The sequence below is a fragment of the Quercus lobata genome, chromosome 7 (genome assembly GCF_001633185.2).
Source record: "Quercus lobata isolate SW786 chromosome 7, ValleyOak3.0 Primary Assembly, whole genome shotgun sequence".
Lineage (NCBI taxonomy): Eukaryota > Viridiplantae > Streptophyta > Magnoliopsida > Fagales > Fagaceae > Quercus > Quercus lobata.
In genome coordinates, this window is record NC_044910.1 from 17,304,673 (window position 1) to 17,376,761 (window position 72,089).

The 72,089-nt window shown below is 35.0% G+C and overlaps 2 protein-coding genes across 3 annotated transcripts; one reads left to right on the forward strand and one right to left on the reverse strand.

Annotated features, from left to right (window-relative positions):
* Window positions 1–22,848: 22,848 nt before the first annotated feature.
* LOC115951686 (glutamate--cysteine ligase, chloroplastic-like) lies at window positions 22,849–47,589 on the forward strand. Its single transcript, XM_031068845.1, has 17 exons — window positions 22,849–22,993; window positions 23,083–23,207; window positions 34,654–35,036; window positions 38,977–39,127; window positions 39,324–39,431; window positions 42,837–42,929; window positions 43,597–43,680; window positions 43,843–43,911; window positions 43,987–44,057; window positions 44,154–44,222; window positions 44,538–44,631; window positions 45,185–45,274; window positions 45,649–45,729; window positions 46,161–46,253; window positions 47,135–47,215; window positions 47,299–47,368; window positions 47,451–47,589. Exons 1-17 carry the CDS (start codon window positions 22,849–22,851, stop codon window positions 47,537–47,539), a joined length of 1,896 nt encoding a protein of 631 aa, XP_030924705.1. The 3' UTR covers window positions 47,540–47,589.
* A 15,091-nt stretch (window positions 47,590–62,680) lies between these two features.
* Window positions 62,681–67,085, reverse strand: LOC115953058 (beta-glucuronosyltransferase GlcAT14A). Of its 2 annotated transcripts, none has more exons than XR_004083642.1 (4): window positions 66,331–67,085; window positions 66,153–66,228; window positions 65,915–66,030; window positions 62,681–63,516 (listed from the first exon to the last, which is right to left on the reverse strand). XR_004083642.1 is itself a non-coding variant. In XM_031070535.1 (4 exons), the coding sequence occupies exons 1-4, from the start codon at window positions 66,829–66,831 to the stop codon at window positions 62,999–63,001; spliced, it is 1,206 nt and encodes a 401-aa protein (XP_030926395.1). In that variant the 5' UTR covers window positions 66,832–67,084; the 3' UTR covers window positions 62,681–62,998. The 2 variants fall into 2 exon arrangements, 1 of the variants encoding a protein (XP_030926395.1); XM_031070535.1 differs by having other exon boundaries at window positions 66,336–67,084.
* Between the last annotated feature and the right edge of the window lie 5,004 nt (window positions 67,086–72,089).

Here is a 72,089-nt window from a genome sequence, read left to right on the forward strand (position 1 = left end):
AATAAGAAGTCTGCATATTATGTAATTGTGTAAATATTTTTTTATAGATAAAGTTTAGTTACAAAATTAGTTGTAACTTAAGGCTACAACCTTACTCAATATCTTAGGCTACAACTAATTTTGCAACTAAATTTTGTCCTTCTTTTATTTCCTCTTATTTTGTATTTTGCATGGGTAATTAGCATGAAAATATTACAATACTTATATAATATAAAAAGTGATTGGCTTGTTTGAGATAATTTTTTTATTTAAATCGCATAATAATGAGAGAGAGATTATAGGTAAGACAATGGAATTTGGAAAATGATGTCTATCTAGGTGGAATTTGTTGTTGACATAAGATTTTGAATTTCCCCTTCTAATTTTGCCAAACTCAGGAAATTACTAACAGTTGAATTTATTACACCGACTTTATCCCAAATTTTGTCAAAAATATCACTCCCAAACACAAAATATATTTTTGGTAGACATCTATAGTTTTGGTAAGTCGGAAAGTTTAGATTGTATTTCAATTGTTGGAGTTGAAGTATTGACTAGAAGAGAGAGCCAAGCATGGCGGTTATTATAAGAAAGGAAAATATCAATCTTTTCGGTAAAATTACACAAAAAGCTCCTCAACTGTTATTTTCCAACATACCTTCTTTTTTTTTTTTTTTTTTTTTTTTTTTTTTTTTTTTTTTTTTTTTTTTTTTTTTTTTCGCTGAATAAATACTTTATTGACCAAGCAAAATAAGAGAACAGTTAGAAGAGCTAGTTCTGGATCCATCTCAATTCAAAGCTTGGACAATTGGTGGCGATAGGGAGGAGATGGGCACCGGCCCAGTCCATAACAAAATGGCAGCCCATTGTGCTAACAGATGGACAGACATGTTGGCAAAAATGGCCCATTAGCATTAATTTTTGAAATATTTAGCAACAGAGCACTGTTTCGGAAATAATTAGGAAAATACCACTTTTTCCGAAAACGCCGCTATAGGGCCCGAAAACGTCACTATAGAGCTTAAAAAACGCCACTATAGGGCCCCCTGAACCTGTTATGGGGACTTATAAAAAAAATTTTGCAGGAAAACGCCGTTATAGGGCCCAAAAACGTCACTATAGGGCTTAAAAACGCCACTATAGGGCCCCTTGAAACTGTTATGGGACTTACAAAAAAATTTTGCAGGAAAACGCCGCTATAGGGCCCAAAAACGTCACTATAGGGCTTAAAAACGCCACTATAGGGCCCCTTGAACCTGTTATGGAACTTATAAATTTTTTTTTCAGGAAAACGCCGCTATAGGCCCGAAAAAGTGGTAGATTGCTATATAGTTCGGAAACAGTGTTTCTGAGCAAATTATTTCCAAAATTGATGGTAATGGGCCATTTTTGCCCAGACATGTTGCCTTCTCTGTACATGAGAAATTTACATTTACAAAAGATTTGGCTAAATTAAAAATATTTTCAACTATAGCTTTAATGCTCCAATGAGGAGATTAGCCTCATTTTTGCAGAGGCTCTATCACATTCCATGCATCTCCTTCTATAATTATTCTATTAAATCCCTTAGCTGCTGCTCTACGGATAGCACACCAAGCTACCTCATCTTCACCACGAATAGAACTTCCTGGACTAATTTTCTCAGTCCATGCCTCAATAAGATTCCCTTCATGGTCTCGGCTTACCACAGCCATAAGGCTATATCCTTCTCTAATATCTACATCAAAATTCAATTCATTTGGTTCTTATCAAATAAGCATAACTTTTAATAGGATTAAGTCTTTATTTGTTAAGTTTGTTTCTTCGAACAATGACATCATAGTACTATCATCTATAACTTGGATCACATGACGACTTTTGTCCTACTTTGATTGCATCTTGTAGAGAGGGAAAATTCCCGACCTATCACAAGCTGACACGTCACATTACCAAGTCCACAAAATACAGCCAGTTACAGAACACCATGTATTGCTGCTAGGTTTTGCTATCACTATTCAGAAGCCAACAGAAATTTGCCAAGTGTCATGCAAGAGCCAATCACGCATCAGTGCACATGTAAGCGATGACTCAAGCAGCCTCGCACGTGTAAGCGATGACTTAAGCAGCCTCGCACGTGTAAGCGATGACTCAAGCAACCTCGCACGTGTAAGCGATGACTTAAGCGGACCAATCAAGCTGTGACATGTGTCACCAATCAAGCTCCGCCACGTGTCGCTCACCCACCCCAAAACTCCTATAAATAGAAGCCTTCCTGAGACATTCAGGGGGACCAGAATTCAGAAGTGAAAAAGCTCTGTGAAGATCAAGCCTCGAAGCCTTCAAGAACTTCAAGAACTTCAACCCCAAAATCGAAGAACATTCGAAGCAGAATCATCCAGATCATCTGCCTAGATCCTAAAGTTCACGGGAATCAAGCCAAAAGTGTCCGAAAACATCAACAACTCACAAATCATTGAAGCTCAACGGATTCAAGCCTCTAAAGCTCCGAAGAACTTCCACCACAAACCTTCGAAGACGAAGAACGCACGAAGAACACGAAGAACGCGAAGAACAAAGGATTTCTAAACAAGCTCATAGCCAGAGATTCATTGTAATTCCGTTTCAGTAATCTTCGATCCATCCATCAACCAAATTGAAGGATATTTTGTGTTCAAGTCAAATCCACATTACCATAAATCTAATCAATAAGTTTTGCAAGGAGATCGAATCAGAGGATCACTCTTTTGTAATCCCAGAGAATTGTACCACACAATCATCAATATAAATTCGCATTTGTGAAACTATTTTACTTGTTTGATTTATTTCAAACTAGAAATTTAGTCGCTTACAAATTCTGGCACGCCCAGTGGGACATCTCTGCCTCTCATCTCATTCTCCTTCAAAGAAAGAAATCAACATCACCATCTTGCTACCTACTTCAATGGCCTCTAGCAAGAATGTCCGAAAATCAGTGGTTGATGATTCCAGTGCTGATGAGTATGTCGGCCCAATCACTCGCAGTCGATCTAAAGCTCTTGATCGACTCCAACCTCAACCAACCCAAGAAAATCAATCTCCTGCTGACATTTCTCTGGACTTTCTTGTAAATAGGAAAGCTACCACCAAAGATTCATCTACCTCGGAAGATTTGGAAATCAGTAATGAATCGTCCCCAACAAAGACCTTTTCTATCAACTCTTGGCCCGTGATGAGAAACTTAAGGAGTGAAGTACCACTAACTCATCCTGTTTCATCATTTTCTCCATCATCTATAGAGGTCATGCCAGTAATGATGACTAACACCTCTACCATGGAAGAAAAGATGGCTGAAATGGAACAAAGAGTCATCCTTCTCACAAAGGCACTTGAAGAAAAGGACGTCAAAATTGCAACCCTAATGAACAAGCTGGAGGTACAAGATTCGGGTGAATCAAGCCTTGGCCCTGAGCAGCCACCTGGCTTTACCTTCAAAGGAGAAAACGTCAAGGGTGATAAAGGAAAAGGAGGTGAAGGCACTTCTCAACACGGACATTCCACCTCAATGGCCTCAATATCTGTCCAACAACTACAGGATATGATTACAAACACCATTCGAGCATAATATGGAGGTTCTTCCACAAGTTCTCTCATATATTCCAAACCCTATACAAAGCGCATTGATAACATGAGAATGCCAAATGGGTATCAACCTCCCAAGTTCTTGCAATTTGATGGCAAAGGAAACCCTAAGCAACACATTGCTCACTTTGTAGAAACTTGCGAGAACGCAGGGACTCAAGGAGGCCTCTTTGTAAAGCAGTTTGTCCGTTCCCTAAAGGGGAATGCCTTTGATTGGTATACAGACTTAGAGCCCGAGTCAATCGATAGCTGGGAACAACTTGAAAGGGAGTTTCTCAACCGATTCTACAGCACACGACGTACGGTAAGCATGATGGAGCTTACCAATACTAAACAGTGGAAGGATGAACCCGTCGTTGATTATATCAATCGGTGGCGTTCTTTGAGTCTAGACTGCAAGGATAGACTTACTGAAATATCTGCCATAGAGATGTGCATCCAAGGCATGCATTGGGGACTTCTTTACATCCTTCAAGGAGTAAAGCCCCGAACATTTGAAGAGTTGGCAACTCGGGCGCACGACATGGAATTAAGTATTTCCAGCCATGGAAATACGAAACCTCCCGTACCTGAGGAAAGGAAAGAAAGACGGGAAATAAGGAAAAATGACAGGAATGCGAAAAGTAATATCAAAGATTCAATGAATGTCAATCCTGCCCCAGTCAAAATTTCAACAAAAAATGTGAAGGTCAATGAAAAGAGGCCCGAAGGAGGTTAACAGCATGAAACGCGTCGCTCATCACTTAAGGAATGGGAACAAAAGGTCTATCCTTTCCTAGACGCCGATATGCCTGAAATGCTAGAACAACTGCTTAAGTTGAAATTAATTGAATTGCCAGAATGCAAACGACCAGAAGAGATGAGAAAAGTTGATGACCCGAACTATTGTAAGTATCATCGCATCATAAGTCATCCAATCCAAAAATGCTTTGTTCTTAAAGAACTCATCATGAAGCTAGCCAAGGAAAGGAAAATCGACTTGGATTTTAATGATGTCGCTCAGTCAAACCCGGTCACATTTTCTTGTGGGTTACCTAGTTCCCTGTCTCCAAATACTAAGCAAGGGGCAAATACCACGCTCATCCATTTTGGTTCTCTAGAACCGGTTCAAATTCAGCTCTCACAAAAAGCACCTGATTATAATTCAGATGATGATAAAAGGTCAACGATGGATGAGGAAGAAGGCTGGACGATAGTTACTCGCAAGAGATGGAAGAAGAAATGAGCATTCCCTCTTCATTTGATCACCCGAGAGTCCAGAAGAGCACAAAACCAGATTCAGCCTTGGTCAAAAAGAATGAGTGATAAGAGGCAAGGGAGACTAGGAACAAAAGTGTATGAAGATTCAGCACAAATCCAAAAATCTCGAAAGCTCATCACATTGGAAGAATTCTTCCCTAGGAAATTCTTTCAAAATGACTCAGCCGAGGCCATCCACACAATTTCTCGTTGCGAAATCCAGGACGAAAAGGAGGACGTTGACCATGATGATCCAAAAGAGACCTTGTCATCTTTGGAGAAATTCCAATCTCAGGTCGATGAAGTTGAACCCTTGCAATCCCCCACATCACCAAAAGAAGTGCTCACCCGAGCTCTTGAGGAGCCAGAGATATACGCCCCTCATACCAATATGCTTCAACAAACACAGGGATGTTACGCATGCTCTCCAGACTTGACTTTCACTGATGAGGATCTATTGTTAGGCTCTAAACCCCACAATCGCCCACTCTATGTCTCTGGTTATGCTCGTGAACAAAGGATCGAGCGTATCCTTGTTGATGGAGGTTCAGCCGTTAACATACTTCCAAAAATGACCATGAAACGACTAGGTTTTACTATGGAAGAATTATCACACAGTCGTTTGGTCATCCAAGGTTTTAATCAAGGAGGACAACGTGCAATCGGCCTAATCCACCTAGAATTATCCATTGGAGAATTGAAAAGTAACGTCTTGTTCCACGTCATTGACGCTAAGACGACCTACAACATGTTGTTAGGACGTCCTTGGATCCATGAAAATGGAATAGTGCCATCAACCTTGCATCAATGCTTCAAGTTCTTTCAAAATGGAATAAAAAAGGTCGATGCCGATTTAAAGCCTTTTGCAGAAACCGAAGCTCATTTTGTTGATGCAAAATTTTATGCAAAAGAAGACATTTCTAGCGAGGTTCTTCCAGTTGAGATCCCGTCTATGAAAAGTAAACAGGATGAAAAAGAGCATGTTAAATTCATCGCCAAAAAGGACATTTCTTCCCCAAAGAAAGGCCCAGAACCCTTCCTCCGGTATATACCATTATGACACCGCAAGAATGGACAATCACCATTCGCGGAATGCCTTCAACCTACAAAAGACATGGGAAGACCTGCAAAGCTCACGATGGAGGATGTAGCCATATTGAAAGAAGATCATGTCATGCCTTTAACTTCATCCACAAATCCTTTGCCCTCGAAGCCGTTAAATGGATTCGTGAGGTCTTTGCAAACTCCGATAGAGCATGGTATTCTACCAAGTGGGCGGACAAAAGAATGGTTCGACCCAAAGGCATATAGGCTGTTAGCCAAAGCAGGCTACGATTTCTCAAAACGAGAAGACTTAGGGAAGCTAATTCCAGAAGCCACCGGAGAAAAGATGCATGGCCTTAGCAAAACACAAAGGAAAATGCGGCTTGAAGGGCATGAAATTCATATCCCAAAGACCGGATTAGGTTATACTCCCGAACAACCAGCTCAGATATGGATCAAGAAAAGAAGCGATCCTTCAAGTTCCCAATACATAACGGTGGAGGTCGGCGAAAGTTCAAATCAAAGAAAAGACCATTCTTCACCCCATGTCTCAGTGTTTGATCGCATCGAGGCCTCATCATCACGAATCACAGTGTTCGATAGGTTAAATACAACTTGTTTAACACCAAATCGGGACACCCTTGCTTGTAAATCAGTCTTTGATCGACTGGGGGCAACGAAAAGGCCTATTGGTAGTCATTCTCAAAGTTCAATAAACTTTGACGTTCAAGGGGAGAAGAAAGCCAATGATGAGATTCGCAGTAGCATTCCTTCACGCATGAAACGTAACTTTACCTTGGAGATCAACACTGAAGGATCGCTCAAAGTCAAAAGACGAACGATTGTACATACAAGTCAGTCACCCGTCCATGATGAGGAAATTGAAGAGGTGTCATCCTCGTTTCATATTACAATAGAAGAGAGTACACTGTCAGATGCTGAAGCAACCAATGAAGAGGTCGATGAAGCTCCTCCAGCCTTGGAAGATGGAGGACAAGCTACAGTTGATGAACTTAAAGAGATCAATTTAGGAACTGTTGAAGAACCCCGGCCAACTTTCATCAGTGCGCTTCTTACCCCTGAAGAAGAGGAAGGATACCTCAAGCTCCTAGTAGAGTACAAAGATGTGTTCGCTTGGACTTACAAGGAAATGCCTGGGCTCAATCTGAGTATTGCTCTACACCATTTGGCAGTAAAGAAGGGCGTGCGCCCAGTCAAACAAGCTCAAAGACGCTTTCGGCCAGAGCTTATCCCTCAAATAGAAACCGAGGTCAATAAGCTCATTGAAGCAGGCTTCATTCGTGAAGTACAGTACCCGGAATGGATCGCTAACATCGTCCCTGTCAAAAAGAAGAATGGACAAATCCGAGTGTGCGTTGACTTTCGAGATTTAAACAATGCATGTCCCAAGGATGATTTTCCATTACCCATCACTGAGGTCATGGTTGATGCCACTACTGGTCATGAAGCTTTATCTTTCATGGATGGATCTTTGGGTTACAACCAAATTCGAATGAATCCTAAGGATGAGCAGCTTACAGCTTTCCGTACCCCTAAAGGAATTTACTGTTACAAAGTGATGCCCTTTGGGCTAAAGAATGCTGGTGCTACTTATCAACGGGCCATGCAGAAGATCTTTGATAATGTACTTCATAAATACGTGGAGTGTTATGTCGATGATTTGGTGGTTAAAACAAAAAGGAGGGAAGACCATCTGGCAGATCTACGATCCGTGTTCACCCGACTGAGAAAGTATCAGCTTAAAATGAACCCCCGCAAATGCGCTTTTGGCGTAACATCTGGAAAATTTCTTGGTTTCATTGTGAGGCACCGCGGTATTGAAATTGACCAGTCCAAAATTGAAGCTATCCAGAAAATGCCAGAGCCCAAGAATCTACGAGAACTTAGAGGCTTGCAGGGAAAACTGGCCTACATACGACGATTTATCTCGAATTTGGCCGGTAGATGTCAACCTTTCAATAGATTGATGAAAAAGGATGTGCACTTTGAATGGGATGAGGCTTGTAGCAATGCTTTTGCGCTCATCAAAAGGTACTTGCTTAATCCTCCAGTTTTAGGTGCTCCTATCCCAGGAAAGCCTTTGGTGCTGTATATTGCGGCCCAAGAAAGGTCTCTAGGTGCTCTTATGGCGCAGGAAAATAAAGAGGGGAAAGAAAGAGCCCTTTATTATCTAAGTCGAACTCTCAATGGGGCTGAATTAAATTACTCTCCTATCGAAAAGATGTGCCTCGCTCTTTTCTTTGCCATAGACAAACTGGAGCACTACATGCAAGCATATACAGTCCGTTTGATAGCAAAGGCGGATCCGATCAAATATGTCCTCTCCAGGCCAGTGGTTTCGGGTCGTATAGCTCGATGGGCAGTCTTGCTACAACAATATGACCTTGCATACATTCCACAAAAAGCTGTCAAAGGACAAGCATTGGCAGATTTCTTAGCTGATCACCCAGTTCCATCTGATTGGGAGTTCTCTGATGATTTCCCGGATGAAGATGTGTTTTACATTGAAGAAATGCCACCATGGATTATGTTTTTCGATGGGGCTGCACGTCGAGAAGGAGCGGGGGCAGGTGTTGTGTTTGTTTCTCCACAAAGGCAAATACTTCTGTACTCGTTCTCATTAAGCGAACTTTGCTCTAACAATGTAGCTGAATATCAAGCATTGATTATTGGTCTACAAATGGCCATTGAGATGGGCATAGCGCAGCTTGAGATCTTTGGGGATTCCAAATTAATTATCAACCAAATCTTGGAGCAATATGACGTTAAGAAAGAAGACCTCATCCCCTTTTGCAAATATGCGAAGAAATTGCTAGCAAATTTTGAGGCCACCACATTGGAGCATATACCAAGGAAGGAGAATAGACAGGCCGATGCTTTAGCTAATTTGGCTACTGCCTTAGCATTATCCCAAGAAGAGACAACCAAAGTTGCTATTTCCCAAAGGTGGGTGGTACCTCTCGTAGTTGAAGAAGAAGAGGAAGAGCAAGCCAACATCATTTCTGTATGCCTTGTCGAAAAAGAAGATTGGCGACAAGTGATCATTGAATACCTTCAACATGGAAGACTCCCGGATGATAAACGCCACAGGACTGAAATTCGGCGGAGGGCTGCTCGATTCATTTACTATAAAGACACTCTCTTCCGCCGTTCATTTGATGGATTGTTTCTCCGTTGCTTAGGAGAGGAGGAGGCTAAACAAGCCTTAGAGGAGGCTCATTCTGGCATATGCGGCGCACATCAGTCAGGTCCTAAGTTACACTATAGGATCAAACGAATGGGTTACTATTGGCCTACGATGGTACAAGATTCTATGGAGTGCGCTAAGAAGTGTGAAGCTTGTCAATATCACGCGAACTTCATCCATCAGCCGCCAGAACCTCTACACCCAACTGTAGCTTCTTGGCCTTTTGATGCATGGGGTCTTGATGCAATAGGGCCATTACCAAAGTCATCCGGTGGCCACTTGTACATCTTGGCCGCAACTGACTACTTCTCAAAATGGGCGGAGGCTGTACCCCTTAGGGAGGTGAAGAAAGAAACGGTGGTCAATTTCATTCGAACTCATTTGATTTATCGGTATGGTGTCCCTCGATATATCATAACTGATAATGGCAAACCATTCTACAATAGGCTGATGACAGAGCTATGCGAGAAGTTTGAATTTAAACAATACAACTCCTCCATGTACAATGCCCCGGCAAATGGACTAGCTGAAGCGTTTAACAAAACACTTGGCAGTTTGTTGAAAAAAGTGGTATCCAAGACAAAGCGAGACTGGCATGAAAGAATCGGAGAAGCATTATGGGCATATCGAACAACATTTCGAACGCCTACTCAAGCAACGCCATATTCTCTTGTCTACGGAGTTGAAGCCGTCCTTCCTTTAGAACGCCAAATCCCATCATTACGGATTGCCATTCAAGAAGGATTGACTGGAGAAGAAAATGCCAAGCTCAGGTTGCAAGAATTAGAGGCACTTGATGAAAAAAGACTCGAGGCCCAACAACGCCTTGAATGCTATCAAGCTCGTCTTTCAAGCGCATTCAATAAAAGAGTCAAACCACGATCATTCCAAGTTGGTGACTTAGTCCTCGCCGTTCGAAGACCTATCATCACAACTCATCGTACAGGCAATAAGTTCACTTCAAAATGGGATGGACCTTATGTTGTGCAAGAAGTCTACACCAATGGAGCTTACAAGTTGATTGATAATGATGGTGTTAGGATCGGCCCCATCAATGGGAAGTTCCTCAAACGCTTCTATGCTTGAAAATCAAGGATTGCTCCTCGGTAAGAGCTTAAACTACCCACTGTAGCGCTGCAAGAGTACATGATGTCTTCCCATTACCCTTCAAAGCGTACCAATAAAGAGAAATTAATCTCACTTCATGACAACAATTGCGAGTGTGGCGTAGCGGTTGGACGCCCGTGTCACCCTTGAGGCCATCTCGGGTTCGATCAGTGGTGATACCCACTATTACACACTGCGCCCCCCTTTTTGCAAAAAAAACACATAAGAAAAAAAAAATTATAATTTTAAAAAAAAAAAACAAAAATCATTTGAACTACGTGATGACTTGATCCCTCTCAAGGGTACGTAGGCAACTTAGTATCTTTTGCTAAGTTCAGTCTCGAAAAAAAAATCATTTGAACTACGTGATGACTTGATCCCTCTCAAGGGTACGTAGGCAACTTAGTATCCTTTGCTGAGTTCAGTCACGCACTAAAAAAAAATGAATGAAGGAACAGAAAATAAAGTCTTCTTTATTGATTGATGAAAGGAAAATAGTACAAGAAGAAAGCATGTTGACATATATGAAGGGAATTAAAACGAAAGAAATTATGACATCCATTTCAAATCTTTCAAGCTAGAACGATTATCTTCCAGAAGGACTCGTATCTTCTCTAAAGCCTCTATATCCTGGTCTTCAAGAACGGGGGCAAATTTGACTTCTTCAAGTTGTTCTTCTAAGTCTTGCACAATATTGTCTTGTTCAACTTGATGAGTCTCAATTTGAGAAAGCGATTGCTCTAGTTGGACGAGCTCGGTTTTCAGGTCAACCATCCTCAATTTAACAGCATCAAGTTCGGTCTTCAAAGATGCTTTCTTCTGCGATGCTTCAGAAAGGAGGAATTCAACTTCAGTCTGGCGTTGAGATAAGATAACAGGACTTGGTCGTTTGTTCAGAGATTCCTTCATCTTCAAATAGTCTGCGATACCCTCACAATATTTGTCAACATTCTCACGCAAGTGTTGAGGGTCCACTCCAAAACTTTCAACCCCACTATAAATTTCATGTACTTCAGCTTGTGGGAGGATGGTGTCTACAGAAAGATTCGAAAGCCTATTTAGAAGAACATCTCCTAGCATAGAAGCCCCTTTCCTACGCACGGAAGAAATATGCGCCTTGGCTTGAAACACAGAGACTTCCGGAGGTTTAGTCGGTTGCAGGGATGGGAGAGGTGCCCTTTCTGTCTCAATCGGAAATTTGGACGACGTACCAACATCAGCAAACTTACACCTCCTGAGATCTGAACTCTTCGCAGATGGTTTTGAAATAGAAGACTCACTGTTTGCAAAAAGATGCGCATGATTAATAGAATTCTCTGGATCAACACCCTCCATTGGACTCTTCGAATGTCTCCAATTGGAGCCTAGGTCATTACACACCTCCTCTTCAGAAATTTTAATGGCATCTCTAACTGGTACAACAAATGGACTTTTGGTGCCTTGACTGCAAGTGACTTCGTTATGTTGAGATGAGTCCTTTGAATGATTACCATCTTCAAGACGACGTCGTGCAAACTTTGACAAAGGCTGTGGAATGTATAGGTCTTGTAGTTCCCTCTTTCCCCTCTGAGGTTTGTTAGATGTTACTAACTTAACAGGGAAAGAGGCAATGTCAGCAAGAAGATCTGTTCCTTTGGTAAAATCATTTCCGCAAACCCTTTCCCACCATTGTTTGTAGCTATGTCTGACTCGACTTACGAAGTCGGTGGCAAAAGCTGAAATGAGTATCTTAGAATCTGTGTTGCATCGAGTGAAGGATTGGTAGAATTGGCATAGGTCTTTTAAAGAACCTGTATGAATTTCTTCCTTCAAATCACCTGGAATGTCTTGATGAAATCCAAAACGCCGACTGAATCTGTGAGGACTATATGGCTCTACAATGTGTTGATCTTCACATCGAAGTGACAAGTACCCCGAGCGAAGGCTCATAAAGTAGTCAAAATTCTGAATGGATAAACGATCATTATCAATAAAAGTCTGGTCGTAGTTTTTCTTGAAAGCAGTTCGGTGCCAAAGAAAGTTGGTGGCGTTTCGTATGTGCTTACGTGCAGAGAATTCATTGAACGGAGAGGCATAGCCCACACCAGAATATTTAGTCATCAAAGCATCAGATGGTTTATCATGGGTAAGGCGATTGCTTCGGAAGAAATGACCTACCCAGGCATAAACGTAGTGGATGGCAAAACTAGCTCCAGACTTGCTCGGGGTAGGAGAGGAAGAAATAGTGTTAAGTCCACGATAAATGCTAGCCAATACTGGGGAAGCAAGGCCGAATGAACGACCATTAGCTATGGAACTAGCAATCTTGAAAGTGCCTGGACGAATACTGTTCTGATCCTTGATAGGAAAGACAAATATGCACAGCCAACAGGAAAGAAGCGCCGATAAGTAGGTCTCCTCCTTTAAATCACCTTCAACTTGAAGATCCGCAAAGACCCCGTGTTCTTTATCAAGCCATGGTCCATGCTCCTTTATCTCACCTAAAGGATTCTGACTACACTTGGGAATGGTTGTCCGTCTCGCTGGTTTTCTAGGAGCTGGGTACTTGTTATTTCCTCTGTACCAAAAAGTAATCCAGTCGCGAACACTTACTTTCCCTTGTCTCTTCAATCGGTTTTGAAGATGATGATACGCTAGGAATAGGTAGCGACAGCTGTACGGCAGATAAGGTCGTCCTTGGTCATTGATTCCATCCAGCTCTTGCGCATTGGGTACTACTTCATCATAAAATGCACCGGTGCAAGGAAGTCCACCGAGAACGAAGAGATCCCATGGGGTGATGGAAATTTCCCCAACTGAGGTATGGAGGGTATTGGTTGACGAACTCCAACACTCACAAAATGCTTTCATAAGATTCTCATCATAATCATATGTGAACAAAGAAGCAAAGATAGCACTGTAGAGGTGGGTTACATCAAGGAGGTGTTTACACCGACTGAGCACATCTTCTAGCCAATCCCAATAAAGGGAGAAGTAGGAAAACCCTCCATTCACGCTAAAGGAAAAATCCCAATCCGCACGTTTTGCAATTATCTCTCGCCCTAAAGTGTTATACGGCTTTGATCTAGCAACATTTTTATGGTGTGAAGCAAGAAGGATAGTTGTTTCCAAGTTAGAGCCGCCATCAGAAGGGACGATCTGTGACCATTTCGACAAATGGAGAGGATAAGAGTTACGACCCCATTTTTCTGAAAATCTTCCAATTATGGGTGGACGAACAATCAAAGTCGTAGCCTTCGCATCCTTGCCATCTTTCTTCCTATAAATAAACAAAGCTGATTCTTCGCCAATCTTCGAATCTTTAAAAAAGAGCGTCATGATAGCTGTGTAAAAAAAAAAAAAAAAAAAATTATTATTATTATTATCAAATAATAGAAAATGAATAAATAAATAAATAAATAAATAAAAAAAGAAAAAGAAAGAGGGCGTGCATGGTTTCTCCATAGTATTATGTATTCTTGTTTTTAGAGGTTATGTCTGCACAAGTTAGTGCATGCCTGAGTGGCTTTATATAGAGATCCACAGAAGCTTCTTGCTTTACGGAGCCAACTGCCACCAACTCCTTGAGATCAGCAGAGACACTCAGTAGTTACTCTGCAACCACTCCCTGCCTGGATTGTCAAGCGTTGTCAGAACGGCAAACGCCAATGTAGACCAAGGTGGCAACAAATCCAACAATGGCTGCGGTCTCCCACTCCAAATTTCTACAATTTCTGACAAGGTTTCACAAAAAAAATCAACCCACATAAATCCTCTAAAGACTTTGGTATACAAAACTCAGAGAAAAAAAAATAAATAAATAAAAAAATAAACTTCAGCAACGGAGCCAACTGCCACCAACTCCTTGAGATCAGCAGAGACACTCAGTAGTTACTCTGCAACTACTCCCTGCCTGGATTGTCAAGCGTTGTCAGAACGGCAAGCACCAATGTAGACCAAGGTGGCAACAAATCCAACAATGGCTGCGGTCTCCCACTCCAAATTTCTACAATTTCTGACAAGGTTTCACAAAAAATCAACCCACAGAAATCTTCTAAGGACTTTGATGAACAAAACCCAGGAAGATCTTCAGCAGCGGAGCCGCCACGCACCGCCACGAGCAGTCACAAACTCCTAAACGTTCCGCGAAGTTCCTCGTTCAAATCTGCACGAATCTGAGAAAATTTTCACAAAATGGGTGCCACCACTAGATTCATCGGCCCACGATCTACAAAACCCAAAAATTTCAAGCCCAGAAACGGCCGCATCCGCCTCCATACGCCGCCACAAACTCACGACGACCCGCGGCTTAATCCCTCGAATCTGTGCAAATCTGTCCATAATTTTGGAAATCTGACTGAACCATGGTCTTTTACGGCTTTAGATCAACAAAGCCCAAAAATTTCAGGCCCAAAAGCCCAAGCACGCGCCGCCACGCGCCGCCAAAAGATTCGGCGGCGCGGCCATCAGTCTCACGCGCCGATTAGGACCGCCAGAGATCGCACGTGCCGCACGTGACCTATGACATCATGGATGACGTCATCCTTCGCACGTGCCACACGTACCAGCACTGTGACGTCATGAATGACGTCATCCGCTGCTGACCCGTTTGCCCAGATCCGACCCAGACCGACCCAGACCGACCCGGAAATCTGACCCGGTCCGAACCGCCTTAAAAAAAAAAAAAAATGAGAGAGAAAATGCTTTGACCAAGCAGACTTTTGACCTTGACCAGAAAATTAAAATTTTCAAAACGGACTTGTCCCACTCGATTTTTCGAGTACATTCCGATTTTGGGACCCGTTTCTTCATTCGAAGTTCAGAAATTGTGCAAATGTCCAATTTCCAAAAAATTGACTTTTGTGTAAATATTGACCAGAAAATCAAAAATTTCAAAACGGACCTGTCCCACTCAATTTTTCAAGTACATTCCGATTTTGGGACCCGTTTCTTCATTCAGAGCTCAGAAATTGTGCAAACGTCCAATTTCCAAAAAGTTGACTTTTGTGCAAATGTTGACCAAATGTCAAAAAATTTTGAGATGGACCTATCTTGCTCCATTTTTCGAGTACATTCCGATTTTGGAGTCCGTTCCGTCATTGGAGACTTGAAAATTGCAAAAAAATGACTCAATTCCAAGTGTTCAAAACTTAGGTCCTCAAGAACAAAATTTGAGATTCATCCATTTAATTGGGATCCCCGCAGGGTTATTCTCCAGATTTCATCAAGGCTTGCCTTTCAAAGTACAAATAAATTCTCACAAGTGTGTCTTAAAATTACACTAGGTCATTAATTCAATCTGCCATTCCCGTTCGGTGCCTACCAGTCTCCAAACTTACCATTCCCGTTCGGTGCCTACCATTCCCACCTACCGTTCCCACCTACCATTTCCACCTACCGTTCTCACCTACCATTCTCACCAAAAATTCTCAACTACCATTCTTAACTACCTACCTACCATTCTTCATCTCTCTTCTATAAATAGCAGGGCCGGGTTCATCAAAAACTCATCCAAAAAAAAAAACACTGAACCACGAAATGAAGATTTGCCTCTTTCAGATTTTCAAATCCTCCTTTTCACAACCATTTCTCACTATGATCTTATCATTCTCAACACCTAGCAACCGATTTTGCTTCATAATCGGTTTGAGATCAACCCTCCCATGGTTCAATCGAAACCCTATTTACAACATCATTGCAGTTTTGAGATCCAAACAAACTTTATTTCTCCACTTAACGACCACCTTTGTCCATAAAATTACTCGTAACAAGGTCTGCATTGCGGTTCCATGTTTCCTTGGACTTGGTTGGCCAGGAAATCCAAGTCCAGCAGAAGCACCCGTTCCTAACCTCAGGGCTCCTGTAGTCTCTTTCCAATTGCTTGGTCTTCCAGCAGGAGCAGTAGTTCGAAACAAGCAGCAACTTGGCTGGTTTCTAGGGCCAGAATCACAAGTTAGCTCCATCTTTCATTTTTCTGTGCTTTTCCAACAAGTGGCAGTAGGTGAAGATGGTAAAAAAGTGTTGGGGTATCCTACAAATTGTTTTCCATCAACACTTAAAACAACCTCCAAGGTGCCAGCTCATCAGAATTCAGCCTTTGGTGCCGGTAAATGGTCATTAAAGCCTTATTCCATGTCCCCACTACTACGGGACCTAAAGGTCATCGTTGCTGGTACCTCAAAATTCATTTTCTGAAATTACTCCAACTTAAAATCAGCTTGAAGAATTTCAGAAGGTACTCTTCTGAAATTACTTCAACATAACATCCGGCGGCATGGTCCCATCACACAGGCGCATTCAATTACTTGCTGTCGGACCCCATGCAACACACAGTCAGTCCCATATTCAAAGTTGTACTTCCCATAAACATCTACACCAGAAGGGTCCCAGCATACAGGGCTAGCACCATGGTGGTGTATGCTTTGCTCATTTGCTTTGCTTCATCTCCATCTTCTTCATTGCCACTACCAGCATACCCAGAATACATAAGCTTCTGAAATTACTTCAACTTAACTTGAGTGATACAATTATGCAGGCGCATTCAACCACTTTCCCACCTGTCCTTGTTGTAATCCAAAGTGTGATCTTCTGAAATAACTTCACCAGAAGTTCTTAAGAACACGAGGTTAGTTCCATGACCCTGCATGCTGTATCCAGCCACCATTCTCTCATCTTCCCCATCTTCAACATCTTGTGATCGCCGCCAACGATCCAAAATACTCTTCTGAAAGTACTTCAACTTAATCTCATGCTTCTGAAAGCTCCACCGCCTTTAACAGCTCCACCACCTTCAACAGCTCCACTACCTTCAACTACTTCACTTAAATAGTCAAGCACCAAAAATCCATTTTTTCGAAACTCATTCCCACACCACACTCTGAAACTGTGTGCGTGAACGAGTCTCGAGGGGGCATTTGTAGAGAGGGAAAATTCCCGACCTATCACAAGCTGACACGTCACATTACCAAGTCCACAAAATACAGCCAATTACAGAACACCATGTATTGCTGCTAGGTTTTGCTATCACTATTCAGAAGCCAACAGAAATTTGCCAAGTGTCATGCAAGAGCCAATCACGCATCAGTGCACATGTAAGCGATGACTCAAGCAGCCTCGCACGTGTAAGCGATGACTTAAGCAGCCTCGCACGTGTAAGCGATGAATCAAGCAACCTCGCACGTGTAAGCGATGACTTAAGCGGACCAATCAAGCTGTGACATGTGTCACCAATCAAGCTCCGCCACGTGTCGCTCACCCACCCCAAAACTCCTATAAATAGAAGCCTTCCTGAGACATTCAGGGGGACCAGAATTCAGAAGTGAAAAAGCTCTATGAAGATCAAGCCTCAAAGCCTTCAAGAACTTCAAGAACTTCAACCCCAAAATCGAAGAACATTCGAAGCAGAATCATCCAGATCATCTGCCTAGATCCTAAAGTTCACGGGAATCAAGCCAAAAGTGTCCGAAAACATCAACAACTCACAAATCATTGAAGCTCAACGGATTCAAGCCTCTAAAGCTCCGAAGAACTTCCACCACAAACCTTCGAAGACGAAGAACGCACGAAGAACACGAAGAACGCGAAGAACAAAGGATTTCTAAACAAGCTCATAGCCAGAGATTCATTGTAATTCCGTTTCAGTAATCTTCGATCCATCCATCAACCAAATTGAAGGATATTTTGTGTTCAAGTCAAATCCACATTACCATAAATCTAATCAATAAGTTTTGCAAGGAGATCGAATCAGAGGATCACTCTTTTGTAATTCCAGAGAATTGTACCACACAATCATCAATATAAATTCGCATTTGTGAAACTATTTTACTTGTTTGATTTATTTCAAACTAGAAATTTAGTCGCTTACACATCTCTATAGACTATATGGAACTAAAATGGCAAACCTTAAGTTGCACTTTTATTTAATAGATATTTAAGACGGATTGAGATATAGGTATTGCATCTGATGTAATTGTTATGGATGATTGAGATTTAAAGTTGCAAAAAGCTACATTAAATCTCAACTATTAAATATTAAAAAAATGAGAAAAAAAAAAATAAGAATAGTAAAAAATTGTTGTGAGAAGGAGGATGATTAATTGCACGGTGTAATTGCATATTGCAATTGCACTGGCTCTCAATCCCCCTAAGACCAGTCTAAATACTCCATTTCAAGGGGGCTTGGTAAAGGATATAACTGAAAGTGTTATAAAGTGGGCGAAGGTTAGTGTCATTGTCATTGTCGTAGTTGTTATCGTTTTTCTTCTATATAGGATGGCTTGGAAAGGAGAGGCCTCGAGAAATCAGTGTACTTGATCGAGCTAGTAGAGGTTGTTATAACAGTTAACTAATCAGTAAGGCATGCGTCTATTCTTTTTCTAGTTTCGTAATATGCAATACATGCATGATGTTCTTGATTAATGTAGGTGTGTGTGACACCAGCTGAGAAGCTTTTGCATGTGTATAATGAAAAGTAGGGGACAAATTAAATGTGGATTTTGCGTTTGGAAAGCTACGCTACTGAGTTGAACAAGGCTCTCATAGCAGCAGCAGTTCATTAATGCCCTTTTTGATGTACTTTTTCTTGTTCTTGTTCTAAACTACTTTGCATGAATGGTGAGGTGAAAATAGCCAAATATCACGTTTTAGCAAAATTTATGACAAATTAACACTGTTTCGAAAATATTTAGCAATTTACCACTTTTTTAGTACTAGAGTTCCACAAAATCGAGTTCTAAATAGTACTCGAGTTCAATGAACTCGAGTTCCTAGTGAGTCGCTAGTGTGGCATTGTTGACCTGGAATTTGTGTAATTAAAAAAATAATGTGGTACTCGATATTACTGAAATCGAGTTTCTTTATAGTACTCAAGCTTCATACAGTCGAGTACCTTTTTATTTTTTTTTTATTTTTTACTTTTTTTCCTTTTTCTACTTTTTGTTTCATACAAAACTTTTACTTAGGAAATGCAGACTTGTTTTCCGCACAACTACTATGTTGACTCTATCTATATATATAGCTATATATGCTATATGCCATTCTCATCCTTGACACATATCTAACTCAATGGCTTTCTTTGTTTGCTTCTTCCTCTTGTGATCGTTGTGTCCACCAAGCTAAGGTTGCCTATTTCTCCAAAGCTTCAGTACTTTCATGAAACTTGTCAACTCAAAGAAAATGGCAAGCATTTATGGCCAAAGTGTCATCCATTTCGGCCAAAAGAAAAGAAGCATGAATTTGGTTTGCATGTCAGGTGTTGTTCCTGGCCATCTTCTTTGCCAATTCATGAAGAACATTTAATGCAAGCTCTTGCATTTCTTCACGCATGAAACTTCTTGAATATCATGTATCTTCCTGACATAGGCATGCAAGCCATTTAATGGTTTGTTGGCTAATGTCAAGCCACTAAGTTCGACTATTCAAGCCATTCCAACATAAACAAAAAGTAGAAAAAGGAAAAAAAAAAAAAAAAAAAAAAAAAAAGAAAAAAAAAAAAAAAAAAACAAGGTACTCGACTGCACTAAGCTCGAGTACTATAAAGAGATACTCGATTTCGGTAGTATCGAGTATCACATTATTTTTTTTAATTACACAAATTCCAGGTCAGCAATATCACGCTGGCAACTCACTAGGAACTCGAGTTCACTGAACTCGAGTACTATTTAGGACTTGATTTTGTGGAACTTGAGTACTAAAAAAGTGGTAGATTGCTAAATATTTCTGAAATAGTGCTAGTTTGCTACAAATTTTGCCAAAACGTGACATTTGGCTATTTTCACCTGAATGGTTTTAATAAGTTACTATCTTGTAAGAATAAATAATGACATATATCGTTCCGGAATATATATAATAAAAGATCTTTGATTTTAAAGTACAATATATCAATTCATATACTGAACAATATTCATTTAGGCAATTCATACCAATAGTGTGTTTCAAAATTTGGGAGAGGATGAATGAAAATTAAATTTTCTTATATAATTTGGTAAAATTAAAAATGAGGGGTATGGATGGATATCTTGTCTAACACCTCCCAAACCTTTTTTTGCCCCATTCAAAAACATTTAAATAAAGTGAATTAAACCACTCCATCGTGCCCCTTCTACTCTCTTCTTCACCCTTTCATCCAAAAATGCTGTAAATGTCCTTCAGGGGGATTGCAATAGTGAGCTTCCATTTGGAAAAAATAGAATTTGTGCAAAAAATTACAATTTGAATACCAAATTGTGCCTTTTGGCCCCAAAAAGCTAAAATGTCCTTAATAGGTCATTAGCAACATTTACTCAACATATGCTATAAACTGTCATTATCATTAGGAATGCATCATGATGATGCTGAAAATCGTCAGTTAGTCGCACAGTACTCATGTGCTCGAGTTAATACTTGCGAAAAAAAAAAAAAAAAGAAAAAAAAAAAAGGAAAACTCTAGGAGAGTACTGGTGTGGTACCGGCCAAAGTCCCTCCAAAGGTTAAGTTAGAAATCTTTTCATAACTCTAAAGTGTCAGAACTGGGGTGAATTATGCGTACCTTTTTTCCTGAGGGCCTTAGTGTAGAATCGACCTCCGTTTTTTGCATTGGAAGGTGTTTCCTTACGGGGAAGATTAGTATAAATGTGCGTATATTACAGGATCCCTTTCCTGTTAGAATTCTATTGATTAGGGTTAATTGTGGGACGCAAGTTGTTTTCATTTAGGATTCCTTGGAGGCCACTTAAGCCATGTGGATACCACGTGGCCTTGAGATCCGTTCGCCTCGTGTCCGTGTATCTCATATCCGTCCATGTATGGAGACTTACCGTCCACTTAGTCTAGTATCGTTAGGTCTATTTGAACGGATCTGTCATCCCTGATTTTATACTTTTCATTTGTCCCCTCACTCCATGGGTCCGTCACCCCCTCTACACGGACCTATGGAGTGACGGTTAGACTTGTTTCTTGAGAAATGCGCACAGATTGACAAGCTAGCCTAGGGTCATTAAATGTCGTAGGGTATGTGTCATTTCCCTAGTGGCCAATCTCTTGGAACGAAGCGTCCCTTCATCTTTCGCGTTGTTCCCTCTATATAAGCCTACTCTCTTACCTGTCATTTTTTACTTTCCGCGGTGAATTCATAATCAAAGCACTACCGTCTACCTTGTCAAACCAGCCTATCGTCAACTTGGTGCATCCATCATCTACACCTTTCCTGTTGTTCATCTTCAATTAGTAAGTATCCTTCACCTTTTATTGAATTCTCTTGTCATTTTTTAGATTTTGCACACCTGTAGTCTATGTAGATCCGTCAGTGTCTTAGGGTTTACCCGTCACGTGTAGGTGACAGATGTCTAGTGAGTCAAGTAACCAATTGTTTGTCTGTGAGGGAGCGGGCTACGATGAGGTGTTCTCGTCAGGTTAGAACGACCCTGGAACCTTAAGTGAAGAAAGGAATTCGTCGGCTACCACACCTTCCACAAGGGATGAGGATTTGGACACAGATAGGTTAGAGGGTGACTCTACTGAGGGAATAGTTGGTGCTGAGAGCCCCTAACCCAATCTGTCATTGGTCCAGATGGACTTAGGGAGTTTATAATACTTCCTTTGTGGACAGTCAATGACTTCATATCTACCATCAAACAATCACATTTTAATACACTTAAGGACAAGTACCAGATTCCTGTCCACATACCCCTCCGTCAACCCTATAAATTGGAGAAATGTTATTATGAGGGTGTTGAAGATGTCAGAATCTATGAGCAAATGCTGAAATCAAGGCTCAAATTTCCATTAAGTGCTCTCCACTGTCACCTCCTTTAATACTTAGGGTTGGCTGTCACCTAAATTGCCCTAAACGCTTGGAGGGTTTTCCTTGGCGCAGAGGTTTTGTACAAGGCCATGTCTGATGGGGCGCGTAGGTTGATGGTGAAAGATTTTTTTCACTACTACCGTCCGATGGAGACCGTGAAGTCCAAGGGCATGTATAGTTTTATGCCTGGGAGCCCGTTGCTAAGGCTCGTGTGTGACATTCTCGACTCTAACAAGAACTAGAAGAGTCTTTATTTTTTCATGGAGGGTGATGGGTGGATGTGTCACCCTGGTGACTAAGAGTTCATGCCCATTGATAAGACATGGGGTATAATGCCCCCATCTGGTATGCATCCATCTGTATTTAAGTTTTTAGTTATGTTAGTTTTACTTGCCACTTTAACCGTTTCCATTCATAGCCTAGGATCGTTCACAAGTCTCACTTGAGTAGTGGAGCTTTTTGGAAAAAAAGTTTAACAAGAACAAGCTGTCAGAGAGGACGCAGGCTAAATTAGTCAACTTAGATACACTCCACTGGTATTGTGATGGACCAAAACCCACAAAAGCTACCCGATGCTACGAACGTCAAGTTTGCAAATGTAAGTTCTTCGCCCAATGCGTTTGTCTATTCTTTGTTTTTTAAATTATTAACTCATTATGTCCGTCCACCTTCGTGCAGAAATGGAAGACAGCAAAAGAATAGCCTACATCAAGCAGTAAGCTGTTGTAAAGAAAGCTGCTGCAAAGGAAGGGCCTAAAGGTACGGGTCCAGCACACGCGTCATCTAAGAGGAAACCGTCAGAGAAAATTGACCGTCCTCCAAAAAAGCCCAAGTGGTACCCAAATCAGTTGTCGGGTTAAAGGCTGAACCTAAGAAGATGGTTACTTCGATAGGTCCAGGAAAGGGCAAATGACTCATGACGAGCCCTGCCTCCATCGAAAAACCACCCGTCCTTCTCCGCGAGGACTCTAAGTATGCGCTGGAGCAACTCTCGTTCATAATCACAACTGACAACTATGAGGACTTGAGTAACCACGCTATAGAAGCTGTGGGGGAGACAGGTCTTTTCAGTATTGCGCAGGTAACTGTGTCCATCCCCTTTCTATTTTTCTTTATTTTTCCTTGCTTCTAACCCTTCTTTTGTTTTTAGGCGATGCTAATGATGAAGGGTTTGATGGGTCGTTGCCTAAACCACCGACGCTAGACCGTGTTAGGGCGAAGGCGAGGTCGATGGAGGATGAGCTTGCTGAACTGAAGGCTTGGAAGAGGCGATGTGTGAGTATTGCGACTCTAACGCATACTTGATAGAGCTCGGTGGTACTTACGCGGACGGCTTCGACGACTGCCTTAGTCAAGTCAAAGCTTCTTTTCCAGACCTGGACTTGTCATATGTTACAATTGATGCCCAAGCCCAAACCTCAGTTTAGCCCGTTCATTTTGAGAGCATGGATGAATTATTCGCTGATGATGCCCTCGTTGACGAACCTCGTGGCGATGGAGAGATTGCCCTAGTTGAAAGTCAAATTAAACTCGTTGATGACAGCACCTATTAACCTGATGAAGTTATGGAAGAGAGAGATGAGAATGCACCTGTCCTGCAATAGTATTTATTTTATTTTATTTTATTTTATTTTTGGCGAATATGTAAAGATTTTTGAAGAGCAGTTTGCTTATTTTAACCGTCGCTTTCTGTATCTAGACTTTTCCCTTCACAAGCTTTCGTAATATATAAATTATCCGTCCGCTTTTATTCCTGTAGATGAATCCGTTCAGTTTATAGTTATATAAATGTAACTCATTCTTTAGGGTGAATCCATCTACCTTGTAGGTTTAAGCAAAAAACATTTGAGCTTAACGGGCTTAAGTCATCTTCTTGGGATGATTTGTCCACTATATATAAATTTTGCAAATTTAAGCAATTATTTTTGGGATGATTTCATCCAACTTAAGGATCTTGTTAAATATAAGCTTTTTCAAGATGAGTCCGTCCACTTTATGGACTTGAGGTTGAACCTGTCCACTTTTATGGACTGGTTCATCCTCTTATGGACTTATGATTTTAACTCATGTGGTTGAATCCATCCACTTTATGAACTTACCATTAGCTATCATGTTTTAGGGATGATACCCATTCACTTTGGGCTTGTCACTAATCATCCTTTGAGGAAGAAACCTGTCCACTTATGGACTTGTGTCTGTACACTTTATGGACTTATCATTAGTCATCAATAGCTTGAATCTATTCACTTTATGGACTTATAATTAGTCATCCTTTGAGGATGAAACCTATCCACTTTGTGGACTTGAATCCGTCCATTTTATGGACTTATAATTAGTCATCCTTTGAGGATGAAACCTATCCACTTTGTGGACTTGAATCCGTCCATTTTATGGACTTATCATTAGTCATCCTTTGAAGATGATATCTGTCTATTTTCATATTTATAGAAATGTAGATATAATAAACATGTGGCATTTCTGAATAACTCCTTTTATTATTATGGTAATTCATGTGTAAAAAATTGTTCTTAAAAGATAAAAAACCTACCCTTGGGCTTAAAAGAAACTGTAGACAACAATAAAAATTAAGCTAAAAGGAAATAAACTGGAAATGAGGAGTGTCGTCACTCGTCTACTGGTAGTACTACTTTAGGTGCTCTGTGTTCCATGGGTGAAGCAACTTTTGCCCGTCCAGTGTCTCCAGGTGGTATGCTCCATTCCTATGCCATGATGTGACTCTGTATGGTCCTTCCCAGTTTGGTCCTAACTTCCATTGGGAGGGGTCTGTTTTGGCACCCATCACCTTTCTCAGGACAAGATTTCCAACCTGAAAGTCCTTGTGTCTGACCTTGGAGTTGTAGTGCTTGGTCATGAGATTCTAGTACTGCGCTAACCTCTGTTTAGCTGTTGCTCTTACTTCATCCACCAGATCAAGTTGCAGGCGCATTGCTTCATCATTCTTGCTTTCGTTATGGTTCCTTACCCTGTACCTTATAAGTCCCACTTCAATCGGGATGACTGTCTCGCTTTCGGTGCACTTCAGCTGGGATGACTGTCCAAAATTCAAACTCAATGAGACTTACTTTTTGTCATGGTTTACCAACACTACAAACTCAAATCCTAACAGTTTCAAATATTTTTTAATAGGAAAAATTTTGCTAGAAAATTTAAATGAAACATTTTTTTTTGGATGAACTAAATGAAACATTTTTTGAAACTTTAAGATTTAAATGAAACATTTTAAAAGTCTAAGTTTTAATGAAACATATCTAAAACATTGAGGTTTAGAAAGTATTTTAACAATTATTGAATGATTTAGAAATGTTTCCTTATCCATTGCACATATTATTGGTGTGATGGTCACTCTACAAGTATAAGTGTTTGTGGGGTATAGAGGTAAGGGTTGGGAGTTAAATTTCCAGGAGGGAACTTCACATATATATACATTTAGATTAGGTTAGAGTATAATTTCTATCTTGTATTAAAAAAAAAAAAAAATTCTTTGCTTAATAGGTGTATTTTCCCAGATGAGCACTATACGGTTCTTTTTTCTTTCTTTTTTTTCCCTGAAAATCGTTGTACTTAATCCTTGGTTATGATTATTATTTTGGAACTACTTTCTATGTACATTCGTGAACTGTGTACTAACTTATATGTGGTCTTAGCAGAATACGTACAGAACACGAAAAATTTGGTTTTGAGTTAGGAAGTTTACGTCCAATGAGATACGGACAAATAGCAGAGTTGCTCAATGGTATTGCTGAGAGATTTGGTTGGGATAAAATAATGGAAGGTGACAATGTCATAGGACTCAAACAGGTAAATTGCTTCTTTTTATTATTATTTGAGTTTCATTTTAGTTAATATAAAGGATATAATTATGGAAAATTATTGAATATTCTAGGAGTACCATAAATGTATATTTTCCTTCTCTCACATGAATTGTGAGTCTTATCATAAATTTATTTAATGAAACTCACAATTATGTGAAAGGAGGAATAAATTTATTGTATTTCGAAAGTACTCAATAATTACCTTACAATTATACTCACAAGTCACAGTTGAAAATGGTTTCTCCATGTCAAACATCAACATGCTTTCAAATTCCCCTCCGTGTTTATTGTAAGCCAAATAAAAATTATATAGGTAAATTTGTTTGAATGAAATTTATCATGAGCCAGGGAAAGCAAAAGGTAACATTGGAACCTGGTGGTCAGCCTTAGCTAAGTGGGGCACCTCTTGAAACTTTGCATCAAACTTATGCTGAGATTAATTCACACCTTTGTCCGGTAATTAAGTTGTTTCTGAAGCCATAGGCAAACATGTTGCAATAAATAGTCTAAAGTTTATTTTTATTTGTGGGTTCCAGTTAACTTAATTGGTAAAATTTTTGATGGTTGAATAAAAAATTTGGAGTTCAATCCCTGCCTACATAAAAAATGGTGTCTTGGTCTGATGATAAAGAGTATCATCAGGAGTGGACGTCATAGGTTAAAACTCTTCAAAAAAGAGAGTTTATTTTCATTTAGTTTGGGGCCCATGGGTGATTGGTAATTTTGGCATTAGTGTTTTGGGAGGATTCATTTTCTATATAACTTCACATAGTCATGCATGTTTATCTTTTTATTAGATCAAAATATAAACTCTTTTTGAAAAACATTTTAATCTGTTGGGGGTGATAAACATCATAGAGACATTTTGAGTAGTTAATATAATATATAAAGATATACTTAACGCAAAAATTCTAAGCTCAATAGGTATGAACTCAACTATATTATATTAATCACTCACTCTTCTCAGTAGCATCCATGTGGGACTTTACTCACTCATGTATATCCAACAATCTTCCACTCACATGTGAGTCTTTCCCTCTCTTTAGGCTTCAAGACCTTTTTATGGGTCATGAGCAAGTCCTACTCACTCTTCCCCTTGCCTTGTGAGTTTTTTCTTCATCAACGCGTCTTCCATGAGTCTCTTGTATGCCATCCATAAGAACTGCATGTCAATCTTGCACACTAATCCATAGGAACCCAACTCACACTTCCATGTCCATGGGAACCTTGAGCCACACCATGATTTAGCCCATTGGCAATACTTCTTTGTTGGGTCTTTTTTCCAAAATCTTTTGTATGAGCTTTATGGACTTACCTTGTGCAAAATACCATATCTACTCCATCTGTAAAAGTGTTCTAAGTATACACATCATGTTCCCGGTCCAATTTCGAAGGGGGCCTTGAGAACCTTGTCACCTACAAAAGGGACTTGTCCAGTTGTCCCTACTCCATTTTAGAAATAGCTCCAAATATCACTTGTTAGGGAGATAAATATATTAGGGAAATACCTTTAGTAGTTAATATAACATATAGAGACACATTTAATTCAAAAGGTCTAAGCCCAATGAATATGAACTTAACTATGTTATATTAATTACTCTCTCTTCTCATTAGTATCCAATATGGAACTTCACTCACACTTATATAACCAAGATAATTGATAGCAAAACAATCTGCATATACAAACTCCTAAACCTAGCCTTGTCGCCCTTTGTTGTGTTCATTTTTTGCCTTCTGCCCTTTCTCTAAAGCACTTTCTAGTTCTTTTTGCATCTACTCGAAGATGAAACTATTTGAAACCTACATTATCTGGTACACTATCATCCAAGGGTTCTTGTGATATTTTTCTCTTTCTAAATTAAGAACGTTTTCATGCAGCAAGGTACTGAATATTAGAAATATAGAATACCGTTTTTATTTTTTTCTTTTTCGGTTGTAATTTATGCTCCCTTCCATTTATTGTGGTTGGCTAAGGGAAGCCACTTTTTATTTTATTTTTTTTCTCAACATACTTTTCTATCAAGGGTAAGATGCTTAAAAGGAACTCTTAACAGATCAAAACTCATAAACTGAATTTTCTGGTGACTATTTTGAAAGTTTGAAGACGTTTCAAGTCTTGTGAACAGTTTTATGAAATATTTTGACCCTCCATATGTGCCTTTTGATGAAATATGGGTATAACTTGAAATCCTATTGGTTATTCTCCATAATTATTATTTGTAGAACTTAACAATTTGGTTGTATTCTAAAGACAAGTTTGTGATAACCCTTTAACAACAAGAGTGTGGGGGTAAATATTGTCTAAAGATAACAATATTGTGCCTCTAAGTTATTTATTTTCTGTTTTGTCTTTGTGTTAACCTAATTCTTTCATTATTACTTTGTGTATTATTCCCATCATTTTGCTTGTAATCACATGTACATAATGTTTGAATAAGTTATTACCGGCCTAATGCTAGAGTCGGTGATGACTCTTACAATGAAAAGCTCAAATGTGATTGGTTGACACTCAGTCCTGATGTCCACCACCTCAAGTTGATTTAAGTAAAAGTTGACCAAAGCCCCCAAACTAGCCTTTGCCATATTTTAGTGAAGTGTTTGTGGTTGAATGTGATGCCTTTCACATAGGCATTGGCGATGTAAACCAATTAAAAGGGACAAATAATTGGGTTAAAGTCGTAGTAGTAGGGGGTTTATTTTATGGATTCATTTTTAAGCTTTAAGATTTTAGTGATGTTTGTTTGCTACTTATTCATACCTACGGATTTTATTTCGAATCTGAGATTAGAAGAAGCCCAAGTTTCCTACCTTCATTAAAAACAAAATAGTGGACTTTACTTATCCAAGAATCAAAAGGCAAGTTTGATTCAATGTTTGTAATGATGCATTGCATAATGTTCATTGTTGCTCGCTCCTCCTCGCTTATTCCTAACTAATAAGTCAATTTTGGCATATTTCTCGATCACATGTCAATCCTTAAATTGATGGGTAAAGCGATATAGGATTGGCGGTGACAGATCCCTGAGTTTTAGCGGCTTTATATCAATCGATCGATCTGATCATGACAAAATCACAATAATTGTATAAACTCCTTTATTTATGCTATGCTATCTCTACTACCTTCAAAGAGTGTGTTAGACATGAATATAAAATAATAATAATTTATAACTGATGTGTTGATGAATAATGTCTCGATAATTGTTTTAATCTATTGTTTAAAAATTATTTTGGACTTAGTTTGTTGAGCCTAACTAATACAAGAGTGTTTTGGGTGAATTTAGCTAGCTAAATATTTGGTTTGTTTACGTAATTTTTTTCTCCTCTTATATTCAAAAAGTATAACTCATCCTTCAAATAAATAATAATATTTTGTTGTAATAAAATTTATAATTTATTTCATTTTTAAGGATTGATATTACTAAAGGATCATTATTTTTTCTAATGGTAATAAGTTTAGATATATATTTTAATTTTCTTGATACAATATGTAAAAACTCACATAATTTTTTATTATAAAGAATCACATATTTTTTTAGTAAATATTATTAGTTAGATATATTTATTTTTATATTTTTAAAATTTATAATTAAATTACTTATGATGTTACTGATTCGACCATTGGTCTAACCCCATTCGAACTAGAAATCAGCAACCATGCTTTGAAGTTTGAACAAGTTCAAGCATTGCCTAGACTTTATTGGTGTCTATAGTTTGCTGCAATTAATAGCCCTTAGGGCCTTTGGTGTAACTAAGTGAGCAATTCAACAGGAGTTGGCCCTAGAGCTAGGCCACTTAAGCCATGGCTAAAGGCACCCTACTAGAGAAAATGCTCCTAAAATTGGGGTCAATAAGTGATTTTTTATGGAAAAAAATTATCAAAACATTAATTGCTGTCAAAACATTAATTGCTTTATGGGAAATACAAAAACTGTCAAAACATTAATTTTTTTTTTCTTTTCCAATAAAAACTTTCTTTAAATGGACTGTTAACCTTTGCCTTAAGGGCATCCGTTAGCATTTCCCTTTTTAAAAATATGTGAGTAATGCTATTACAAGTTTTATTATATATGGTTTACAAATTGATGTGTCACCGATCACATAAATTAAGTCAAAAAACTCATTTATTATCTTATAGAAGTGAGTAATGCTATTACAAGTTTTATTATATATGGTTTACAAATTGATGTATCACCGATCACATAAATTAAGTCAAAAAACTCATTTATTATCTTATAGAAGTGCTACTAATCACATTCATTGAAACATCAATTTGTAAGATTTTTGTACTAAATTTGTAGTAACTTTAGCATTATCCCAAAAAAAAAAAAAATTATGAATGAAAAATGCTAAAGCTACTACAGAGTCTACCGTAAAAAATTTACAAATTGATGTGACAAGATTATGATTAGTGTCACTTAAACAATATAATAAATAAATGTTTGGATCACCATTTTTTTATTTGGTGATATGTCAATTTGTAAAGCTTATATAGTAAAATTTGTAATATCTCTAACATCGCTCAAGTGAATTACTCGGACTAAAAAGTAAGAATGATGGATTTAAAATAAATAAAATTATGATATAAATCATTAACTATTTATTATGTTTAATAAACTAAATATATTTTTAAGTAATATTTAAAATATAAAAAGACTTATTTAAAACGATAGGACTCAAATTGTATTGAGCTGGCTCTAATTTCAACAATATTTCTTAATCTAATTCAAACCAAGAAAGAGATTTGTTGTTTCGATGGTTTAATTTGAATCAGCACACTCACTACATGTGAGTGCATCAAATGGGATTATAACCCATGGTTAGTTACTGACAGTCATAGTTGCAAAAACATAAATCATATTGTAAATCAATTTTTAATTTTTCTATATTATATATTATATTGTATTATATTGTGTTTTGTAAGATACATAAACAACTAAACAAGAGGCAAAGATGACATGTTATAAAATCCAATCATTAGATATGAAACTAGGTTATCATCGTAAACAAGGGGAGAAGGTGGGGCATCATTATAAATAAATAAATAAAAAATAATTTTCAAACATTGGGATTAACTGTTTGATTTTCTACGTGATAATGATATTCTCAGAATCTTTCTTGTGTAGGTCATTGTTTTGTTTTTGTTTTTATTTTCAGCATTAGCATGTAGCGGTGGCGCCGCATACTTGCAAAAACATAAATCATATTGTAAATCAATTTTTAATTTTTCTATATTATATATTATATTGTATTATATCGTGTTTTGTAAGATACATAAACAACTAAACAAAAGGTGAAGACGACATGTTATAAAATCCAATCATTAAATATGAAACTAGGTTATCATCGTAAACAAGGGGAGAAGGTGGGGCATCATTATAAATAAATAAAAAATAATTTTCAAATATTGGGATTTCCTATTTGATTTTCTGCTTCATAATGATATTCTCAAAATCTTTCTTGTGCAGGTCATTGTTTTGTTTTTGTTTTTGGTTTTTTTTTTCAGCATTAGCACGTAGCGGTGGTGCCGCATGCAACGATATGTATGATTTTATGTACTTGTAATATATATAAATATAAATATAAATATATATATATATATATATATATATAAAAGTGTTATATATATAATTATTTTTAAAATAACATATTTTATTTATTTTATAAAGAAATTTATCGAACACCTTAACTTAAGAATCTCAAAAATTTGAGTTTAACAAAAATTCACAATATTTTTGCAACATATTTAGAACTAGAGTTGGTTTCACCATTATTATTTTATCCAAACGTAATTATGATAAATTATAAGTTTGAAAATAACTTTTCTTTCAAACCTTTGTCTTATATCCCCACCTACCCATCATGCCATGTGACCGGTCTTAACCACGCCTTTTTCCTTTATTTATTTATTTATTTTATTTATTTTATTTTATTTTTTATTATTTTTAAAGAAAACATTCACTACCCTTTTTTAAAACTTTATTTTATTAAATAATAAAAACAATGCATTTTCACTCGGATGGTTGCGAAGTAGAATATTTCAAAAAAATATTTTATACATTTTAGAGTGTTTGTTTCACAATAAAATAGTTTGTCACCTATAAAATATTTTCAATCATAGAAAAACCCAAAGAAAAGTTGTATAAAATGTTTTACCATTGAAACTAAGGTAAAACATTTTTCCAAAATTCTCACACAACTCTCCCCCCCTTGACAACTGTTGTTGTCTCTCTCGACAACTCTTCATCTCTCTCACTCTTTGGTCCTCTCTCCCACAAACAGACCATCATGCCACTCATAACTAGCCATCGATCTAATCATTGGTGCCACCCATCATCGACTTCACCTCCACCATGGTCAGCTCCACACACTGATTTTCATGTTCGAACTTCCTGGGTTTTTTTCATTATTTTACAACTCCAATGTCTCTAACTCCACCTTCATTAGCTCCCCCACCGGTTCTTAGAATAGGTTTTCTTTTTTTGCTAGTGGAATTTTTAGGAATTCTTTCTAGGGTGGTCACAAATTATACAAAAATTTAATTAAAAAAATTTGAATATATTGACACCACAAAATGAAATAAAATGAAAAAGAGCCCAAAATAATGATAGAGAAAAGAAAAATAGAGAAAGTGAAATAGAGCAATGGAGATACATGTTACGATTGCGAGCCAAGCCACTAAGGAGCAGAGCTCATGATGTTAACGATGAGACTCATGGCCACAATCTCTCTCTTCATACCGTTTTTAGGAAAATGAAATTATGGATTATTTAATTATTTTTATGGAATGGGTTGAACGAGTTATTAATCTGAATGATTAGGGGTTTTAATTTGTTTTTAATGAGCTTTTGTTCAAGATTTTTTTCATTTGTTGTTGTTTGGTCTAATCTTATTGTTTTTGAGCTGTTTTTGATATTATTTGAGCTCATTTTTATTCTAATTTGAACTTTTACTTATGTTTTTGTTTAAGGGCATAAGGATCATATTTGAGGGCCAAGATTATTTTGTTAAGTAATGTTAGAGACACAACAAAATGTCACAACAATTTTTACATTAGCATACAAAAAATTTTAAATTAGAGATTATAAAAAAACCTATGTGTGAGTTGTCATGCTAATTTGGAATGTTGTAAAATTGTTGTGACATTTTATTGTGTCCTTAGCATTATTCTTATTTTCATTAAATTAAATCCAAATTATTGATATATCAACTCATGGTGATCAATATTTTTTTTTAGAGTAGACAAAACATGCTGGGTGGGCTTACTGGTCTCTGTTTTTAGGCTGGGTTTGTGAATTTTATTGGGTGGCTATGTTGGTTTGTGGGTCACGGCGATTGTTGGGATTGTGGGTTGTGATGGGTGGTTGGTCGGTTTTTTTTACTCTAATTTGTGGATTTGAGTGGTAGGTGGAGTGATGATGGATGGGTTTGTGCCGATCTCGTGGTGTTTTGGATGGCCGGTGGAGTGGTGATGGGTTGGGTTTTGTTGATTTGCTGGTGTTTTCTTGGATTTGTTGGGTAGTGAGATTATGAAAAAAAAACTTCATTTTATTGTGAAACAAACACTTGAAAATTATTTCTCATTATTTTAGTTATACAATCAAACATTGTAAAATGAAAACGTTTTCCAAAATATTTCACTTCGAAACAAACGGAGAGTTAATCTATAGCAACTTATTTCTATTTTCTTCAATCAAAAAATAATAATAATATGTGGCATTTTTTATATATATATCTTCTTCTATAGCATTTGGTAATTTACTTGGTTAGCCTTATACTCCTCAATGCTTTTGCTTTTGAGGAATGATATTATTATATAATTTATTTATTTATTAAATTGAAATAAACATAAATTATGTCCTCTCTCTCGTGGTTTACGAGTTTCTTACTCCTCTAGGTTGCCTAGGGGTTTAGGGTTTTTTTTTTTTTCGTTTGTTTTGTTGGTTCTCTTCCCTAACCGAAATGGATGATCACATGTACTTTGGCAACGAGGGCAAGTGGATCTTACATAGTAGTACCATTTTGTTCTTAATCCCCAACTGTAGGCACCAAAACTTCTATTTAAGCACGGACAGAGAGAGTAAATGCAAAGAATTCCCACTTCCGCTCTCAGCCTGTTTTCTCTAGGAAGATTGATTCCTCTTAAAATATTGCTTCTATTTAAGGAATCAAACGCCAATACCAACACTAGTCAACACCACAAATCCTGATTTCATTCCAAGTAAAAGAAAAAAGAAAGGTTAATTATCCATTGCAAAAGCTCATTTTTATGCTATCTTATATACCTAGATATAATTATTTAATCAATCTTGAGTCCTACATGGAAGTTCCCTTCTAAAGTATTCCCATATGCATGCAGTTATTATGTATTGCGATTTTTTTTTTTTTTTAAATTTTTTTTGCAAAATTTATAATTATATCTAAATGGTTGCTTTTATAGAGAAGCCAGGAGAACGGTCCCATCCATGCCTTTGATGGAAAATAACTTTCCACATGACATTTGATGTCTCATTAGTTTTGAAACTTCTTTTCGTTGATTAAATGCAACTTGTGTCCTTATTTGCTTGAAATGCTAATTTTATTTTTTATTTTTTTTTTTTTATTATTTTTATTTTTTTTTATAATCATTTTGTCAAGTCTAATATTAATTTGCAAGAGTCAAGAGAGACAAGGAATAAGCAAGATTTCCTAGCTCTCTCTCTCTCTCTCTCTCTCTCTCTCTCTCTCTCTCTCTCTCTCTCTCTCTCTGTGGCTATGGTCTTCAAAATGAAACCTCACTCGCATCAAATCAAAATTCCATGCAAATGATACTAAATTTATTGACGTTCTAGATAACTATCAATTATCAAAGTTTTGATTATATCTTTGGACGATAAACAATATCTTTTCAGGGTCTCCTAATATCAAGATTTATATTTTCGAATACTAAAGTTAATGGATCATCTGGTTTGCTTGTGTTTCTTCAAGAGCAGGCCATGGCACCCTCTTCGTCGACAGTTTTGCCGCATTTCATGCTTTCAGGTTGGGCAACAAACGATTTGGGGGTGTCAAAAAAGAAGGGAACTTGTGGGGGTATCATTTGCTTGCAACGTAACTCATTTGAGCCATGGAAATTGCGTGTACACAGTGCACGAGTGCCAACCAACCGAGGGCATAGACTCATTGTTGCTGCAAACCCTACAGAGGCAGCTGTAATTCCAAACAAACCATTGATCACAAAAGAGGATCTTGTAGCATATTTTGCCTCTGGATGCAAGCCTAAAACAGAGTGGAGGTATGGTTTTTAGTGTTTTTGATGCCCACCAATGGAAAATTTATCCTTAGGGATGGCTAATAATTCACCCTCTCTCACATGGGATCACATGCATTATTTTGAAAATTTTGGATAATTAAGAAGTTCTAGCTAGTATCCAAAATGAATATTGTTAATTTATCCAAAATTTAACATTTTCCTTGGCCGCATAACAATTTCAATAATAAATATTATTAAATTAACACTATTTTAAATTATTTAATAATAGAAATAGAATATTGCGCTTAATTTTAAATACTGAAAAATGCATTTTAACAGCATTCACATCTAACTCTTCAAAACTTATTAAAGGGCACTATATAGCGTTTTGTATTTTTCAATCTCTCTCTCTCTCTGTGAAGGCGGTCGATCTAGCCATAGGTGTTAGCTATGGAATGTAGGATATAGTTTGTGGTGGTTGAATTGACTATGGGAGCATTAAGTGGTCATGTGTGAGAGAAGTGCAACACCAAATGTAAATCCTCTAAAAATTTCAATTCTAAATTGATGTGAGAGAGTTGATACCCTCACCTTCTTCATCCTTCTGATCTCTTCTATTTTATTGCCCAATTACTCTAGATGGGAGATGAACAATGGTGAAAAAAAAGGTCACCTCAAATATAATCTCTCACAACTCTCATTAGTCATTTATCAAAACAAAAATCTCTCATTTGTCATTATTGTATTTCTTTCTCCAATAACTCCATAATCATGGAATTCCCACATTTGATGAGATTACTAATTTTGAATGATAGACGAAAAAAAGGCTCTTCTTATTTGGGATGAAAAGAAAGTAGATAAAACTTTGGATAAAAAAAATGGGTATAAAACTTTCATGGTGAAAAACTAAAATATTTTTTTATCCTCTCAATTTTTTTATCCACTAAAATATTTCTGTTCTCCTAATCAAACAGAGTTTTATGTCAATGGTAGACCCAAATAAGAAACAGGTAATAACTTATAAAGTCAATTATTGTAAAAAGTATTGTATTAATTATTGCATATGTAGCGTTACTATTCTTTCTGGTCGTTTTTCTCCCTCTCTTTCACTCTATGACATAACCACCATCACCAAAGCAATCTCCATGCCCTTAGGGGAAGCTATACTCAATCTCTAATTCAATCAATGAGATTATGTATGTGTTTGGATATGATTATTTTTGCGTTTTGCATCCATGTCTGGACTTTCATGCGTTTCAACCTTTTTTTTCTCTCTCTCTCTCTCTCTCTCTCTTTGTGTTCCGTGATTGTTGACTTAATATAGTGTGAACAGTGCACATCTCAGCAACTTTTTCAGCACCTTTTAATCAACTTTTCGGCAACTTTTTAGTCACGGGACCCACAAACCTAACTTTTCAGCAACTTTTTCATTAAAAATGGGTCCCATGGTACTATTTACACATTTAAAAATTATTTTGCTACAGTGTTTTCAATTTTCAGTTTCAGCAAAATAAATTCTATCCAAATGAACCCTATATATCTTGGGATTTGGACATTGACCAAGGCTTAAGACAAACAGATATAGAACGTTGACTATGTTCCTCTCTTTCCAGCTGACAAATTTCTTTTGTACTTAATAGAATCTACGTCTTTTTGTTTTTTTGGCTGAATAAAAGACTTTATTAAGGTCAATTGGTAAATCTTTAAAAACCTTTATGTTTATGAGTAGATTCTAGAATTTTTTTTCCAAATAACATTAAATATCAAAAAATTTAGTTAGTTGTCACATTTCAAAACAATGTTGGAAACTAGCATCTTGAGTGTCTAAAACTTGAGTTCCAAAATAAAACTCGAGTTTTTAAGTCTCGATTGTAGGTGGTGGCAGAACTCGAGTTTCTAAGACTTGAGTTTCATTCTACTTCCTCGTGTTCTTCTGAGCTAGACCCAGCGTTCAATCGTCGTCAGATCGTTCCTCCTTCGTTGTCAGATCGTTCTTCCTGTCATCAGATTGTTCTTCGTTCTGGGTTTCTTCCTTTGTTCTTCATCTCTGTTCTTCGTCGTCAGATCGTTCCTCCTTCGTTGTCAAATCGTTCTTCCTGTCATCAAATCATTCGTCGTTTTGGGTTTCTTCATTGTTAAGGTTGGGTTTTCTTTTTTGGGAGATGCTTTTCTTGTTTTTTTTGGTTTTTGAAAAAAATTTCATGTGGGTTTCTTCATTTTGTTTTGCTAGACCTTCAACGTTCTGCTAGGTTTCTTTTTGCACTTAGAAAATTGAGTCTCAGAGACTCGATTTTGATTTGGTACAACTCTAGTCTTTAAGACTCGAGATTTATGTGGCATTTTCCTGTCAAGTTATCAAGTATAAAGCGAGTCTCTGACACTCGAGTTTTATATACAACTCGAGTTTTGCTGAATCCTTTCAAACGTCTATTAACTTACTATTTTATCGTCCCTTACTATGCTAGTCTACAAAATCCCTCTAGATTCTATTATCTACTCATAAACATAAAGGCATAATCTACTTATAAACATAAAGGTTTTTAAAGATTTACCAACTGATTATCTACTCATAAACATAAAGGTTTTTAAATATTTACCAATTGACCTTATAAAACTTTTTCTAGTGGACTAGATGCAATTAGTTTTTATTTTTTTGGTAAATTACTTTTTAAACCTTAGAGATTTAATTATGATTCATTTAAACCTTATTTTTTTTCAAAATGTTTTATTTAAACCTTGAAATTTTGAAAAAGGTCTCATTTGCACCCCCACAGTTTAGTTAGTTAGTTGTTTATTTAGACAGAATTTTGACACATGTCGTGACAGCCTACAATAACCAAAAGACCAAATTGCCCATATATTCATTAACTGACCTGGTTCCTCACTGTTTTGTGGCTTTTTCCACTAAGTCTCTCGCTTCACTCCCTCAATCCAGGTCAATTATATAAGTTTTTTGAAGATCCGTTTACCCATTGCCTTATGAGTTTACCTATCAAAAAATAAATAAATAAATTCCGGCATTGTTGTTGGGTAAACGCAACAAAAAACTTACATAATTGACTTAGACTGTGGGGAGGCGATGGCAGAGGAAGCTAAGAGAGGGTGGCGTGGCAGTCATCAATGGGGCGGTGGCTTTGTCAAACCTCAACAAACTCACCTTTTTTTGTTTTTTTTTTCTTTAAATTTCTTTTTCTCTGTCTTTTCTCTTTCATTCCACTTGCAACTCTCTCAAGTCATCTTCTTTTTCCATTAAACTTACATAATTAGCTTAGATGGAAGGAGTGAAGCGAGAGACTGAAGGGAAGAAGATGCGAAACAGTGGGGGAACCAGATCAATTTATGAGGGCAATTCAGTCTTTTGATTATTGCAATTGTCACATCATGACTTGCACATCGGTCTAAATTTTGTCTAAATTAAAAATAAATTAAACGGTAAGGTGTAAAGTTACAAAATCGGAAATAATAGTTTAAGAGAGTAAAATGTAATTTTTTCTAATTATATTCAAACATTAGAATTTTGGATAAGTATCACCTTTTTTTTTTAGAAACTGGATAAGTATCACTTAAACCTAAGATTTTGAAATAAATTCATTTAAACAAGCCAATCACATGATGTTTAATGGTTTAAATATTTTTTAATAAGAAAAATTGTGCTAGAAAATTTAAATGAAACTTTTTTTTTTTTTGGGAACTAAATGAAACAGTTTTTGAAACTTTAAGATTTAAATCAAACATCTTAAAAATGTTTTAATGAAACATATCTAAAACATTGAGGTTTAGAAAGTATTTTAACCATTATTGAATGATTTAAAAATGTTAGCTTAGTAAGGGTACTTACCCAGATGAGCACTATACAGTTCTTTTTTCTTTTCTTTTTTCCCTGAAAATTGTTATACTTAATCCTTGGTTATGATTATTATTCTGGAACTACTTTTTATGTACATTTCTGAACTATGATCTAACTTATATGTGGTCCTAGCAGAATAGGTACAGAGCACGAAAAATTTGGTTTTGAGTTGGGAAGTTTACGTCCAATAAGATATGGACAAATAGCAGAGTTGCTCAATGGTATTGCTGAGAGATTTGGTTGGGATAAAATAATGGAAGGTGACAATGTCATAGGACTCAAACAGGTAAATTGCTTCTTCTTTTTTATCTGAGTTTCATTTTAGTTAATACAAAGGATACAATTATACTCACAATTGAAAATGGTTCTCTCCGTGTCAAACATCAACATGCTTTCAAATTCCCCTCCGTGTTTATTGTAAGCCAAATTAAAATTAAAATTCTATAGGTAAATTTGTTTGAATAAAATTTATCATGAGCCAGGGAAAGCAAAAGGTAACATTGGAACCTGGTGGTCAGCTTGAGCTAAGTGGGGCACCTCTTGAAACTTTGCATCAAACTTGTGCTGAGATTAATTCACACCTTTGTCAGGTAATTAAGTTGTTTCTGAAGCCATAGGCTAACTTGCTGCAATTAATAGTCTAGAGTTTATTTTCATTTAGTTTGGGGCCCATGGGTGATGGGACATTTTGGCATTAGTGTTTTGGGGGGATTCATTTTCTATATGACTTCACATCGTCATGCATGTTTATCTTTTTATTTGATCAAAATATAACCTCCTTTTGAAAAACTTTTTAATCTGTTGGGTGATAAACACCGGTAATATATTTTAAGCAATTAATATAATATATAGAGATATACTTAACACAAAAAATTTAAGTTCAATAGGTATTAACCCAACTATGTTGTATTAACCACTCACTATTTTTAATAAAATCCAATGTGGGACTTTATTCACTCATATATATCTAACAATCTTCCACTCACATGTGAGTCTCTTCCTCTCTTTGGGTTTTAAGTTCTTTTTGTGTGTCATGAACAAGTCCTACTCATTCCCCCCCTTGCTTTATGAATTTTTTCTTCATTAATGCATCTTCCATGGGCCTCTTATATGCCAACCATAGGAACCACATGTCAATCTTGCACGCTAATCCATAGGAACTCAACTCGCACTTCCATGTCCATGGGAACCTTGAGCCACACCATAATTTAGCCCATTGGCAATACTTCCTTGTTGGGTTCTTTCTCCAAGATCCTTTGTGTGGGCTTACCTTGTGCAAAATACCATACCTACTCCATTTGTAAAAGTGCTCTAAGTACACACATCATGTTCTTGCTCCAATTTCGAATGTGGCCTTGAGAACCTTGTCACCTGCAAAAGGGATTTGTCCCTACTCCATCTAAGAAATGGCTCCAAGTAAACACATCATGTCCTCATTCTAATTGCAAAAAAAAACTTTGATAACCTTGTCACCTTTACTGCATACCACCATAAACTCATATCTCACTTTGTAAAGTTGTAATTTACAACTATTTTGTGTTAGCTTTAATTACGTGCCAAATTTGATTGTAATTTCTTCAATTATATTTCCTTGTATTTATGTGGGTTTTTAATTGTAAGGGATGAGTGTGAGAGAGTGTGAAGACTCAAGCTTAAAAGGATGAACAAGTGGATTTTGCGAGTATCTTGCGAGAAACTTACTTGCGAAATAGTCACGTGTAGATCACATGATTGGAAGGCGAAGAGTCATGCCAGCTTGGAGGATTTTGCGAGTGTCTCGTGGATAAGGCCTTTCCACAAAATACTCGTGAAACATTTTGTTTGGCAAAATGTCATGTTATTGTTTTACCAAGTTTTCATATTTCGCTAAGTGGGGTTCGACAATGGGTTTGAGTCAATGATTGAAAAACGTCATTTTCTTAATTTAAATTCGCGTAAAAATTAAGGAACTATGGTCCTAATTGAACCAGAGAGACAGTAATTCACATCAGTGTCATAGAATTACTTAGCATAAATACCATACTATTAGGTTAGGTACCATATGAGCAGGTTCGGCACAACCCTTGGATAGCTTCTTCGATTTCTCGATAAAGAGAATAGGACCAACAGTGGTTCGAATGTATGTATAAAGAATTTCTTTTTTTTATACTTCTTACTATTAAGTAGTGCTCATAAATCTCATGATAAGTACCCAAAGATTCATAGTGAACTTCGATAGGAGCTTCTCTTGAAGCAATAACGCGTTGGTCTAGTTGCCACCAGAGTCATAAAGTACTATCTAAATTGATTCTTACACTATATTTACCCTCATTATCCAGATATTGTAAGAAGTGTTTTTCAGAGAGAAAACCCTAGAAAATACATTTGAGAGTTAGAGATTGTTATACCCATAATCATCTATATCTTTCCTTGTGATTTTCCTCTACTCTTACCTCTCCATCTTTAAATCCTTGAGAGGTTGATAGTCCAAACACTTAACATACCCAATCTGAGTATCAAGTGAGATTTTGGTGCTCCTGGGAAGCATTAGAATGAGCCATTCATTGGCAGACGCAATTGGACTAAATTGTGGGATTCAGGAAAGTTAGAGAAGACAAGGTTCCGAGAAGCAATTTGGTAGCAAGAGTTTGGAGCGCTCAAGAACATTGGGAAGACTAGGCTTGAAGGGTCTTTTGTTATTCGTGCACTTCAACTTTATTCTCTAGTGGATCGATTACCACTTGGAGGGCGGCGGAGAGGTTTTTCGCCAAGTTCTTCAGTTTCCTCTTCAATAACACGTCTCGGTATTATCTTGTATTTGCATTTTTCTTCCCTACTCTTTAAGCTTTTCTGTTATTGTTGATATTGGATGAATATGACTTAGAGTAGTGTTATTGGTTGTTTACGCTCATTTACTCTTATTCCACACTTAGTTTAAGTTAGAGTAAAAGCAAGCTAGCCATGATTTTTATTAGGGGTCTAAACAAGCTCTTGTGTTTTCACACAAATACGAGCTTTCACACTTGTTAGGGAGATAAATAAATTGGGAAAATACCTTGAGTAGTTAATATAATATATAGAGACACATTTAACCCAAAAAGTCTAAATCCAATAGATAAGAGCTTAACTATATTATATTAACTACTTTCTCTTTTTCATTAGTATTTTCTAATATGAAACTTCACTCACATGTATATAACTAATATTATTGATACTTTATTAGGATAAGAAAGTGAAAAATCTGCATATATAAACTCCTAAACCTAGCCTTGCCCCCTTCTGTTGTGTTCATTTTTTGCCTTCTGCCCTTTCTCTAAGGCACTTTCTAGTTCCTTTTGCATCTACTTAAAGATAAAACTATTTGAAACCTACACTATCTGGTACACTATCATCCAAGGGTTCTTGTGATATTTTTCTCTCTCTAAATTAAGAACGTTCTCATGCCGCAAGGTACTGAATATTAGAAATTTAGAATACCGTTTTTATTTAATTTTCTTTTATGGTTGTCTTTTATGCCCCTTTCCATTTATTGTGGTTCGCTAAGGGAAGCCACCTTTTTTCCTCGACATACTTTTCTATCAAGGGTAAGATGCTTAAAAAGTGTCTTAGAGCATTCATATCTTGTTAAAAAAAAATACTCATCTTACTATTTACAAAATTACTTTATCTATTTTATCTATAAATTTTCACACTTGTTACTCATATAGGCTAATTACTAACACTAGTTTATTATCCACAATTATCACGGCTCCTGCTCTCCCTCAACTTAAGTACATTTTCATGAAACAAGGTATTCTACTATTCTATATTAGTTTAAAATAAATAAATAAATAAAAGGTATTCAATATTAGAATAGTATTATATATTTAGCGAGTTTATCTTTCTCTCTTTTACTCTCTTTAAGTTTAAATACATTTTCATGCAGCAAGAATAGTTTTTATAATTCGAGTTTGTCTTTTAAAAATTAAAATACTTGCTTATGCAAAAGAAATCTCTTGATATATTTCATTTCAAAGGTTAAAGCTGTAGCTGGAACAATGGGGATTGGATTCCTGGCAATTGGTTTCCAGCCCAAATGGGAAGACAAAGACACGCCTTTGTTACCAATGGTATTGTATATTGCTCCTTCCAACAACTCTTTTTTTTTTGGGTGTTGGCATAAGCATTTATACTACTTTGTTGTACAAGTGAAAACATTACATAAAAATAGGGATTAGTCAAACCAGTAATTACATGGGAACCTCTCACAATTAAACGACGCCCGTTCATTAGCAAAACTCCAACATCTAAATCATAAGTTTTACTTTCAAAAGTTATCAATTTTAGTTTTTCCATGAAATTCCACATTCGTCTAATGCTCTTTACCTTAATCCTTTTTCTTTTTTTTTTTTTTTGAAACAGGACAACCTTCCCAAATTCCTTTTTCTTTTCTTTTTTCTTTTTTAACAGTTAGATAGGGGAGGGGAAGTTTAAAGCATAGGCATAAAACATAACAAAGGATGTCCTTATCACTTAATTTTCTTTTTCCCCTTTTTTGGTGGTGGATGAATAAGAATCTTCATTAGGACCTTAATGAATCAAGGGAGGAATTCGATCCTTCTCCTCCTAGACCGCTTAACACCTCAAATGTTATAGAGAAATTAGAATACATTTAATTAGGCTAGAATAAAATTTCTATTTTGTGTTAAAAAAAAAAAAAAACTCCATAGTTCTCGGTTAACCTTTCTATTATTATTATTATTATTATTATTAAATTGACCAAGCAATTTTGCTCAGGCAAGATTTGGGATTGCAAGGAAGTTTTTTTCCAAGCGTGGCTCACTTGCACTGGATGTGATGCATAGAACATGTACTGTTCAGGTGAATGAATTTAGTAGTTGCGGTGATAAAGTTCAAAAGCTGGCTAATTTTCGAAATCTAAAAAGGCATTCATTGATCGATTCGGTGGAAAGACTTTTGTTTCAGCTTAAAACTTCATAATGCACATTGATATTCACTTGAGCTCACTTTGAAATTGTATAGGTTAATCTGGATTACAGTTCCGAAGTTGACATGGTCAGGAAATTTCGGGCTAGTCTTGCTTTGCAGCCTGTAAAGTCTATGGCCTTCATTTTCTTGTAAAATTCTGATTTCATTGAATTTAACAACTGTAACAAAATGAAACAGGTAGCAACAGCTCTATTTGCAAATTCACCCTTCACTAAAGAGAAGCCTAATGGTTTCCTCAGCATGAGAAGGTTCTTTTACAATCTACCATGAAATTATTTTCCTTGCATATCTCAAGATATTTGCTTCCTACTTACTACTCTCCTGTTTTTTCTACATTTAAACAGCCAAACTTGGACTGACATTGATGAGAGGCGCACTGGCATGATTCCCTTTGTCTTCAATGACTCTTTTGGGTTAGTTTATTCTATTGTCACTTGTAGAAGATAGCAATCTATATGTTGACAATGACATTGCTCATTTTGTGAGAAAATAAATAGATCAATAAGGCTAGTTTGTTTCAACAAAAACCTTTTTTTTTTTTTTTAATATAACTCGTTTTCATGTGTTTGGTTGCAACTTGCAACCATAAAAATTAGTTGGCAAACATTTTTCGAGGTTAGGTACACATAGAAAATCAATAAAAAAATTATGACTCTAATATTGATATGAATCACAACTTTTATTGATATCACAATTAATTTAGACATTTTTAAATTTTCTTTATGCAGGTTTGAGCGCTATATTGATTATGCACTTGATGTTCCAATGGTTTGTGTTTATCGGCAAAAGAAGTACATTGATTGCGCTGGAACGTCATTTCGGGTTTTCCATCTATTACTCAATATATACTTGAAAGTCTCTAAATATTTGGGCTGTCTTCTTTAGCTATGCTGTTCTTTCCTTAACATTAATTTTTTAATGTTTATGAAATTTTAGAGTGAGTTTGGTAAGGTGGAAAAGTGAGGAAAAAATCTGTAGAGTAAATGGAAGATAGACGATATCTTTTCTTATTTAATAGGATTGAAAACTAGAAGCAAAGAGAAAGGGAGAGCTGCTTATTTTTATTCTGGACCCGTAATTTTTTGATTTTTTGAAAATGAGAAAAATAGAAGGGCAAATGGTTAAAGTAAACGATTTGACAATCTAAAAACCTTCAATCTATTAAAGACAATTCAATACAAGTGTATATAAGATACTTTGTTTTGTATCAATTTTTATGTCCCTTCTACCAAACACTTACCATAAAGAACATTTTTTTTTTCCTCTTCCATCCTCCTTCCATTTTCTTTTCACACTTTTCTATCCTGTTACCAAATAAAGCTAATAATCTATTTAATATATAATTAATAGTGGTCATATCTTCATCAATATGCAGGACTTCATGGCAGGAAAACTTCTTAGTCTTCCAGGTGAATTTCCAACCCTAAATGATTGGGAAAATCATTTGACGACAATATATCCGGAGGTCTGTTCCTTGTGTGGGCAATGCCCATTTTTTTGTAATCTTCTATATTTAGGTGTTGCTGTTGAATTTGGAACTATTGCACCATGCAATTACCCCTTAATGTGAAAGAGAAAAGTTTAAAAGGCAAAAGGTAAAAATGTACATGTGAAAAGGAAAATAGTTAAAAAAATTTTAAGGGAAAAAAATAAATAAATAATCTAAGGATTGAGATTCAAAGTGAACTATTTAACTTTTGATCTCAACCTTTACAAAATAATTTCACAATGGTTATTGCATTAGATCTCAAACTGTTAGTGCCTATACTAATATTATTATCAAACTTCCTTCATGATTTACTAGTGCATAATAATATATGTAATACCTTACTTGTTCAGGTCAGATTAAAGAGATATTTGGAAATGAGGGGTGCTGATGCAGGACCTTTGACGATGTTGTGTGCTTTACCAGCATTTTGGGTAGTAGTCTCTTTGTTTTATTTATAAATAGTCAGTCTTTTCTTAAATGATTCAAAAGCACATAATTATATGAAATAAGCATCACTTTCTAAGATATTTAATTAGAAACATTATAGAACTTACACATTTGACTTGAGGACCAAGGATATGAAACTAGTAATTGAGAGATTTTCAACATGGTTAAGTGATTTCAAGATAATATTATGACCGTCTGTTGTAGAGTCATGTCCATGCTACAGCTTAGATACCATATAACAAGTTAGAGAGAGCTGCAACTTATCTTTGATCATTTCCATAAAATTTCCAAGATCATATGTCATACGACTTACGTATATTTAGAGACAATTAATCATCAAATGATGTGTGCCCAGTTAATTTGGATAACTAATATCCCAACAACTTTCTAATTTTAGTTATTTGTTAAATTTCAGGTAGGTTTATTGTATGATGAGGTTTCACTACAAAATGTTCTAGAAATGATATCTGATTGGACCTCGGAAGAAAGACAGATGTTAAGGGATGAGGTAATGCAAGTACTATAAAATATTCTTTATTTTGTAGATATTCTATTATTTTGTCTTATTTTGTATTTTGCATGAGTAATTAGCATGCAAATAATACAAAACTTATAAAATAATGTGTGATTAGCATTTTGAAAGAAGAAATGATTTCGATTCATTTTGCAAATAATACAAGGATGAAAGAGAGATGTTATTTAAAGGAGAAGGAAGAGAGTGAGACTGAGAGAAGATGGAATTATGAAAAAGATGTCTATCTAGATGGAATTTGTAGCTGGGATTTTGACTCAACAATTTGTGCCAATAAGTTCGGTGAAAATTTTGAATTTCCCCTTCTAATTATGCTAAACCACAAAAAATTACAAGCAGTAGAGTTTAGAATGCCAATTAAACCCCAAATTTTAGAAAAAAAGGCATGGTGTTCAAAATAACAGTGGTATGCTGAAAACATGTATACTTTTGGCATGTTGGATAGTTTGGTTTTGTATTGCAAATATTAGTGTTCGACTGTTGAGAAGATTGTAAAGACAGAACCAAATATGAGGGGTTATAGTCTAGGAAAATTTAACCTCTTTCGTGAATCTAGTTATATAAAAAGGCCATCAACTGTTATTTTTCATGTCTCAACAAACGTGATATTTTCAGATGTAACGGGCAGTGTTCTTTGATTATCAAAGTAGCATAACTTTGATAAGGTTAAGCCTCTGGTTACGTTTCATACTTTAACAATCACATCATAGTGAAACCATCATCTATAACTCGGATACATATGATGCTTTATATTCTCTGTTTAATTGTTTTTTACTAAAAGAAAAAAATGCATTAGTTTTATTACATCTTTCTATGGAACTGAGATGACAATTCTAAATTAAACTTTTATATCATAGGTTCCTAAGACTGGTCTAAACACACCATTTCAAGGAGGCTTGCTAAAGGATGTAGCTGTAAGTGTGATAAAGTGGGCGAAGGTAATTTAGGCAAAAAATTATTAGTGCCGTTGTTGTTTTAATTAGTTGGCTATCTTCTAATACACATACGTATTCTTCTGTAGGATGGCTTGGAAAGGAGAAGCCTCGAGGAATCAGTGTACCTGAATGAGCTAGCAGAGGTTGTTGCAACAGGTAAATAATTTGTAAGGAATGTGTGTATTCTTTTGTCTTCACAATACGCAATACATGCATGATATGATTTTAACTATTGCAGGTGTGACACCAGCTGAGAAGCTTTTGCAGATGTATAATGAAAAGTGGGGACATAATGTGGATCATGTCTTTGAGGAGCTACGCTATTGAGTTGAACTAGCTAGATTCTTATGGCAGTTCACTAATGCCCTTTGTTGTGTTGTTTAACCTTCTTGTCCTAAACTACTTCTCATAAATGGTTATAAATAGGTTACTCTCTTAAGAATTAATAATGATGCTTATCACGTTCCCCATGACTCGAACATGCTCAATAATTATATTTGTAACTAATTAAAAAATAATAAAGGACAATTATATTTTGCCACTCTAAAATATATTCCTGTTTATATTTACCACCTTAAACTTTCAAAATACAAAAGTATCTGTAGGGAATTAATACGAAATTCTCAAACCTATGAGAAACAAAATAGAGAAAAAACACGTCAAAGAAAAAAAAATAATCACACGCACAAGACAGTATTTACGTGGTTTGAGGTCACTAGTTGAAAGTCCACTTTTGGTTATTTTTTCATGTTAGCTGGAGAAGCAACATCATGAAAAAGTTCAAAGCAAACTATCACTACTACATCTACTATGGAAGCTGAATTTGTGGCATGCTTTAGGGCCACAGTTCATGGATTGTGGTTGCAGAATTTTATCTCAGGACTTAGAATTGTTAACTCAATTTCCAAGCCATTGAGAATTTATTATGATAACTCTGCAACTGTGTTTTTCTCTAAAAATGATAAGTATTCTAATGGTGTGAAACACATGGAATTAAAATACATTATGGTTAAGGAAGAAGTTTAGAAACAATGAGTGTCAATAGAACACATAAGCACACAACTTCTAATTGCAGATCCATTGACAAAGGGGTTACCTCCTAAGACATTTAAGGAACATGTTAATTGAATGGATCTTGAACATAAAACATGATGGTTGTTATTTTTAATGTTGTCTTATGATTTTGACACTTGGAGGTCTGATTAAATGCATTTCTGATTATTCCTATTTATTTTATGTACATACATATATGCTAATGAATGAATAATAACAAGAATAGTCTCTAACAAAAGAGACATTATTGTTGGACCTTTAAGTCAGTTCTTATTTATAGGCTATATTAAACAAGTTGCTAGTGTTGTAGTACACAGAAGAAACTATGTCATATAATTGATATGGAACTACCATGACTCACATTAGTGGGTTTAATTATAGTATTATGAAGACCAATTTAAAGTAAGATAGGATATGTACCATTGTGCACCTAATAATTAATCTTATTAAGCCTTGACGTAAGTTATCATACAGGCCAAGTGGGAGAATGTAAGACTAAATTGTCTCATTTGATAACATATATGAAGTTATGAAATAGATATGTTATGGTTTAATAAGAAGTTACATGTCCTTAAAACATTGGTTAATCGAGAAGTTTCCTAAGTAACTCCAACTTTGATGGGCAAGTGGAGGTTATATGTACAAGAAATTTGGTCTTCTCTCTACCTAAAATAAAATAAATTAATTAATTTAAAAAAAAAAAAAAGACATTCAGCGATCCCATCACATACACTGAATAGTTTAAGAAAAAAGAAGGTCAAGAGAGAGAAACCAATTCTATAAGAATTAAGTGCCTTTTATACTAAAACTCGGTCTTAAGAAAATTTCAACAATGGATCAAGGTAAGTTTTAAAATTAATTTGTGTAGTTGTGAAATCATGATGATTCAAGATCTTAGAATTTATATTATGGTTGTTTATAATCTAACAAAATAAAGAAAACATTTACAACTCTTAGCCATTGTCCAACATCTCTAGAAAAAAGAGTTGGATCAAACCAATTAGTCAAAAATTCTTTTTTGGGGGCTCAGATTTTAATATGTTTGTGTTTTCTTAAAAAGTGTTCATGAAAAATATTATACTTTATGAGGAAGGAGCAAACGAAAATCGTGTGAAGATTCTTGGTTCAATGTGTTTGAACAATTGAACTTCTTAATTTTATATTCACTTTTTTAGGGTAAAATGCAAAACTGATTCTCTAAATTTCTTTAGATTTCATTTCAGTCCTCTAACTTTGCTTTTGTTCATTTTAATCCTCTAACTTTCAAGTTTATTCAATTAAGACTTTTTCATCAACTTTTGTTATATGTTATGGTTAATTTTTCAATTTTATAAATTTTTCTTCAAATTTTTTAAAATAAAAAAATTCAATTAATGATCAAAAAATATTTTCCAATTTTTTTTAAAAATTTTTTTTTAATAAAAGTTAATGGAAATGTCTTAATTGAATAAATTTGAAACTTAGAGTGTTATGACATATGTGTTTCATATGTTAGGAACATATGTTACTATTTTATGTAATTGGCTAATTCTTTGACAATTTGACAAAATGCATTTTACTTGTATTTAGGTAAATCTAGGATCTGTTTAATGTTTCAAGAAACAAGGTTTCAAGTTTAAGTATTAAAGTCATGCAAGTTTGTCCAAGAACCAAGTCAGAAAGTTCTATTCATCAAAGCTCGACAGCTAGCATCTGTCAAGATTTAAAGAGAGTTGTTTTAGCCCGAGGTTCAACAGCTGCTTGACAAATAGATATTTGTCGAGATTTATGAAAAACAGATTTTTCAATTCTGTTTTCATCCAATCCGCGAATGTATGTTTAGGTTTTTTTTTTCTCACAACCTTAAACAGATATAAGGATTATTTTAAGGGCTGTAAAAGGTTACAGAAGTTGCATAAGAGCGCAATTGCACAAGTGTGAAGAAGAGTGTGACCAGAAACCTAGTTTGCACTAGTTCTTCTTTTTCTTCAAGAAGCTACTATGTTTGTACACCATAGGGTTTTGTGACCAAGCAACTTCATGATCTTCATCGTCTAGATGAACTGAAGAACTTTATAACCAACATCTTTCTCAAGTTGGTGATCAAGTCACGTACTGGAATCCGCGCAATTGATTAGTCACGTATTGAGGGCCGTGCATTGAAAATGAGAGATTGTCACTACAGAACAAGTCCAATTGGGTATTGGGGTAAGGGTTCAATTGTAGGTTGGTATAAGGTACTGAGATTCCTTTACTTGTAGTAGTTTGTTTTGATAATAGTAGATTTTCGAGAGTGGTGACCTTAAAATTACCCGGTGGGGTTTTTGTCGTGTAAATTTTCCCCATTTGCAAACAAATCACCTTGTCAATTTAATTTTCACTGCATACTTAGTTTAATTGGTGATTTGTTTGTGCTATCATGTACATTGCATATTAATTTGATTAATTAATAAACTTGGCTAATTAATCAATTAATTTATCACAAGAGGTCAATATGTTTTTGACCTATCATAGAGGATGAAAGTGAACAAAAATAAAATTAGAAGACTGAAATGAAATCTGAAAAAAGTTAAAGGGTCAGCTTTGCATTTTAGCCTTTTTTTTAATAAGTAAGGGTACATTTGGTATGTCGTAATATATAGCTCCTGTAATGGAATAGTTATTCATGTGTAATAGCAATTCGGTCATTTAGTTACATCTTTATTACATGGATTAATTATTACATTGGAATGACTATTCTTTAAATTGAAGAATAACTATTCCTCTTTAAAATGGATGTAATAGTTATTCCTTAGTATATATAATAAGTTTTAAAATTAATATATTTCTAAAAATATAAAGTTTCCTTATACATCATCTTTTACAAGCTTTCCATATGTAACAACCAAACTTATGAATAGTAATAGTTATTCCATTACAATGTCTTCTATTCCCAGTAATAAAGATTACTGTTCCTAATGTAATCTATATTCAGTGTACCAAATGTACCCCAATTTCTTAAGATTATGAGTTTTGATTAGATTTCTTTCTTTCATATACGATTCTATAAAGCTTAATTGATAGGAAATTGTAATACAAATTGAGAATTTCAAAGGCTTGATTTTAATAATACAAGAATGAATTAAAATAAGACGTTTATATTTTCTCTATAATATATTTATATAGCTTTATCCTCATTAATGAGATTATTGGGGATTTTTTTTTTTTTTTTTTTTTTTTTAAGTGTGAACCTCTTGAATATTAGAATTTGACAAATTCGACACATTTTTTGTTTCTTTTGAAAGGAAGGGGGCAAGAGGATCATAATTTTTGGGGGACAAAATCCTAGGAAAAAACTATTAATTTTCTTAGATAATTTTTGGCTTTCTTAAAGTGTGGTCATGTTGAATATTAGAATTAAAAAATTTAAAAAAAAAAATCTTTTGAGAGGAAGGAGTTCATAATTCTTTGGGGGTCAAATCCCCACAAAAAAAAAAAAAAGTTTTATTTTTCTTAAGGGATATATATATTGTAGGGATGTAGGCCCAAATATATATTGGGCCTTGACTCTTGTCTAAGGAGGCTCACTAGTCCGATGATAGATTAATAGTAAGGAAGACGTAAGACTTTGAACTTCACGAGCAAGTTATGACTGTAAAGGTTGGGGGAGGTGGACCGAGGAGGAATATCCCCTCGGTTAAACAAAGCAAATATCAAAATGTGTGTCCTAGCATCTAGGGTGACGTTCTAGGAAGTTCTATTGATAAGGACATGCATTATAAACGTATAGAAGGGATGAAAGCTAGGAAATATCTAAGGGAAAGTTGCTACCACCACATTGAATGCTCTGTAGCTAACTCTCTGGCCACATTAATGAGGAAGTGATATCTGAATAGTGTTTTTCAACCTTACAACTACCCCCAAAGACTTCAAGAGAGTGCTGATGGGACAATTATCAACATAAGCAATCTACTGTCCACGTGGAGGGCAGAGATGAGAAGGGAGAAATAGTATAAATTAAGAGGAAGACCCTAAGAGAAAAGGATCGGAAAATGAAGAAAGAAATACTGTAATAATCAAAACTCTATTTGTAACAAACTTCAAGTAATATATACAAGAACTGATCTTCTCAGACTGTGTCGAGGATAATTTTCCTCAAATAAAACTAGTCCACTTATACTTTATTGTCATCTAGATCTATTATAATTGTTACCTAACTCATTATAGCCTAGTTTTCCAACCCACTCTCTACAAATTCATTGTATTGACTTATTAGACCAAGACCCATTTACTTTTTGAGCTTAGGACTCAAACTGCGTCCTTACATATATATATATATATATATATATATATATATGTAAGGACCATAAAGGGGGAAGGGGACGCACTGCTGAAGAGAAGGAGACGGAAGTACAGTAATAATGGAAATAATGTAAAGAACTTGAAAGTAAATAGCTTGAAAGTAAGTAACCTGAATGTAAGAACAATAATAAGGCGGTAGAACCAGCCAAGCAGTATATATCAAAATAATTTAAAGTAAATAAGAACAATAGTTCAAAATAAATGAAAGCAATTTAGAACCATCCGGTATGGCGGTAATCCGTCCAAGGTGGTGGTAGCAACAAGTAAAGTAATGAACATAGAACTGAAAATACTTCTTATTGAAAGTAGGATAAACACTTACAGTAGTAGTAGTGAATACAAGATCTCAACAGTTACAGGTTAACAGTTACAAAGCTTGAACTAGTCCTAGTTACAAGGTTTGTAGGATTACAAGGCTTGTAGTGAACAATGGTGAACAAGGTAGTAGTAGAACAATAGTAGTAGGGAAGCAAGTGAGTTCTCTCTCAAAGAAGGCTAGTTCTAAGGGAAGAGAAATCAGAACTAAACTTTGCTTGAGAAAAGCCTCAAAATATAAGGGACAACCCCCCTTAAATAGGCAAAATTCGGAGTGAACAGTGTCATGAATAGTAACGGATGAACAGTACCAGTGAATAGTGACAGATGAATAGTAAAATTTGGACTATCTCTTCTTTTTTGACCCAATCTTGTGAGGAATTTTGTAGGATTTTGGGAATCCTCCGTAGTGCCCTATAAGTGTAGGAACAAGGCTTCATCATTGGTGTCCTTTAGAGACAAAAGAAGCCAATAAGAAAAAGGCCAACAAAAGGAACTAATAGGCATGCATTTTGTTGTCTTCACGTGAACATCCTTTGGAAGCATCATAATAGTGGAAAACCAGCTTCTAACAGTAGTAAATATTGGAGCATTGGCCATTGTGCAGGCTAGACAAATAAGAGAATCAAAATCTTCCGCAAAATCCGGAGTATTATGAACCAGTACCGGATTTTCCGCAACATATTTGTGAAGAGCAATATTTTATCCTGGCTATTGTGCAAGCCAAACAAATAAAGTAACACCAGTCTCGAAATAGTAGTGACCTCATCAATCAGTAGAGGGAGCATCGGAGGGATAACCATCAAAAGGATCAAAAGGACCTTGTGGAGAATCAAAAGGACCTTGTGGCTCTTGAAGTCATTAATATAGACCTTGTGGCTGTTATTAAGAAACAAAAGGACCTTGTGGCTAGTTCTACAGCCAAGTAAATAGATTCATAAAGTAACACCAGTCTCGAAATAGTAGTGACCTCATCAATCAGTAGAGGGAGCATCGGAGGGATAACCATCAAAAGGATCAAAAGGACCTTGTGGAGAATCACATACATGCTCATGGTAAATAGCATACTTATTACAGAATCCACAATATAAAATTGGCTCAAACTTTGGGGTTTTTCCTGGGATAAGGAGACTGTTTAGATTAGGATGATCTTTTGTTTGTAGGTGAACAAAGGCATCAGCATAGGGTTTGGGACCAAAAACAGCAATTCTACCTGTGCTTCCTATGAAATGATAATTTTTCCATAGATCATGAGCAACTTCGCGAATTTGATTATTAAAATAATTCCTCCATCATTTTGCAAGACCAGAAGGATCTTTAAAGGACAATTGAGAATTGCCTTTGAACCAAGGCCCTTGGTGAGTATGACCATTGATGAGAATAAGATGCTTTGAGGGGTTAACATTCATCCAGTTATTTCTCTCCCATTTTGGTAGAGTGCTCCAGCATCTAATGGTAACAAACGGTCTAGTGGAAGAGTTTTCAAACCCTTTAATAGCATCCTGAATGATCTGTGGAAGTTGGCTGGCTTGTTTATGACTTGTCAACTTTACAAACCTAACAAAGCCATATTCAAACATTTGGGAAAGCCAGCTAGAATTAGGATCATCATCATCACCATCATCTGAATCTTCATCAGTGAAATATGAACCATCACCAAAATTAATAAGGAGACCGGGAAATGGATGTTTCTTTTCATACACTCTGAGACTGCTCCCAAAGTGATCTTCCCATTCAAGTTGAATAAAAACATCATCACCTTCGTCTATTTCATTAGGGTCAGGAATAGTAGCAGTAACAAGTTTTCTGAAATACTTGGACCATAGGTCAAAAGACCTAGACATAACCTTGCTATCTAGAATACGAGATTGTAAATCTGAAGGCAAGTTGGCAACAGCACTTCTTAACATGGATTGGGTCTTAAGACACAATCTAGCATAATCAGTGCCCATTATAGTAAATCTGAAGGCAAGTTGGCAACAACACTTCTTAACATGGATTGGGTCTTAAGACTCAATCTAGCATAATCAGTGCCCATTATAGTCTTTTTATCCATCGAATGGATTTCCTCTTTGCCAAAGAATTGACTAATGTAGGCTTTGAGACGGCTCACAAGAGCCTCATTTTTTGAAACAGGGTTGTTTTCTGGAACAAAGTCAATATTTGAAGCAAGGTCATTATTTGGAATAAGGTTACCATAATGGCTCATGTAAATCTCGTTTTGAGCAGTAAGGTTAACAAGGTGGATTTCAAGGGCTCTAAGGGTTTTATGAAAAACATTACTATGGTTTTTGGTAAAAGCAAACTGAAGGTTATCAAGAATGAATTTAATAGAATCTGGTAATTCTGAATAGGTTCCATTGTGGAATTGTAGATTTCTTGACAAAACTTCCTGTAAAGCAATTAATATATCACCATTAGAGTATGTCACCTCTGCTGGGACATCTCCTTGAAGGGATGTTGATCCACTGGGTTTTACACCAGAAGATGCGCCTTCATGCAATTTAAAAGGTCGTCTCGCTGGGAAGCCTTTGTTTTGAGAATAGTCCTGTGTAGAAGCTTTTCCCTTGTTTTTCCTTTCCATAATGATCCACTTACTAGTGGTATAAATATGAATATTATTATTATCCCACTTATTAGTGGTATTTATCCACGCATCATTGTCCAGTTCCTGCAAAGGATCATCGATAATGTTAGGATAATGAATAGTATTTAACATTTTGGTATTGTGAAAATTACCTTTAAAATCATCAGAGAAATATTGGTAAGAATTCATCATTAGTTCTTCAACAAGTTCATTCATGGGAGAGTCTTTTTTGTAAGACAGACTATCAATATCAATTTCAAACTTTGAAGCAAATTTGAATTTTACTTTCTGTCAAAACGGATCAGTAGTAATTCCATCATGTTCAACAAGAAAGGGATACAAAGCGTTAATAAATGGCAGACCAAGAATCACTTTATTAGTCATGTTTTTGACAAGAACAGAAGGAATCTTGAAACAAACATTATCATGGCACACCTGAGCATCATTCAATTCATACTTAATTTTCATTTGAGAACCATTAGCAGAAACCAATCTTTCAGTAGATTTCTCAAAATATTTTGAGGGAATTAATCCTTCTTGGATACAGTTCATATCTGCACCAGAATCAATCATGGCAATAACAGTGAAATGATAATCAGGAGAAACAACAATTTTAACTTTTGTAAACCATTTTGGAGGACATAATTTATTAACAAAAGCAAGTTGGGGATCAGTAAAAGTATCAGGAGTACCTTTATCAGAAAGAAGAGCTTGTTGACTAGATTCATCTCCATCACTGTGCTCATTTTGTTCTTTACTGGATTTATTAAGATTTTTATCAAGTTTTAACATTGTCAATTCTTGTTTGAGATTATTGTTATCACTTTTCATGCTTTTAAATTCATGTTTTAATTCATTCATCTCTTGTTTAACAATATGGATTTCATTATGGAGATCATGAACAGTTAATTCTTTAGATTTCTTTTTATTAAATCTTTCCAAAGTTTCTTCAAAACTTATAGTAGATTTTGGTTTCTTACCAGTTTCATTTCTTATCAAAATTTTCTTAAATCTATCCAAATATTCTTTCTGGAGTTCAGGGTTTTGAATTTGATGAATTAGTTGAATTATTAATTTTTCATCTTCTTCAGTCTTGGTGAGAGTATCAACAACATTGCAACAAGAATCTCTACAACCAATTTTGATATTAGGAGAATCAGAAGAATCATCAGCAGATTGATAACAAGAATCAGATGAAGAAGAAAAATCATCTTCCAAAGAATCAAACGAGTTGTTTGATTCGAGGATTCTGAATAACTCTTCTTGCACATTATCATCAATGTTTAACATGTTGAACTTGTTTTTCAATTTACCAGGTTTTTCTTTGCAATCTTTACTAAAGTGTCCAGGTTTACCACAGTTAAAGCATTTACCTTTACTTGATCTTTGTTTAACATGTTTTTTAGAAACATTTTTCTTCTTAGCATAGAAATCATTAGGTTTAACAAAATTATTTCTGTATTTTTTATGGCTTTTATCATGTTTTTTACCTTTTTGCTTAGAAGGAGCAATAGGAGGCAGACCATATTGTTCACAGAAATTTCCCATTTCATATTTAGCTTTTCTTTTATTCTTTAATTGGTGTTTTAACAATTTTTCATCATTACACATATTGATACCAAGTTTTTTAATAGTACTGAAAATATCACCATAAGTTAAATTATCATAATCAATAGAATCATTTTTACCCATTAACTCTTGTTTTACCTTATGAGCAAAGATAGGAGGCAGACCGTCAATAAACTTTTCTTTCCAATAAGGCTTATGGCAATCTTTCCGGAGCATCACCCTGGAAGTAAAAACATCTTGATACCATCTGTAATCAGACATGGTTGGACAACTCAAATTATTCAAATAATCAGAAACACGGGATGAAATATTGGATGGAGTACCAACAAAATGTTTGAGAATGGTATAGATCAAGGTATTAACACCATCAGGAATACCACGACCAATACTTTCATCAAAAATAGGCAAACCTTCATCATTCTTTTTAACAGCATGTTTAATAGACTCTTTGGATTCTTCAGTGATGTATGAATCCCACCATCCACGAAGAGTACCAGAAAAACCAGTAAGAAGCAAGTTAACAATTTCAGGTTGATCAAGATCATGGTTGTTTTGATAAGCAATACCAACCATAGACATGTGACTCATTTTATTAATGATTTCCTGTTCAGACAAACCATCAATATTCCATTCATAGAGCTTATCAGCAGAGACAGAAAACTGTGTTTGAAAAGATCTCTCTTCAAACTGCATATCAGGAGGAGTAGGTTTTGGATACCAATTTTTTGTAAAAGACATGGGTTTGGAGTTCCCAACAAATCTTTTAATTTCTGGGAAATCATCATCAAAGATTCTTTTTGCAGGAACAGAAGAAACAGAAGAAACAGTATCAGAATCTGTATTTTCTTCAGAAACAATTTCTTTTTTGGAAATAGTTCGATTAATTGGAGTACTTGTAGAAGTACCAGTACCCTCAGTTTTAATCTTTAAATTAGAAAGCATTTTGTCAACAATTTCAAGAGTCTTGGACTGAGAAGTTTTAAACATAACTTTTTCTCTTTGACTGGGTAAATCAATCAAAGGTTTCTCAGTTTTAACAGGAACAGATTTTTCAGAAACAGGAACAGATTTTTCAACAAATTTTTCTTCAATACGGTCAAGCTGTTGACCAATAATATGCAAAGATTGATTAGTGAAATTGTTTTGTTCAATAAGGCTAACAATAGGAGTTTGATCATCAGCAATTTTGAAAGGAGAGGCCTTCACTTCCTCTTTTGTCACTTCATCTTTCTTGGTAGTTATCAAAATAGAATCAAGAGGAGGATGACTAGATCTAATAATGGTTTTATCAATCTTAACAAAATTTGATTTCTTTATCACATTCAAATGTTGTTTTGAAACCTCATTATTTGGAACATAGTGGTTTTCAAGAAAATCAAAAAACAAAATATGTTTTTTCAATTGGTTCATCATTTCCAACCATTTTCTTTTAACACGGTCTTTATCAGACTGAGCAAAATTATCTTGGAAATATTTTCTCTTGGTTTTGTTTGAAGCAAGCATAAACTCATTGTACAAAGAGTCCCAATCAATTTCAAAATCATCATTTAAAACAGTCAAAACTCTTAATTGATTTTGGTAAACAGGAGGAGTTTCAATAGGAGAATCAAAATCAGATGGAGTAACAGAAACAGAGTCTTCCTCATCTTCATTAGCAGTTTTACTAAATGGAGTGGAAGTTTCAGGTTTAGTTGAATAGTAAACAGAGCTAATTTGGGATTTATCACTTGAAATACCTTTTAGCTTTAAATCAGAGGCTGTTTCCAAATTCTTTTTCAAAAATTCATTGATCTCGCGATCTCTTTTTGAAATACTTTCAGATCCAGCAAAGGAATGTCTTCCTTCGTTGATCCTCAAAGGTGGATTGTTTTGAAAACTTATTTTAACAGTACCATCAAGATATTGTTGAATATGGGTGAGATCAAGCTCATCAAAAATGGGTTTAGCAGGAGGGGTTTCTTGTCCTAACACCCAATCATTAGGAAGTTTAACATCTTGCCATTGAATCATTTTTGGAACTTGGATTTTGGCATCAGGAGTTGAACATTGAATTAACATGGTTTTACCTGAAGGTTCTCTAGGCATTATAGCACAAGGATTCATTTGAGTACCCATAAGTCTATAATAAATGCGGTAAATCAAAGCAAAAGGCTTACTACCCTCTTCCATGTGATAACCAGATGAAGCAATGTTCAATGTCAAAGCTTTAACAATATTAGGATCATCCAAAGCAAGAGTAAGATCAGGATAATAGTTAAAATAAACAGGACCATCATACAAAGAAGCAGTGATCATACCAAGAATGCTATCTTTAAAAATCTTAAATCTAGCATCTCTTAAACACATGAGAACAGAAGCATTAATACCCTTTCGGGTGAGTGGTTTAATAGCAACTTGAACCATACCAATATGCAAATAACTGAATTTTTTAGCAGCAATGAAGTCATTAATATTCTTTTTAGTAAACAAACAGCATTTTTCATGAATTCTCGAAATAGAGAAAATTTGTTCAACAGTTCTAGCTTTATAAGTAGAATGAAAAGTACTTTCAACAAAACTAGTTTTATAAATAGTTTTAGTATCAACTTTAGGAATAGTCCATTTACGAAAATCAGGGATCACCTCATTATCATCAATAGTGTGATCTTCTTCATTTACAATATCAGGAGGACAACTAGTCTTGGAGCTGATAGAGGAGTTGGATCTCCACAACTTATCCATACTATCCTAGGTTCAACACTCAGTTATCATGTTTTTCTCACAACCGTTGCATTTCGTAACACATACCCTAACCAACCTTATACCTCTCATGCCCTACACGCCCTCTCTTGGCTCAAACGGGCCTTACAGCTAGGTTCTAGGACTTCACTTTACGACTAGGGTGGCGCCAACGACAGTAAGAAGGGAACACAACAACAGAATATCAAGCGTTCAGGTAGACACGGACAAGAGACAAAGAACACAACCACACTACCACCGACCAGAAAAGAGTGGCTCTGATACCATAAAGGGGGAAGGGGACGCACTGCTGAAGAGAAGGAGACGGAAGCACAGTAATAATGTAAATGGAAATAATGTAAATGCTTTATATCCTTTTCTTGTTGAACATGATGGAATTACTACTGATCCTTTTGGACAAAAAGTGAAGTTCAAATTTTCTTCGAAGTTTGATATTGATACTAATACTACTTCAAACATGATTCATGCTAAAATTAAACATCTTCAATTTCTTCGGCAAGAAGTTAGATACAAGAAAATTGCTGAACAAATTTCTGATAAATTGTTGCAATCCAAAATTGATAATTTTCAAAAAATGTTGATTGATGATGTTTGCTCCGATGTTCCTAATGCTTTTTGGCATAGAAAGAAACATATTGTTGATTTGCCGTATGTCAAAGATTTTGATGAGAAAAATATTCCCACTAAAGCTCGTCCTATCCAAATGAATGTTGAAACTGTTGAATTTTGCAAAAAAGAAATCCATGATTTGTTTTGGAATAGTCCAGAAAACGAACTTTGGTTTGGAATAGTTTAACCTTCTTGGCTGAGACAACAAGACCATTTCTTTTGATAGTATCTAGAAACGAATTCAAATGTTTCCAATGTTCGTCAATAGAGCTAGAGTAAACAAGAACATCATCAATATAAACAATGGTGAAATGACTGAAGGAGTTAAAAATATCATTCATGATGTTTTGAAACTCACTTGGGGCATTTTTATGACCAAATGGCATAACATTCCACTCATAATGTCCAAAAGGAGTGGTGAAAGCAGTTTTGTACCTATCATTCTCATTAATCTGAATTTGCCAAAACCCAGATTTCATATCAAACTTGGAGAACACAACGGCTTCATTTAGTCTATGGACAAGGTCATTCTTGTTGGGAATGGGATACCGAATCCATTCTAAAACCTTATTCAAGGGTTTGTAGTTAATGACTAATCTTGGGGTTCCTCTTTCAAACTCAGCATTTTTTTGGACATAAAAGGCTGAACAAGACCAGGTTGTGTTATGAGCAAAGATAGGAGGCAGACCGTCCATAAACTTTTCTTTCCAATAAAACTTAAGACAATCTTTCCTGAGCATCACTTTGGAAATAAAAACATCTTGATACCATCTGTAATCAGACATAGTTGGACAATTCAAATCATTTAAATAATCATTAGATGAAATATTGGATGGAGTACCAACAAAGTGTTTGAGAATAGTATAGATCAAGGTATTGACACCATTACAAACAATACTTTCATCAAAAATTGGCAAACATTCATCAATTTTTTTAACAGCATGTTTAATAGACTCTCTGGATTCTTCAGTGATATATGAATCCCACCATCCACGAAGAGCACCAGAAAAACCAATAACAAGTAAGTTAATAATATCAGGTTGATCAAGATTATGGTTGTTTTGATAAGCAATACTAACCATGGACATGTGAATCATTTTAGTAACGATTTCCAGTTCAGACAAACCATCAATATTCCATTCATAAATTTCATCAGCAGGAAGAGAAGAAACAGAAGGAACAGTATCAGATTCTGTATTTTCTTCAGAAACAACTTCTTTTTTGGAAATAGTCCGATCAGCTGAAGTGCTTGTAAAAGTACTCTCAGTTTTAACTTTTAAATCAGAAAGCATTTTTTCAACAATTTCAAGAGTCTTGGACTGAGAAGTTTTGACCATAACTTTTTCTCTTTGACTGGGTAAATCAATCAAAGGTTTCTCAGTTTTAACAGGAACAGATTTTTCAGAAATAGAAACAGGTTTTTTAACAATTTTTTCTTCAATACGGTCAAACTGTTGACCAATACTATGCAAAGACTGATTAATAAAATTGTTTCGTTCAATAAGACTAACAATGGGAGTTTGATCATCAGCAATATATATATATATATATATATATATATATATATATATATATATTTATATATATGTGGAAGTGAGGATTTTAAGTTCCTAAAAGGAGTTGGAAAACTTTTCTAAATGGGTTTACCTTTGGTCGGCCCATCCACTCTTCTTTTTGGTGGTTAAACTTGTGAATGACGAAAAAGGTAGTGGATATTTGTGACGTGCATTACAGAGAAATGTTTTCTGATTGAGATAGGCTAGGCTATAAGTCCAGTCAAGGTCAGTTTTGATTCATCATAATTCTCTACTAATTTTACGAAATCAAGTGGCTGCAATGTAGATAAATGGGGTGCAAGGTGGTCTATTAGTACACTTTCTTAAATTTCTTTTCTTTTCTTTTCATGAATTAGCAACTTTTTATATAATAAAAAATATAATAATAAAAACTGGCTTTTATAGTCATCCCGAGAACAAATGATCCCATTCTCTTAAAACTGCAATTTCAGATGGTATTTTTAGAATGCATGAAATGCAAATATATTGAATTTAGTAGTTTGTTTCTTGAAATTAGCTTGGTAGCATTAATTAAATTTCAAAAGCACACAACACAAACTTAGGGGAATAATAACCTAAGGTCATTCAAGTGCTTTTTTTGCTACTCATGAACTTCTACTTTACTAAGTGCCCTTATGGCACATGATAGGACTTCTGTCGCTAGACCTACTTCGCAAATTGAAATGGCAAATCTTGGTTGAAGGAGAGGGCAAAACTGAATTAAATTTTGACCCATCGGATCTGTATTTGCTTTTCCATTGTACTTCAAACTAGAACTCAATATACAATGAAAATGTAATAGGCATGTAACATTGTGACTAAATTCTTGAGTCTTGACTCTTTGCTTAAATTCATGCCTGCTCTTTTCACAAAATATAATACTTACACCAAGAAGATTCACATAAGCTTAGAACCGTCAAATTTTGAATCAACAATTTTAGCTAAAAATAACTAACCTTAGCCAAATTCAAACCCAAATTTTTTTAAAAAATCAATCAATATATTAATATCAAGGACTTGCTCATTTTTGTTAAAGAATCATCTGCATTGCTGCCTGCGAAAATTCCTCTCAGAAAGAGCTCTTGTTAGTGAAGATTTCAACCTTCTAGCCCCTGGTCCAGGCTTCAAAACACCATAATTCTCACTTTGCAAAGCTGAACACGTATTATACATCTCTCCACTCCCAGAACACCACCCACCATATGTGAAATGTCTGTGGTGTCTTTTGAGAAGCAGTCGATCAATTTTGTCGAGAACTCTGTCATTTTTCTTGAACTTCCTCGCAAAAGGGCGGTTGCTTAGAACCGCACCTCTATAATCTTTAAGTCCAAGGGACCTAGGGTGCTGCTTCGGTGGATTATCCCATGTAATGTAGCGGAGGTCATGGTTAACTGTAGTGTTCCTGTAGTCTTCAGAATTGCATGTCAGAGTCTGGAAATATCCCTCAGGAGATGATACAAAGTTGGTATAGTAGAGGAGGAGAGTCCTTGGCAAATTGTCCCAGCCCACTATGCAATACTCAGCAAAAGATCTTGACAGTATAGTCCAAGCTGAACCTGGTTTGTGGATGGCAATAAAAACAACATAAATAGAAAAGAAATCACCATCTTTAAAAAGGCAATTGTTCACAATAGACATGATAATATCACTAATCAAATAGGTTTAATTCGTATATGATGCTTTGTATGGCAATCTTGGAAATGATAAGGTTCTCCATTGGACTGGATTTTTCTGTGTTGTTGAGGAGCAAGTTAAAGAAAAAAAAAAAAATATATATATATATATATATATATTTAAAACTATGAAGTTTCCTCCAATATAAACAATCGTTTACATGATTCGCTAGTCTTCACAGTAATTGGATGACTATGCGCTAAATTGATGCATTTTCCCTTCAGTGACGGCTATATGAAGCAAGTTGTTTATTCTGTATCAATGTTGATTTTCAAGTAATTTTGGCTATCCTGGGTGTCCATTTTAAACAATAGGTGCGGCAATGGCACATTTGTTGGATGAGCCGTTGGAGAGATCTGGTTGGGAGATAGAATTTTTGTTCCTAACAAGTTAGATTGAATTCTATGAGAACAAAATGTTTCTAGCATTTTCCCAACAATCTTCCTTATAAACAATTCTATGATTTTAGGTAGTCAAATAACTATAAGGGAAGAAATCAAACGTTATCCATCAATAGTTCATAAGAGCACTTGCAATTATTTTCCCTTTGGAAGAAAAGTATATATATATATATATATATATATGAAGAAGAAATGTAACACAGAGAGCCATTTTTAGTATTATACATGTATACTTTCCATGTTCTGGGAACCAGACAAGGCACACCCGTCACAAATTTTATGGAATATTGGAATCTAATGAACTGAGAATTCCATTGTTTCTATATAAGGTTAAACAAAAATATCCTATTATAAGTTAAGCATTCATAATCTCAATAGCTCTGAGAATAAATAATTGTAGGCTGTGTTTGGAACTAGCTTTGTACAAGAAATATTTCATAAATAACATAAATTAAAATAAGAAAGATATTGAATTCACATAAATAAAAAAATGTCTTTTATATTTCTAGCATTAAATATCCACTCTCCCTTCGGCTTTTTTGTTATCTAATTCCTACAGACAAAGATTATTCCATCCATTTCTACTTTTTTTTAGAAGGGATAAAAACAAAGGTCTAAACCTCATGATGGATGACTAATAAATTACATAGTCAAAAAACAATGTTTTTATTTTATTGAAAACGCCCATTTTCTCTGTTTTGTAAGACACTCCGTACAGGCAGGAAAGCATATGTGTTTTGACAGACACCAAGGTTATAAATGAATAAGCATCACATATGTAAAGACGCTCCAGGCATGTGCATTTTCTAGAACATGCAGCTTCACATATGCAAGTGTCAGTCCATTATCCTTTCTCTTCAAGTTCTAATAATAAATGGAGCTACATATCAAAAACGGTGACAAATGATTAATTATATACGAATTCATTAATTTGGATTCTTTTTCCTTGGTGCCCCATAACAATTCATTAATTCTTTTACTGTCATGAAGTTGGAGGCTTCCCAACTTATCTTTTGAGATTGAACTTGTAAGTCACCATATTTGGTGATTGTTTTGTGGGCAGTTAGGTGTGACAAGTTGGTTGTGGGGTTTAATTCATGGCCGACAAAGTAGGTGCAAATTCTAGATAATACTTATGACATTTCATTCATTCAACCACATGTTCATTCCAATTATTACATTTATTAAAATGGTTTTGATTCAGTTTGGCTTCCCAACTAGAAATTCGCATCCATGTTGACATTGATCCTTCATAGAAACGTGTTTCCCAAGTACTCTACTTTTTAAGTTTACAATGGCATCTTACTCAGCTACCATTTTAAGCAAACTAGTTATTCTTACCACTTTTACAAGCACATCACTACTTTTATGACAGTACCCCACTAAAATAGTACATAAAAAAAAAGTGAAATTTCATTCAATTGGGTCCTCAAAAAAAAGCTTGAGGTTTTCATATTCCATCAATTTAGTTTTGAAAAGAATTTGATAGCAGTGGCCTAAAAATAATGACAGCCTGTTTTCAATTTCATTAAGGGTTACATAGACTTGTAGTTTTCAAAATTTGGAAGCACAGGAAAACAATTTTAAATAAGTGGTAACATAGGGCCCCTACCGACAAAAATAGTTTACTAGCCTACTAGGTTAATGTATGTACTGTGTACTTAGGGTACCAATATCTTGACATGTGTGTGGTCACTTCAGTAGAATTCACATGCTATCTACAACTGATAAGTTATCAATAAAAGAATAAAGAAAAAAAAAAAATGCATTCTTTAAATTTACTATGATTATCATTTTTGGGCAAGTTAACTGTTAGACAGAGGGTAGCAGGAGGTTCAGACTTTCGAGAATAAAAATAAAGCAAAAGATTTGGGAAAACCTGTATAAAGCTTAAAAGCTGTTGGGAGAGTCCTCTGCTTAATAACCCACCAAATCTCAGATTTGTTGTGGCTATAGAGTGCTGGGTCTATTATGACTGGCTTGGCTCTCTTATTCCTAATGAAATATGCATTTGTTAAATCAGATATTGCTTATACAGCATTGAATAAACTATCGTTATATTATTCAACAAAAAATTGATAATTAGTAAAATTGTGAAAATAATTAAAGACACTCACAGTTTCCAACCCAATCTACCGCTGTGCTGTATGAAATTTAGATTTCTTGGCAAATCAGAGAAGGCATGAATCAGATCTGAAAATTAGAGAAAGGTAAACAAGTTACAAGAAAATCAATCTAGTACATAAATTTGAAGAAAAGCAAAAAGGGCAAAAAAGCAAAAAATAGGGCACTCACCCTACCATCTTGAGTGACTAAAGGATAGTCAGAAGCACTAAGGTTTATGAACCAATCCCATTTGCAAGTCCTCAAGAGTATAGCCATTGCATGAAGAGTGGTGGCAAGCATGGTTGGACCTCTATATGTGACCAAGTTTGGTTTTTTAACAATCCAAACATTACCCACTTGGCCGAAAACTTGGTCACTAGCCACAAACTTCGCTATATCACGATGCTCCCACGCAGGTGCACCATGATCCAAGTGAATCAAATAGTAATTCCCCGGATGATATAGTGCACGTACCAAGCGTTTTAGCTTTACAGTATCACCTTTGGAGGCTGAAATGAGGTAGGCAAATGTTGTAGGATATGATGTTTTGTTGGTTTTTTGTATGTTTAAGTAGTTCATAATGGGCCTAAAGCTTGAGATGGGCATGGTTAGTTTGGTTGGAATGTAGAGAAGAGAGAAAAGCACTGCGGTTAGCATGATGCAAAACATGAAAATTTTGATCATACCCATAATTAGTGTGAAAACATGTGAAAGAAAGTTCGGAGAGAAATATATATAGATTGAGGTGGAGTACTTGTCTAGTAAGGTTTGGCAGGTTAGGTGGTTGAATGGTTAATGTTGGAGATTTGCAACTTTGCTAAAGACTGAGATTGGAAGAGAAGGGGAAGGGAATAATGAAAAGGATGGGAAGTGTGTGGATTACATTTTTGGGTTCCTTGCTTTGAAGCTAAGGCCTCCATTTGTCCTACACCATAAATAAGTGTCCTACTTTGTCAATATTTATATATTGATTGATGGTGAGACTCGTGGGAATAGTTGCACTGTGAGTATTGAGTATCACACGTGACAACTTTTTTTTTTCAAAATAAATCTTATAATTGATGAAATAGTTGACTGTGAGCCGTGAAAAGATTACTTATGAAACTTATTGTGAAAAAAAATTAAAGAAAAAAGAAGAAGCATGAGTAGATTGGGGAACCAAACAACTGACAAGGAATCAGTGCTTAGATTCCAATGGACTTTTCACATTTCAGAATTCAGAGTGAAATCTTCCAGACGATGTGGATTAAGCACGGTGTTTTACCGAATTGCCCTAAACTATTGTAGCTTGGATGTCGGCATCTTTCCGATTCATTAATCCTTTCTTTCTTTTAAAAAGTTAAAGATTCTTTTTTGGGTCTAAAAGATGAATGGTAGTTTGCATATTTCATATATTGCATTGCTATATATATTTTTGTGTTTTCTTGGGCTGAGAGGATTTGTTTGTAGTTATGTTGGGAAAGCCGTTCTATAACCCAAACGGGCCAGTATAAGTTGTTGGGTTGGTTGAGCAAGTTCATGGATAATGGTACTTTTTATTTTGAGCTCAAAGAAGCCTAAAAAGCTATCTGCCTTTCGGCTTTTTTTTGCGTGGCAAAAACAAAAACAAAACAAAATTAAAGAAGCAATTCTATAAAGAATAACAAATTTCTGCAGCAAATTTGGTTCATTCCTAAGCTTCAACTTCCTTTAAAAACTGACATGTGTCCTTGTTTGTACATGACTCACTCAATCTCACTTAACCCAACCAACACTTGTCAAATGCATTGCAAGATTAAAGTCTAAGATTACAACTAAGTTTGTAATCAAACTTTATTTTATAAAGAATACATTTGCACTTGAGTTTAGAAGGAAGCATGTTTCATTGTTTTATCGAAATACTGACATTATGATTTTTGTTTTGTTTTGTTTTTTTTTTTTTTCTTTTTTAGAATCATTGACGTTAAGATTTTGTTAAATTGAGAATTAAAAATAATAATTAACCTAGGAGTCCACCCATTTAAACCAAGATAACAAACGGGTAAATTATTGTGACCCAATAATACCCATTTACTTTAAACTGTTGCACCCATGGTAGTTAGTAGTTACTACTTACTAGACGATAATTCTATGTATTGTCTATTATGTAATGGATTCAAAGTATAATATATATATATATGTATATATATATATATATATATTACTCCCTCCGTCCCACTTTGTTTGTCCTCTATTCTATTTTTGGATGTCCCAAAATATTGTCATGTTTCTAAAAATAAGAGTTATTAATTTACTAATGTTCCTATTATACCCCTATTTACTAATGTTCCTATTAATAATTCAATTTTTTGATAAATTTATTTAAGGGTAGTTTTAAAAACTTATACATTTTTAAAAGGTAGACAAGATAATAAATGATGTTCTCTTAAAAAGTTTGACTTTTCAAACAGGACAAACAAAGTGGGACGGAGAGAGTAAAAACTAAGAGAAAATCTAATTAGATGTCAAATTGGAATTCAATTAGAATCTAATTTTGTGATACGTGCCCTATCTAATCTAAATTTTTTAATTTTTGTGTTGAGTGAATTAATTCAGTGTAAAAATTAGATTTCAAATAGATTTTAATTTTGTACTACATGACCCATCTAATCTAAGTATTTTAATTTTTGTATCAAGTTAGTTGATTCAGTATAAAAAATGAGAGGTCCAATATAAATAAATCATAAAAAACCTAATCATTTATCTAACTCTATATATAAAATTAAAGGAAGAGAGAGTTTGAATGATTTTATATTTATGAGTCATTTTTTTTTGTGTAATTAGAAATAATTCAAATTTATAAGTCATTTACATAATATAACATAACTATTTATAGTCCATTACGAACTATATATATATATATATATATATATATGCACACACACACACCCCAAAACTTAGAGAAAATGATTTACAAGAGACTTCCACTCTTTCAATTAGAATCAAAATTAAAATTTTCTTTTGTTAGCTTTTCATACAAATTTAATTGTTTAGACTTTTGCTGTTATTTAAACTAATGAGCATATTTTTTATATTGTTTCTATTAAGATATTTTGTATGCAAAGATCTTGAATGTAACAAACTATAATTGAATTAAACAATCCTATGCCCCTATCCTCATTTAATTTAGGAGATACTATTGGACGAATTTTTATTTTATTTTGTGTCGTGTTGTGTCGTATTTAGTAGAATTTCACGAACAATGATTGTAAATTGATATCGTATATGTAGTATCCAATAGTGATTTTCAAAATTATATACGTAATAGCAATGTAATGAGAAACTTGGCTTAACTAATATCATGAAAATTGCAATGAAAAACCATTTTAGTACCTCCAAATGTCCTAGTCAAACTAATGTCCAATATATTTAATAACCCAAGTTAACATCAATAACACCACTACAATTCATCATTCCTGTGCCTAAGCTCGGGTTACATACTAGTATGTATTATATATAGTTATATTGAGGATGTTCATATATTAATTAATTAAACGACACATGTATATTGCATAAATCAATCAAACTGTTGTATTCTTAGGCATTAGTCGCTTCATAAACATGTACATTTATTTTGGATCTACGAAACTTATGGAATTTGGTTGGGATTTGTCGAGCAAAATATAGTCTTTTAATTTATTTTCTTAGAGAATAGGCTACTACTAATAATTAGCCCATGTGATGCACGAAAAATTTTTATAGGCTCTTGCTTTGATTACATGACTAATTCATTTCAAAAGTCATATAAAAGGATTCCCACGTTTATTTGTGCAAAACCCTAGGCCCTACTTCAAGTATCTGCATCCCCAAAGTTAAAGGATGTGTCCAGTACACTAATGCACTGGACAAAAGCTTGTCTTGTTATTGTAGATCATGTTCTATGGTGGCTTTCAAATGTTTCATGAACATAGCGAGAGAATTTTTTAAAAATTATTTAAAAGAAAAATGTTTTTTTTTTTTTCCTTTTCCTTATGTACTCCAAACAAAAAATGTGAGAGTAAAATATACTTTTGGCTATTTTCATTTTGTCTCTTTACATTTTAATATCCTTCATATTTGATTCACTTTTCATATTACTCATATCGTTTCTAGTAACTTATTTTCTGTCTATAAAAAATATATATATACTTTTTAATAACTTTTACTTTTAATGTATTACAAAACACTAAAAGTTATCTTTTTCAACAAACTTAACTTTTAGAAGTTAGATTATTTGCAAAAGAGTTTAGACAAAAGGCAAATATTTTTTAAGCAAATCTTAAACACGCTCATAGCATTATATGGGTGACGTAATTTAATTTAATGGACATTTGATATCTAGTACTTAACGGTCAAATTACTAATAGAAATAAACTGTAAAGGTAATATAAAAATGGAATTATATATAAAGCGTTAAAATAAAAATTTTGAAACTTAAAGAATCAAAATGAAATTAATCCAAGACTTTTAGAGTCACAAGTGTAATTTTGTCAAAATGCTAATATGTCTTACTTGGACAAGATGTGAAATAAATGAATATAGATACAATAGATGTGTGTGCGTGTGTGTGTTTTTAGATGAGCAATGTTACACTATTTAATATTTCTTTACTTGATGAGAATTTTAACAAATCTTCCACTGGATTATATTTTCTTTTTATAATCTCCATGCTTGCAAAAATTTCAAGATGATTAAAAATCACTAGCCATCTAATCTATTAAATATTTAAATTTTAAGTTTTTTGTTTCTTAAAATTATGCGTAAAAGATAAGTTTATATATCGAATAGTAAATAACATTAGATTGGTATGACATTTCGCAAGCATGATAAGAACATAGAGAACATGTAATCCAACAATAGAATTTTCAAAATTTTAATTTTATAAAAAGTTATTACGTAGTGTGATATTGCTTAAAGTTATACTAGATGTAACTTGACCCCCCCCCCCACACACACTAGTAAATAATATGTGCAATATACAGAAAAGTTTAATAAAATATTTATTTATTTATTTAAAAATATTACTAAACAAAAGAGTAAATAATAAAATTTGTAAAAAAAAATATAAAAATTTAATTAAAATACGTTTATAGAAATCAATCTTAATTTAATAAAAATTATATATGGATTTTGATTATTATGTTAGTTATTAATAGGAATTTCTTATGATTGTGATTTTGATTATTGTGTTTGTGTTTGTGTGTGTAACTATCTATTATATGATATAAAAAAATATATGATATGACAAGATTTTAATGAAATATATATAAATATATAAGGTCATATAGAGAATTCTTACAAAATTTAAACTCAATTCAAAATATATAAAAGAATAACGAGATGAAAAAAAATTGACTTTCAGAAGCTGATATGACAATATTAGAAGAAATAAACAAAAGTTAAAAGACTTTCATTTAATGTTATATTATATAAACACAAAAAATTATTGTTCCGTCCTTGAAACATATTACATGTTCTATTTTCACCCTTGAAAATTTAAAATGTGGCCCATTTTGTTCTTTCAGTTACTTGTGTTTCAATGTGTAAAATATAATACATATTTTAGCAACAAAATTAAAACCTAAATTAAATTTTAATGACAATAAGGTTACGATTTAGGTTCTATTTTTGTTCTTGAAATATATCTAGGTTTTATTGTTGTTCCTCAAACTTAATAGAAGTAGATGAAATGAAAAAATGTAAAACATTTTAAATTTTCAAAGACAGCTAATTTTTTAAAAAAATTTTAAGGACGCAATTAGAAACTAGACTATAATTTATAATTTCAATCAATATGTACATGATTTAACTCTTTATTAACATTACATCTCTTAATAATTTTTTATTATATGTGTTTTTTTTTTTTTTAACAACTCTATAGTGTTAGTGTAGACACTCGATTTTGCACCCATAATTTAATCTTGGAATATGACTAGAGTGACCATTCATAT

What these genes read in the sequence shown, in the direction of transcription:
- LOC115953058 (XM_031070535.1), bottom strand. Translation starts at nt 66,831, where the DNA reads ATGGGTATGATCAAAATTTTCATGTTTTGCATCATGCTAACCGCAGTG. An exon ending in GGTAGATTGGGTTGGAAACT is followed by an intron (nt 66,031 to 66,152) that starts GTGAGTGTCTTT and finishes ATATTTCATTAG; the next exon opens with GAATAAGAGAGCCAAGCCAG. An exon ending in AGCTTTTAAGCTTTATACAG is followed by an intron (nt 63,517 to 65,914) that starts GTTTTCCCAAAT and finishes TCCACAAACCAG; the next exon opens with GTTCAGCTTGGACTATACTG.
- LOC115951686 (XM_031068845.1), top strand. Translation starts at nt 22,849, where the DNA reads ATGACGAGCCCTGCCTCCATCGAAAAACCACCCGTCCTTCTCCGCGAG. An exon ending in GTGTGATAAAGTGGGCGAAG is followed by an intron (nt 47,216 to 47,298) that starts GTAATTTAGGCA and finishes ATTCTTCTGTAG; the next exon opens with GATGGCTTGGAAAGGAGAAG. An exon ending in AGCAGAGGTTGTTGCAACAG is followed by an intron (nt 47,369 to 47,450) that starts GTAAATAATTTG and finishes TAACTATTGCAG; the next exon opens with GTGTGACACCAGCTGAGAAG.